At 40.3% G+C, this 72089-nt stretch overlaps 1 protein-coding gene across 1 annotated transcript; it reads right to left on the reverse strand.

Moving 5' to 3' along the window:
• Nucleotides 1-3628: 3628 nt before the first annotated feature.
• Nucleotides 3629-56798, reverse strand: PRLHR (prolactin releasing hormone receptor). The gene is given in 8 exon segments (XM_026108173.2): nucleotides 3629-4931; nucleotides 11486-12615; nucleotides 12618-12695; nucleotides 12848-12934; nucleotides 16582-16830; nucleotides 53244-53378; nucleotides 56188-56369; nucleotides 56668-56798. Coding segments are annotated over 2 exon segments (1164 nt in total). The 5' UTR covers nucleotides 12848-12934; nucleotides 16582-16830; nucleotides 53244-53378; nucleotides 56188-56369; nucleotides 56668-56798; the 3' UTR covers nucleotides 3629-4931; nucleotides 11486-11529.
• Between the last annotated feature and the right edge of the window lie 15291 nt (nucleotides 56799-72089).

The following is a 72089-nucleotide window of genomic DNA, read 5'->3' on the forward strand; positions in this document are numbered from 1 at the left end:
AACAGCTGAGGAGCTGAGAATGCTGCTCAGGTCAGGCCAATGGGCTTGAGTAGCTAGCAAAACAGGATACTTGATGTTTAACTGAGTCAGTTAGATGTGCAGTTCCCTGAATAATGGTGAGAATAGCTGAACAGGCAGGCACATATGCCAAAGCATCCTTAGTGTGGGTAGTGCATAGAAACCCTGCATGGATGATCTGCAAATGTTTCACAGTGTAGCAGAACATAGATTGTATATGAAAAGAGCCCAGTAGTCTCTGGCTCTTCACTGATGGCAGCCATGTCCTACTATTGCTCATCACCACTAGATCATCGTTCTGATACTGTACTAGATGAAAAGAAAGCACAAGGAATAATTATACCATTAAAATGAGCTCCTACTAATTGCAAGCAGAAACCCTAGAGCAAAAGCCAGTTTCAGGTAGGAATGAGTCTGGTTTTGTACTAATTGATCCTCCTCCCTTCCCCTAGCCAGCCACAAGACCAGCAGACACCTGGTAGATCAGTGATTAGTATCTCCTGTAAGAAGAGACAGCAATTCTAACTGGAAGATTAAGCTTCTAGAAAAAAATATAACAACTTAGAGACAGCATTCTGTTATTTCAGTAGAACTAGGAGATCTAAGATTAAGTGCAACATCAACTCCTTCATGCCCCCTACCTTTTCTTAAATAAATTTTCATTCATTATTCTGTTCAGTATTTTTAAAGAGATTAGGAAGGTTTTTTTTCTAGTTTAATAGCCTTTTCTATTAGTATCAGATCGCTGTTCTAATCACCCTCTTGTGCAGGTGGGTTCTATCTGACTTCATGTTACAGTATTTACAAATAATGCAATCATGTAAAACTTGTTATTTAGTAAACTACCTATAAGACAGCCCAAAGCAACCCAGCCTTTAGCAATACTGCTAGAATTTTACAGGGGTAGAGGCGAGGTAGGGTCTCTGTGCTCTGCTTAAGGCTCTGCTTACCAGGCTGGGGCAGATGCCTGAAGGCCATGTGATGGTGGGGTAGAAGGGCACCATGCTACACAAGAGTGCAAGTTCTCCCTGAAGAAAGAAGGTGTAAGATTTGCTGAGTGGGGAGAAACAGATCATGTTCCTCATTTAGAAAGAATTAGTGAAAGCAGTAGATTAGCTGGTTCCAGAGAAACAAAGAATGATTTACAAAGATACTTCAGTGAATAAAGATCTAGCTATTTTATTAAGTATAAAAATGCTGAATACTGACATATTAAAAAGAAGCTGATACTAGTTTCTTGCAAAGAGCTTGAATGGGATATACTGCCTACTTATGAATTTTTATGGATTCTTGCTCCATTCTTTATGGATTCCGGGTTAGGATGACACTTACATGTACTACTGTGCTGCTGTCATAGCTGTCAGGAGGAGATAAGGGTCTCAGATCTTGGCTTCTTCTATTTATCGGAACCTGAACAATGTGCATGCAGGGGAATCCTATGTTGCTGTATCCTGAGGGCTTCTGTAGAAGATCAGTTCTAGAACAGGAAACTAACAAACAGGGTAGAAGTTCAGTTGTTTTGTGCTGTATTTCCCTTCTACTAGCACAGAGCAGGAGAACTGAAAGGCAGGGACTGCTTGCAAAACTCCTGTTCTCTTGAATCTGGCATCAAGACTACTGCTGACAGCAGTAGGGATTAAGCTTTTCAGGCACCTCAGAGCAGCCCTAAATATGACTGCAGCTAGTGGTGCCCTGGGTAATCATTGAGATATAACTTGTATTTGTTCTTCTGCTCAGATGATTTGTCCAAATGTACTTCAGAAAAAAAAGGCTTTCAAAACCTGCCGTACCACAGTGCTTAAATGCTCTGAATTATAGAGTTACAGGTTCCTATTAGGCTTCTCTGTTTCCTATTAGGCTTCTCTGCTTTTCAAATACAATGATGATGAACTAAGTGAAACTGTTATTCTCTGGTGGATTCTCAAATGGCTAATTAGTACTTACTGGGAAGTATACATGTGGGGTTGAGAATCAGTGTATAATAGGTATCTGTTGAATTCTGCTCCATTAATCAAAGAAATTGGCATACTTTTGCATAGCCAGACTCTGACATACTTTGTCGCGAGTAATGTCTTCCTCGCTGTGTTTCTGCATGGCTGCTAGTCATGGTGATTAAAAGTGTCAGTACCTAGCTTGCAAGGATAGAATATTTCTAAAAGAGTTTTGCTCTCTCTGGAAACATTGGTGCTCCAGGATTGCACAGACCAAATGCAGAAGACAAAAATTCCAGGTCACAAGAGTTGTAGTTTCACAGGAAACACCTCCAGCTATGCAAAGATTAAGCAGAGTGCTTTAAGCTTGCAATAGTTCTCTGTCATATCAGTTGGTTTTAAAAATGTTTAGTCACTGTAAACGGCATTAGCAAGAGTTTCTACTTACATGACTTGCTGCTGTTTTCTATCTTCTGGTTATGTTGTGTATGTTAAATTAAAAATTTGTGGCTAGATGCCTCAGATCTCATTTTGGGACTACTATCTAAAGTAGAAAAGCATAGAGGCTCAGCTAAGTCTCTCAGCTCTATCTGAGAAGAAACAATACACACACTCATACACAGTAGGTGTATGCTCAAAAGTCCTTGTCTTGAAGAACTTAGGTTTTATGCAATAAAAGGTGAGATCAGGCTGCAGGTCCATGTTTCAAATACTTATAATTTGGGATAATCTGTGGGGCTTTATAGGTTTTTAAATAGGTAAATTACAAAGCTTAATGTAGCTCTAGGTCACTCTTAATCATCTCCATTCTCATTCTTTGGATGTGAATAGCTTCAGATCTGGAAAACTGTACTGCCACTCTCCAGTTAGTCTCTATTCTCTACTGCTATGAATTTTAACACTATTCTTGTCCCAGTTCAGCTTTCCCCTAATCCACCTTCCCTCTCTGTTTTCAAACACCTCAGGTTGGAACTGGAAGTAAAAGTGCTTGCTTAATCGTCTCTGTTTCCAGCATAGCTGGAACATGTCTCTGAATGACAATTAATAGCCTGAAATTCAGACACCTTACCTTAAAATATACAGGAGGAGAAGGCAAGTTGTCTTCTTGGTGAGCCACTGAAAGACAAATTTTCAATAAGCAGCTGCGTTCAATAGTTCAATGGCTTTAGGATATGGAGGGTCTTTCAATCCCCACTTGAGATTTGACCTCTGTCTTTCGTGTTCTTGCCTTATCTCTAATCACCATTGTTTAGAGGTGGTTAATGCCATTTTAAACTGTTTCTTTGGAAAGTGTGTTTCCTCATTCAGCAATAAAGGAACAACTTTATGAACTATGAAAATATGATAATGTTGTTAGACACTGCATACAACTTTTGTAGGTGAAAAGGGTTTAAAACAATGCTTTCTTTGGTGGACTCAAAAATAAAAAATTCCATCCTTTGCTAATGACAGCAAAACATTGGTCATCAGAAGCTTCCTTGTCCTTTTCTGGTGATGCAGCTAGAACTTAGTTTGACTGCTGATGGCTTGTGTTTCATCCATCCCAAATCTTTGGCAATTATTTCCAAGAGGGTGCATTATCAAAACCATCTAGAATTTGCTCACTGACAACTGTGAGATGGGCGGTACAAAAGCATTTACAAATAAACATTATTTCACAGAATAGACATGAATGCATGTTTCAATGGAAAAGTGATTCACAATGATAATTTTTTAATCTTAACAAAGTCAGTAATATTAAAAATAAATTTGAAACCGTCTGAAGCAGTAGACACAGCATATGGCAGATTCGTTTAAGTTATGCATGTTAACGGTAGGTGTTGAATTTAAAACATCCCATAATTAAGGGAAAAACATTCCAAAGCTGAATGCTGAAGGTTTTTCTTTGTGTTTTGAAATATTTCATACGTAGTGACACAAAAATTAATTTCTAATTGGTAATGTAGTTCATGAATAACTCTTGTACATGACATTTGGATTATTTTCATCTCAGTTCCTCCAGAGCAGCATGCACTTCCCACAGATGCCATTGCTGAGAGGGGGGTTTGCTGAACACTTGCCTCAGAACTTCAGCCCTGGGGTTCAACCCTGTGTTTTGGCTCCTACCTTTTTCAATGACTTTTATAAAAGACCCTGTCACAAGTGCATCCCCCACAGCTCATCTATCTCTGTACCATGTGCTAATGCTTGTGGTGTCACGTGCATGCTTGGTTTGCCCCTATTCAAGTTCACTGTATTGATGAGGGATGAGAGGAAAGGGATGAGGGGGTGAGTGGAGGGATGGAGAAGGCAATAAACACCCTAAATTGAACTGACACACTGCGAGTGAGGGACAACACTCACTCTATATGCAAGGTCAGTTTTATAATTACAGTGCATTGCCTCTCCTTCACAATTCCATACGTAATTGGTTACAGATGTGACTGATTATAACCTGTAGTTCTTCACTGCTACCATTTTGTTTCCCTGTCACATTTTCACTAGAGAGTTCACCTGTCTTGTGGGCATCAGGTGAGATGGGGTAACTGAACACTACTCCCTGTGACTGAGAAGCCTTAGACAGAGTGACAACATCTAAGCTGGCTGAGAACCTCTCATGCTGCTTTACACAAGCGTCCAGCCTCAGAAGACCACCAGCTTCCTCCAGTTGAGCTTGCTCAGCACCAGGGAATATAGGATCTGCGTAGCAATGGTCCTTTGCATGACGTGTGTCATCAGGCTGTCAAAGTCAACAGAGTTAAAATAGTTTACCCTTCTGCTGCTGTGAGCCATAGGCTGTGTTTATATCATGCTATCTGGAAGCCAAGGAACTGCACTCAGTAGGAAAAGGAAATGTCCTTGCTATTCTGGAAAGTATCAAGCTTCCTGAAATGCCTGTGTCTGTGTCTCCATGCTAGCTGCTGAAGGACTAATAGCAATGTCTCCAGTGCCTGACAGAGGTGTAGGAATTAAAATCATCTCGTCCTCACATTCATATGTTTCCTGCAGAGAAAAGGCAAGGAAATTATAACTTAATGGTGTTAAATAATATAAACAAGATGCAAAGAATGCAAAGCCCAATCAGCCACAGACAGGTAGCAGTGATGTCAGGTTGATTTCCAACTGGCTAGAGACACAAAGCAGGGAACTCCTGAGTGCATGTATTATTATTTCTATCAGTTACTAGCTTAATTAACTTAGTTTGATGAACCAGGCTGTAGAAAGGGGAAGTAAACAAAAACAGACAAGTCAAGCCTATCAGCTTTTTGGTGAAGAGATTAGGTTTTTAGATCCCAAAGAGGCATAACTCCCAATGAGATATTTTTGAGCTTCATGCCTTTAACCCTTGACTTTTTTGGATAGTTCAACAGTGCCTGTAAGGAGGCAGCCTGGTCATTTCACAACTAGTTCTAAGCAGCTTACACCATTCCCTGTGTAATCCTTGGGGGGATTACAATATACCTAAATAAGATATCACTTGGATGTCTTTCCTTCCCTGATGAACACCAAGAAGATGCTAGTATTCTTCCTAATTTCATACAACTTCTAGGATTTCAGCATCTTTTAGCCTGCTACCTCTACTGACTTTTTTTAAAATTGATCAATGGTTTCCAAAGACTGAGGGGGTTGGGAGAGCAGGCAGCAGAGAAACATATACAAAATATGATGGAAATACGCCTGGGAAAAGCCTCCCAACTGATTATATCAGTACATGGCAGTAATGTGCTCATTTGTAGCCTGCTCTTGAAACAGGAAATGTGATAATGGTTTTTGAAGAGAAGATGTCATTAAAGTGGTCAGGATACCTTTGATGTATCTGTGGCTGCTCCCTGAGACTTTCAGTAATGCAGAGGCCCAACTCTTGATTTAGAGGGAAATTAGGTTCAAGGGACAAAATTCATAGAAGGAGTTAGCAATGTTCTTGGTCCACAATGAGATTACTGAGTATGGAGAGGGATATTTGTTTGACACAACCACAAAAGCTAATGCTCCAAGTGGCAAACAGGCCAGTTTTGCTCCTACCAGCTGCAGATCAGTTTTGCAAAAAGTTTAATGGAGCAGGTACAAACCTTTGCAAAAGGTTTCATGGAGAAAACTTTGTATGTCAGGCCAACATAAAACTTGGTACTTTTGCTGGCAGAAAGAAGTTTAAGGGAGGAGAGACTGATCTCCACTCTGAAAAGGCTCACTAATTTCTCTGTTTTCTTCTGAGGTAGAAATGTCTGCTTTGACCCTTGAGCAATTTTTTCTCTGGGGGAAGAGGTGGGAATACAACTTTTTTTTTAATGAGAAAGAAAAAGATGGTGGGCAGTGGGAGAGCTGGAGGCAAAAATTCTAATTACATTTCTTTATGCAGAAGTGGCAGAGACAGCAATTTCCCAGGCTTCATTACCAGTGTGCTATTTCTTTCTCTGCACTCTTCTCATCTGGTGGGCAGATTGATGGATGCATTGTACAGTTCTGTCCAGTTTGGCATTTTTTTCAGCTGCAGATACAGAGTTTTCGGCTTATATCTGTACTCTGCTTAATCTTAGAGAGCTAATTATAACTTACTATTGCTACATCGAAGAGCAAGATTTGCTCAATGAAAACTGTACAGAGCATTTGTTGTTCAGCTGATATAAAAAAACCCCAGCTTTCCCCAGTTTATCAGCTGGAAAGCACTCACTATGTTCCTGTGAGTAATGGCCTTACACCAGGATTTGCCCTCACACATTCCAGATAATCTGCCATTCCTCAAATAGAATATCTTCATTTGATACAATTACAGCACTTACTTTTCCTCTTTGAAGTACAAGGAGTGAACTTATTTAAAGCAATGCATCACACAATGTTGTCTTTGGTGAATGTTGTGAGCTGTCATTTCCAAGGACCAGGAGAGACACTTGACCCTAACTGGGTTTAGATTAAATGCTGGGGGGTTTTTATTGCCTGATTTAAAGCTTAGCAGATTTTGTTCTGAAAACCTGTTTTTTCATTTCTGCTCAAATTCTGATTTACAGTTTCACATTGTTCGTAACTGCATTGCCTTTTAATATCATCCTACTTTTGTCCATAAGGAGTAGCTTCAATCTAATTAAGCATCTTTGCATCTATAAACTTTGTAAATACAGTGTATTTGCTAGATTGATGCCCTATGAATCCTTTGAACAGCTATGTGGAATAGCTTCATATAGTGAAGTTGTGATTCCTCCTAGCAAAATCTGTGTTCCAAAGACATCTCACCTTTTCCTGCCTCTCCCCATCACCTCCTTTCCTATCTCTGTTAATCTCCACTTTCAAGATATGCAAAACCTTCTGAGCAGTAGAGGCCTGGCCCCAGTGAAATCTCCCAGTTGCTTTTAATGCTAAGCATGGTCCCAAAAGGGCCCTCCATTTCCAAAGTCCAAGACTCACTATCCTCTGATAACTCACTTGCTGGCTAGCACATTTGATATCTACTTAAAACACATTTGATAGCTACTTAAAAGAAACGTCACAGAATAAGGACACAAACTCCACAGTGCATCTAGGAGTGCTTACAAGAGACTGGCATTTAGGAATAGTCTTAGGAGCCTTCATTACTGTTGTAAAATGCAGAACACCTGGGTCTTTCACCTACCTACTGAAAGTCTCTCTCAGTACTTGTGAATAACTGGAATGAAATCCTAGCAGACAAGGAAGATATAGCATTCTGCCATACCTCAGCTCAGACACAAACCCTGCTCCATCCCTGCAAAGCAGCTGCCTTGCAGTGCAAGAGTCCTTGGATTTGAATGTATACAAGAAACAACAACTAAAACATTTACAGGGAAAGTTAATAAGCTCACCAAGTTCAGAGCTGCGCCACTTTATAAAATCAAAGTATGTAATGATTTCTTAAATTGTAATTAAAAATTATACTACCAAAAAATACTATCCTGATGAGCCCTAGGCCCTCAGAGAACTACTGTTGTTCCCCAGAGAAAGGTGGAGACAGCAAACACATTTCACATGAAGGCTTTTAATATAATTATTTGCATAACTGGATTAAAGAAGTGCATCAACAGGCTTCTAAATATTATTATTGTTTATTATTCTGGATATCAGCAAAAATAGTAATTACATTTAACAGAGGTTCTTGGGGCTAGATTCCGGAGAACTGAGTGAATGCACCAGTGCCTCAGCCCTTGGCACCCTGTCACCCCGTGGGCCCACAGCCCTTGTGCTTGTGGCCATACCTCTTTTGTGCAGCACGCAGGGAAAGCCTGCAAAAAAGGGCATTGCAAGGCCCCACCACTGAGGCAGCAGTCGCTGAGGCTGGCCAATGGGACTGCTGAGGGAAAAGAGGGAGCTTCAAGACCTCATGGAGGTGGCGTACAGCCGTTTTCAGGGTGTATCTATGAAACTGAGACCCACAAGTGACTGAGAAGGCCCTGAGGCAAGGGGCAGGCTCTGAGCTTTCTAGTTCAAAATGCAAAGTTAACAGCAAGGCCCTGAGTGGAAGCTCAAGTCCTGACAGATTCGAGGCATGTGCATGTTTAACCAGCACTTATCTATGGGAACACCCATGGTGCCTGCAGCGTTGGACATTCCTGACTATCCCCTGTTGGTGATTACAGAGCTCAGCACTGCTGCAACTGCAGCTCTAGAGGCTGTCCATAACCAGATGTTCCTAGTGAGGTACTCCAGTACGCAGGGACAATATATGTGCTGATAAACAGTTCATTTCTATCATGAAAGAAAAGATAAATCTAAACTCATTTGCTTTATACAGCTCTTTGCAGCAGCCATCTGCAGTCACTAACAATCAAGAGAACATTAATAAACAAAACTGTAGTGCCTTGAAATGAGGGTACAAACATGATGTATAAGAAGGAAATGATCCAAGGCCTGCTGTGGTTAACAGTCTTTCTAGTTGCTCCACTGGGCCTTGGATCACTTTGTATTAAGGTGCTGTCTGTATTTAATGCTTGAGGTTGTAAACATTATCACGTCTCAGTGTCACCTCTGTGCTAATTAGCCTTTACAAACTGACAAATTAACAGCCTTGAAGTAACATGATTCCATAGAAGAAAAATCTTTAAAAAATCAGGATTTTGTTGTGTTATTTAAGGCTACTTTTTGCAGTATAGTTTCAGTGCTTTCTCTTGATGTTCTACTCTGCTCTGTTCAAAAAAGTCCTGAAACAGTAGTTGAAATATTTCTATAATTTGATTCATTTGTTTGGAGGGTTTTTTTGCCTTTCTGAAATCTCCAGTTATTCCTATAACTTACTATGTTGGGCTTGAAGGAAAAATAAATGTTAGATTTCCTAAAATTCAACAAAAGCAAAATATCTTTTAATAAGTCATTGAAATCTTTAAACCAAGATAAGCAAGGCAGCTGGGTACATTTAATTACAGTGGGAATGCAAGTAATGTCCACTTTAAAAGGACTTCCTTAATTCAGTGTCTCTATAATCAGCTTCTAATATTCAGTTCCTCATTACAAGCAACAGAAATTAGAGCTTGAAATTCTAAGCAAATTTGTGGAAAGGGATTTCAAATATTTTCACAATGATTTCCCCAGTGTGCGCGTATGTATATGTGTATTTTTTTAACCAGATCAGCTTACTGAATGTTGATGAGCAAAATAACATTCACAGTTCCACAGCAGGAGTAGATTTATAAGCTAGAGTAACTTCAGTCTCTTTCTTCCCTCCTTTCTTTCCCACTTTTCTGTTTGAATTGCCCAGAAGCACATACATTTCTGGCTTTTTATACTTACAGGAGGATAGCAGCCCTTGCAGATCAAGGCTGAAACTGCCCCTCGATTATGCTGCTTCTCTGGCTAATCTCAGTTTAATATCTAATGCTTCTTTGGGTCATTAAAGATTCTGAATGAGCAGGCTACAAGAAACCTCTTCAGAAAAAATGTCTGTTTTCAGAGCTTTTTCACTTACACTGGTCTATTACCTCAGATATTTTCAGCTCAGACAAAAGGGGGAAGAAACTACAAACCATTAGATTGATTATAACCTTTAACTCCCTCACTCTATTGAAAGGTGAATGTCCAAGGTAATTGTTTGTTCCCAAAAGACTCCTCCAAAAGAGAGCAGTTGCCACTCCCCTCTATTTGACAGGCCTTTCTTTTATTGATCTCGCAATGCTTGTACAGAGGTCAACGTCCACAGCCCCTTCCACCCGCTCTCTCTTAACAGACACATCCAGACATGCTCCAGGAGACTGAACAGTAACAAAGTTTCTGGGTGTTCTTGGAGATCAAACTGAGGGGAGCATTGCCACACATCAAAATCAATTCCTCCAGGAATGAGCAGAAAGTATCTTGACGCTGACAAGGCTAGGACAAACTCCACTCCACTGGCTGGGAACACAGCTGCCTTGCAGTAGAGTCAGCAAATTGGGTTTACACAAGACAGTGACAAGAACATGATTCAGTGTCAGTGTTAATGGCCATCTGTGAAACGGTGGTTTGTCTTGATGTTCTCCTCTTTGGATGAGTTTCCACAACACATTATTTCCTGTCTGTGCTTCCTTGCTGGCAGTATCAGCAAGTGCACCAGGTGAGTTTGTAAATACGCAATCAATCACTCTGCATCACAATTATACTTCACATGAATAACTTCACTCCAGCTTTATCTCCCCTCTCCCAAATTGCAGCTCATTTTGCTACATGCTGTGTTGCAGGGTTGTGGGACACAGCAGGTTTGGGATCACATGACAATTTTGGGCTCTGAAAGTACGAAGCAAATATTCCTGCCTAACACTGCTGGCCACAGAGGGCAAATGAGAGGCCCTGCTGCAAACGCTACTGTTCCAACTGCTCGGCCAACTGCAAGGAGAAAATGGTAGCGAGGAAGGAGACCATACAGTGTGTGCACAGCACCCCCCCACCACTGGCTTCAGAGCATTCGTCAGTTCGTGACCCCGTCAACTGCTCCAGGGAGGTGCTTGGGGAGGAGTGTGAGTGACCTGATGGCATCGCCCTGCATGACACTCACTCCATCAGGAATGGGGACCTCCGCACACTCTTGCTGCCAGCACAGTTCAGCTAGCAGGAGCAGGCTTGAAGCAGCTCCTGCCAGCCTTGCTTCCTGCCCACAGCTGGGACAACTCCTCCGGCACTGCATTTAAGAGAGCCTTAGGCTATTCTTACAGCATGGCCCTAACAGAAGAGGACCACAGGAACACTGTTAGTCCTCTACTCTGGATCTTGTGGTAAGGACTGGACTCTGGATAGATGCATAGATTTAATTTCTAACCAATCGAAAGTATTTCCTCGATGAGGCATCTAGGTGTTACAGTCATCCTTGCTCCTCCCTGTCCCCATGTCTATGCTGCCAGCAACATCCAAAACAGATGGGAAGGATCCCTGTAGTATATGTAAGGGGATCTGATTGTCCTAAGATCTCCTTAGAATCTAACTTTCTTCAAAGAGGCAAAGACATTTCTGGGACGTGACCTCTGCCACTCCTTCCCCAGCAGGGGTGGAGCTGCTGGAGAAGCTATGCATTGGACTCTGTTTGGTATGCCTGAGCCCTAAGGACAGATTTCTGGAAAAAGCCCTGATCATTATTAAAAGTGGAAATGACTTACAGTGTTACCACATGAAGGAAGTGCGCTCCCACCAGTTCTCATGTTCATAGCATTACACTGGCCATAATGCAGTTTGTAGCGGGTCCGATTTTCTTCTTTTTCCAGGCAAACATTTTCTTCAGCTCCCCCCTGAAGCTGTCATGGAGCCAGGCATACAAGAAGGCATTTGTACAAGCAGACATCATTGCAAACCAGTGACATAGCAGCTGGATAAAGTTGAAGTATTGCTTGTCAATCAGGCTGATATCTATGTCCTTTATCACATTGAAGATATGCAGAGGAAGCCAACAGACTCCAAAGGCTGCCACCACTAAGACTAGCAATCGAAAAGTCTTTCTCCTCCTTGCTCGGTCCCACTCAGCTTGGCCTTGGGTGACGTTGCCTGGGACCACTCGGTTTTTCAGCTTGACCGAGATTCTCAGGTAGGACAGAGAGATGACAGCCAAAGGCAGTACATAGGTGATAATGAGAGTGCTGTAGGCATAAGCTAAGCGATCTCGTTTCATGTGGAACCAAAACTCCTCGCAGATGGAGAAGTCCAGTTCTGGGAATTCTGCATGGTAAGTGTGGACCAAGGCTGGGGCAGCCAACGTACAACTCAGCAGCCAAATAGCAGCAAGGATATAAGCACAAATAGGGACTGTGAGCCTTCTTCGAAAAGGGTACACCATGGCATAATACCTATCCACAGCTATGACAGTCAAGGTAAAGACAGAGACAAACACAGTGACAGGTTGCATCAGGAAAACAAAGTAACACATGAAACGCCCATACACCCATCCTCTTGGCTCAAAGGCATATGCGAGGGTAAGGGGCACACAGGTTGCACACATGAGCATGTCTGAGAAAGCCAGATTGCCTACCAGAAAGTTGGTGACATTGTGCATTTTTTTTGTCTTGCAGATAACATAGATGAGCAGATAATTCCCAATGATGCCAATAAAAACCACTAGGGAGTAGCAGGGGATGATGAGTGGCTTGAAGGACTGAACAAACTGGAGCCCTGAGAATAAATTGCTGGCATTGCTATGAATAGCAGAGAAGAAGCTTTGGGCGGTTAAATTGTCAGAATTCATGATTTCCCTCCTTTTGTAGTCTGTTCTCAGCTGAGTGTAGTAGCTACCACTGCACTATTCTTGTACTCGATCAGTGTGGGTAATGAATGGATTACTGGATGTCCAGAGGTTACCACATGGATAAAAACAAGCATCTGTAAAAGAAAAAGGTGAAGTAATCCTCAAGAGGCAGCTTTCAGCAATTCCTAAGAAAAATCAAATACAACCAAGTCCTTTTGTATTTACTATTAAATCTAGGCTTTGACAGCATGCCATTTAATAAACATTTAATGCAGTGAGTACTTACTGCTCTGGTTTTTTAATCCCATATGATTTTTTCCTTTGGATGACAAGAAGTGCCCTGGATGTCTGTCTTCTGCAAATCCAGAAGCCTCTGTGTTTGGGGAGGAGAGAGAGAGAGAGAAGGAGAGAGAGGGAGAGAGAATATATGAGTGAGAAAGAGGCTGATGCGCATTTACAAGCTAAGTGGAGATCAGTGTTTTTAAACAGTCTTCTCTACTAGGTCATGACAGATTTGTGTATAAGCTTTTATCCCTATTGGTTGTCCTGGGTATTACGCTGCTCTTTGCGTGTTTCTTACTGAAAGCAATTAGTTCTCGAATATCCTTTCAAGAATTCCCTTCTCCTTGCAGTGCATCTGTAATTGCCCCACTCAGCTATAAATCAATTTATATTCATTAACGTGACCCTGCACTGTATATAATCCAATATTCACTTTGCCACAGTCCTTTTCAGTGTGTGAAAAGGCTACCTGTGAATTTGCTGTTATAATGTGACTGTAAAATGGAATTTTAATAAAATGCTGAAGCAAAATAAATGTTTATGCCACTAGAGGGACTCAGCTACTTACCCAGTGAATGAAGTTATGATTAGAAATGCACATTGAGCATGTAGCAAAAAGAAGCTTATTTTACTTAAATTTATTTTCTAATGGTAGTACAATATTTGCTCACCCACTTCCATTCTTTTCAGTGGGGTTTACATGCCTTTAACTGTAAAAACATATAATAATATAAGTAACAGAAAAGAAAAATGAGCATCCAAATAGCTTAGCTGTAAGAGTTCATGTGCAGTGAACTATGGCAAATTATTTCTAGTGCTACAGCTGTCCAAAAGTATTTGGGGTGTTTCTTCATTCCTACGGTAGGTTTGTAGTCAATAACATTTTCTATACTACATGACAAACACTATCCATTCTGTAAAGCAGTGTAAAGTGATTAGGATAGCTGCTTAGTGAGTACACATTAAAGCAAATTTCACCCTCTTGCTCTTAAGTATTACTCTTACTCTCCCTTAACTCTCCTCCATTTCAACCACTTCTGGGACCAGGACTTCTGCTACTGAAAAATCAGTCCAGTTCTCCTGCATCCATTAATACCAGCTAAGATGACTTTAAAAAAAAAATGAAACAAAATAAAACAACAACCACAGCCTAACAATTTATGAGTAATTCAGAGCAGAGAAGATTGCTCTTTTTTTCAAGACATACAGGGGATTTACACATTTCAATGGATAGTTAATGTCCTAATCTCCTAGACTACTCCAAAGAAATATTAACCCATTATTTTCTATGAGGCAGTGGACAGTACTACTCCAAAGAAATATTAACCCATTATTTTCTATGAGGCAGTGGACAGTACCACTTCCTTCTTTTGACTTGATGGGAAGAGTGACTGACACAAACCAAAGATTTAAGTATAATTCAGATGGTTCATAGTCCTTTCTCTAACCTGAAGCTAATCTGAAACAGAAGCTAATCTTGTGGAGCCTTTGTTCAGACCTGTGCCATTCTCCCACAGCTATACACAATGGATGGGCATTTGAAACCTAATCAGTGTTGACTCTGTGCCATGCGTTTATAGTTAAGATATGCTATAGATCGGAGTGTGGCTGTAGTTCCAACCTGAGGGAAGAGTGAGGATTTAGCTGCAATGCTCAGAGGTGCCATTCCTCAGTTCCTGGATGTAATAACCTACCCATATCCCATATGAAAAATAAGATCTTATATGCCACCTCAGTGTCCAGCCTCACGTATCTGAGCCAGATGGGGTGCAGGAGAGTACAGTACCTATTTATCTCTACATACCCAGATCTAGGATATTAGAGGGACCCAAGGGTGAAGGTTGCACAGAGATGATGAACAGGGCATTCCTACTCCTTTCACCTCCCAGTGTGCTCACACTCTTTGGTCACAAACAGTGGTCTGCAAAATTATTTTCTAACACTCATAAAACAATTGTTTCACCTAGTCTGGGAGAAAAGTAAGGTCTGGTCTAAATCCTACTGAAGGCAAAGTGAACCTCTCAACTGTTTTCAGTAGGATTTGGATTTGGAAGCTAACATGAGCCAAAAGGCTTAACAAAATGAGCTGAGAACATTTTTAAATGGCCTTCATACTGCCCACATCCTACTGGAATTTTATCACTTATTCTAAGAAAGAAGCCTCACAACAGTACCAGTGCACTCATAATAATTGAAAATCACATTTTTAACACGGTAATTTTTCTCTGTTTCTTTCCCAATAGCCGCAGAGTAAATCTCAGTGTAATTTTATGAGAAGAAGGTTTATACTTTGCTACCTGAGAATAAAAATCAAACAAAATATCATCTAAGTAGCCTTCAAGGTCACCTTAATGCTCAGGTCACAGAAACCTATCAGTAACCTTAGAGGTTCTTTCATTTCAAGCTGTACCAAGCAATTTTTTCTGCATTTTCTCTTATTTTTAAATGTGCTTTCTTCACCTCTGAAACCAATAACTGACACTCTTCTGTTTAAAGGCTCCCATCCTCTTTCTGTTAGTGGTGGTCTGTTTGTTTTGGCTTCAGGCAGAGAGCTTCTTCAGCTCAGCTGTATTCTAGAGCCAAGACCTGGAAAGGTAATATTTACGGGGGGATTGAATAGAAAAAGTATTTCAGCACTTTACCCCAAAGAAATCCTCTTTTCTCCTTTTAAGACTGTAAAATATTAGTCTTGCCTAGAATTTCCTAGATTAGATCACAAAGTCCTTTGGTGACTGAGTATAAGTCTATTTCACACACAGCATTTTCTCATTAAAAAAGAAAAGGTCACAAAAACTGCATTACTATCATAATAGAATTGTTTTGACATTCCAGGTATATAAGGGTGTCATGCATAAGAATGCTGATTGGTGGCTAATGTGAAACCTAGATCTTCCTTAAGTCAAAGGAAAATGTGCTATCTATACCTGGACCAGCACGTCACAGTAACATTTCACAGCTGAGCTTTCATGGTCACTTATGCTAACCTGTCCAGCTCTATACACTTGGAGTAGAAACATTCAATTAGCTGTTTTATGACTTTCAGAAAGTGGTAAATTTCTTAAAACACTAATGCTGTTTTTCACATGCATGTCTGATCATGCCTGTAGTTCTTAACTAAAACAGCATGCTCCATGAACCAGACTGGATCCTAGTGGCTACTCTTACAAAGTTCAACAGTACTTCTTAAGCTAGTGAACCTTCTCTTCTACAGCTTAGGCTTTACAGACTTCAAAATGTTTCTTCTCTCATTAAAGTTTTCAAAGTTTCAGGTGTTAGTTTTCTATGTTCTTATTCATTTGATGTGTATTTTTTCCTATAAAAGACAATGTATTTGCATCACAGAACTATTCTTAAAAGTTTTTTTTATTCAGCCAAAGAGCTCGACAACGTGAATGAAGAGCTTTGAATTCAAGTCAAAATTGAAGTGAAATGTGCCTGAAGTTGCATGTTATTTAGTGAACCATAAAATTTCTATGGCACCTTTTCTGGGTTGGGCTTGAAAGGCGGCCCATCCACCCAGGTCAAATTTAGTGGAGCATTTGGAGACTAGATGACATGTCCCAACATACAAAGCTCGACCACAAGGGAGCCAGGCAAGAGCAAAATTCAACGGTACAGAAGACTGAGCAAGCCCATGTCGTCTGTGTGAAGAATTTTACTGTTGCCTTCCAAGCAAGGACTTTGAGTTAACAAAGTCACTACAATGGTTATGCCAATTAAAAAATTAAACACACTTACCTTTACTGGTAAAGATGTGGAGAATATCCAAAGAGAATAGGAGAGCCCTCTGTGAGAAGCACCTCGCTATCCTTGTCTGGCGGCTGCTGGAGAGTCCAAGGTCATCGAGGAAGCCGTCATTCACCTTATACCACTTCCTGCGAGCGCCAACCGGGAAACCCAGGAACTCTACTTCTCCAGCTCTCGTCAGTTCTTTCACTTGCTCCATGAGATGTTGATATTTTCGGACTTTCTCCACCGCTGTGTCACCTAGAGATGACAACCCGCTTTCGTAGCAAACCGTGATGTCCACTACTTTCACCCAGAACTCTTTAACCACTACCAAATCTGGCTTAACGAGTTCATTGCTATCATCCCTGAGGTTGGGCTCTAAACAAACCTCCCACCCCAGTCTCTTAGCATCTTCAGCCAGCATGCCACATAAGATGTTATGCCTCTTGATCCGAGCTTCCTGGACTATAGGGCAGTATCCAATAATGTGTGAGCAAGTCTCCCATTCTGCAGGACAATGCCTGCACCCCTTCGGTGCCCCTTCTCCCAACCCGCGTGCCAAATACTCCCTAGTGGGACAGACATTGGCACTCAGCTGTATTGCTGTTAATAACTTCCTGTGAGGAATGCCCCAGTAATGTACAAGCCAATCTTTACTGATGTTACCATTTTCAAAGTTCTTAATACGACTTGTGCTTTTAGATTGGCCCAGCTCTCTAACTCTCTTTTTCTCCACTTGCTAGGAATAGGATAGATGACCCGGGGAGCTGGAATTTCCAATTTGGTTGCCGACTCATCCCCTTCCAGTACAATGGGAATTGTAATGGGGAGTTCCTCCCCTACGGATGGAATCTTATCTGCTCTACCTCCTGTGGCGATCCACACCCTCTCAAACTCCTTCTGGATCCCTTCTTTGAGAACAATAGCTCTCACAATGTTATCAGAGGACTGAGCAAAATGTGAAGTGAAATGTGCCTGAAGTTGCATGTTACATAAAGAAAAAGGGCTCTACTCTTCACTAGATGACTAAGAATTCTTAGTCTGCTGAGCCAAGTAAGCTGAGCAAAGCAAGCTTGTTCTTAGATAGCAAAAGTCTTGCGCTAAAATAAAGATGACTATGTAAAGACGGAGGAAGAAGCAAGGAGAAATGAAGGTATTGGATCACAATTACCACAGCAAGGTAAAAGCCAGGTGTAAAAGTGAATAAACTCAGATTGTCAGCAGCCAGTTAATCCCCATCACAAAGTTCTGAAAGAACTGGCAGATGAAACTGCTGGTTGAGAAGTAAAGGTTTCTCATATCTTTATGGCATGAAAATACAACCCCGTGACTGAAGAAAAGCAAATGGACCATCTGTCCTTAAGAATGAAGAGGAAGGAGAAAGGTGATGGGAAAAATGCAGGCACTGTAATCTGCAGTACTACAGAAGGTTTAAGACTGGATTTAAGGAAAAGGGAGGGGAGGAGAGAGACAGAGAGAGAGAGGGGAGAGAGACTACAGCACAACTTCACAAACAACACAAAAGAAACTTTTTTCAAACTAGCCTTCCACATTTTTGTGTTATTAAACTGATTTTCAAGACCTAGGAAATGTAGTAGCTCTGTCATTTTGGGCTTCGGTAACACATATGATGTAGCAGCATTTGAGAAACTGCTAGTTATACAGGAAGAAATTACAGCTATCCTAAGAACTGTAAGGCAGGCAAAGAAAGCAAGGGAACTGAGCCAGAAGGAAGTAGCCATTCATGCTCTTTAAAAATCTTGCTTGGGAATAACCAGCCTTGGTAGCTCTTTTCATTTTTATTATGTTAGCACAGAAAGCAGGACTAGGCCAACTGAGTTTGCTAGCACCACTGCATTTGGAAACAGAGACAATATGGAGGATGACTGCACTATTACACAGAAAAACTTGGATAACCTCAGAGAGTGGGGAAGAAGGGGAGAAGTTTGATAGCATTACAGAGTAAAGACTTGTCAAAAAATACAGAGCCAAGGTCAGCTGATAATAAGAATTTTCCCCATGGCTTAGGATGGAGTGAATTCTGTTGCATATCTGTACAACAGAACAGGCAGTGCATTTGAAAGTGCAAGGAAAAGAAAATATACAGTTTTGACTGTGACTGACAACTTTGGCTGTGATTGATCCAAGGCTGAATTTGCCATTAGTTTGTTACTGTTAGGACAAAGTTAAATCTCTGGAAAATTTTCCTGCTATGAGTGTCTATTTACCAGAGCAGAATTACACTGTAGGGGAGGACAGTAAACTCCAGGGTAGATAAAGAGGTATGTAAGCTAAGCGACAATACTAATGAAGGCACAAACTCACTATAGAAAAATTTAGGATGGAAAGTAGAACACTTCTAAGCAGGAGGGCAACAAATTGCGCCTCTGAATTGATGACTTTTGGAGCAATCAATGTAGTATGGGGGCCAAAACACCTTCTTTTGAGTGAAGGCTTGATCAATTTATCACATGCATGACATACAATTACTTGCATCAGGCCTGGACTTCAGGATGTACCTTTCCACCTTATACAAATACAGATTTAGACTTTGGACTGCATGCACTCCTACTTGAAAGTAACACCACTATCATTCTTTTCAACAGTATTCCCATTGACAATATTCAAAAGATATAATTAAAAATTTTACACATGCACACCCACACACACAAGGACCACTGAAAGGACTGTAAGTCCTAATAGGTTCCTAGTAGGTCCTTTGATGGGAAGATTTGCGATTAGTGCCTGTTCAGATCAAACAGAGCAGAGCCTGAATGTTTGCCAGATGACCTTTCACTGTTGCTGATCTTGGCACCTGCTCAGAGCAGCTGATTTACAAAGTGGAGAAAAAGGCAAGGTCATAAAAACACTCTTTAAAAACATTTCAGTCAAGACACTTGAATCAGTACAATCACTGATTCTTCTTCCTCTACTCCTACTTTCTACTGCAGATTGCTACACACAGATATGACACAAGCAGGTTTCATTCCCCTATCTACCTCACCATTAAGGTTTTCTTTGCCAGCCAAACCCACAGAGGAATTAATGATCAGGAAAGAAGATGACCTGATTTTTTTTCTTTTTCTTTTTTTCTTTTTTTCCTAAGCACAGGGGAAGTGGGTTAATGCTGTGATGATTTGAGAGGTATTCATGTTGAATTGGTTGATTGACTATTTTAAGGCAAAATTTTACTGAAAAATAAGGACTGGGTGAGCAAGCCTGACCACTTCCCAGTTGTCTGGACTGAGATCAATAGAATTTAAGATCTATATTACAGATGTTTCTGTAAAAACCCCACTGAAATAAAGCTTTATTCTGTTAGCATCCTTACTACAGTGAGAGACAGTTGCTGTTTTAAGAGTTCACATAGACAGCCCATGAAACATTAGAAAAGAAGCGAGGCAAAACTTTGAGACCTATCAGATCTAGACTATTTCTTTTCCCTCATTTATAACTATTATTTGAGGCAATAGTACTGACATGTTATGGCAAAGTGTGTTTATATTTTATTTATGACTAAGTAAGCACTGATCTGGGAAGAGGCACATGAACATCTTTGATCTAAAGGCTGCAAGGTCTCCCTTACAAGGAAGGATTACAGTGAAACCATATCGAGAAAAATCAGATCCACAAATTCCTACACCCCAGAAAAACTGGCAATTCTCTTCTGCTCATGAGCCCTGGAGGGATGTAGACTGCAATAACAATACATGCCCCAAGCTAGAACAGACCGTGGGAATTAGTTCCCAGAAACATCTGTAGACTGTAGATTCTCTCTGGAGAAACTCCGCATTAGAAATGTTCCCTGCAGATGTAAACAGCCAGGAGTCAGGATCACACATACCCCTAGGGGTGTGTATGCTGTTCAGCCCTGATAGAGAAAAGAGTTGCCCAGAAAAGCTGAGCTTTTGCAGCAACAGGGCAAAATGCTGCCTGGCGAGTAACACTTGACACTTCTTTTACAGCACCGTGGAGAAATAGTATTCCTCTGCCCTCCTCTGCTGCTGGTGTCTGAAAACCCTCCAGGATAGCATGCTCCATGTAGGCAGGCATCACCTGAGGGACTGAAAAGTATGTCTCCCTCCAGGCTCTCCCTACCTGCAGAGAGGTGGCCGGCTGGGCACCTTGCTCGGGACCTGGACACCCAGCCGGCCAGGGAAGCCCAGAGCTCAGGACCGCCGCGGAGCTGAGCGTGGCGCCTTCAGCACCACGGACAGTGCCAGCCCCCGCCCCGCACAGCACCGCACCCACCGTACAGCACCCCACTGCCCTGTATAGCCCTTCACCCCACCACATAACACCGCACTGTATAGCACCCCACCACCTCATATAGCATCTCACCGTATAGCTTCCCACCACCCCGTATAGCATTGTTCCACCTCATATAGCATCCCACTGCCTCACCCCAGACAGCACTGCCCTGTATAGCACCATACTGCCCCATCTCTCTATAGCACCCCACCATCCCTTATAGCACTGCACCACCCTGCCCTGGGACCCTGCACCACACCACATTGTATAGCACCACCCCAGATAGCACTGCACCACCCCAGGGCCCTGCACCACACAGCCCCATAGAGCACCACACCACACAACCCAGCGTCCTGCACTGCACAGCCCCATAGAGGCACCGTACTACTCTGGGGCCTTGCACTGCATGGCCCTTCACAGTATCGCCCTGTTCCACAAGCTGAAGGAGCCCAGAGCTCAGGGACCACCACAGAGCAGGCCCCCAGGCAACACCCACACCCCTTGCTGTCCCACCACAAGAAAAGCTTCCATCCCCCATGTGTGACAAGGCAGACCAGCCCAGAGTGTGGCTGAGAGGCAATGGAAGGACTCTCACAGCGCACCCCCCCCCCCCAATACACCTAGGAGTTCTCATGTCATGTGCAAAATTAATTTTGCCAACAAAAAATGCTTAGCATGCCATCCACAAAAATCAGGCAAACCAACATTTATACTGAACCCTATACCTAAAAAGGATTGCTTCCTAAGAGCAATAAAAAGGAAAAAAACATTTGATGCTTACTAGATGATCACAGGGTGTGCGGCTACCCTGATGATGGGCAAAGGGCAGAATCTGCAGAGAACAGTTGCTACCTGATGTTCTGTAGTGTCCATATTGCCATAAATAAACTTGCTGTTTTCACAGGGTAATGTGTTCAAATAATATTTGTCAAACAGAAAGAGAAAAACCCCAGAGCACCAACACCATTCCAGCTGTTCTTAGTTGTTTATATAAAGTAATAACAAATAGCTTCCACTTAATTAACTCCCCCACTAGCAACAGTCTGCCCTGGAGCTTTGAAAGCTGTTAATAATAAAGGTTTGTCTGGGAGACTGTCATCTAGTTTGATTATAGTTTGCATAATAACATTGTATAGAGATAAGAACATTATTTGGAAATGTACTGGTCTGCTCTGTTATGCAAACTCAGATCTGAAAAGAGGGAAAAGAAGGACTGGACTTTAATAACCCACATCATCAGGAGAAAAAAAACCTAACAAACTTCTAGTTAGAGCCTCTGAATGTTTTCAACATCAATCCCATTTGGAGTAAGGAAGCAATATTTAAAAAGAGTCGGGCTGGTTTATTTTCTCCTCCCCCATTCAAAGGTACAGATCTATGTTTGCTACCAGGACTATTCTTTCACTCTGTGCGCATGTGCATGGTACCCATTTTAGATATACTTCAAGATTTTTGATCTACTCTCCTTCTTCATCTCCATTTCTCTTCCACTGCAGAATTTGGCTTTTTTCCCCTGGTGCACAGTGTTACTGACCACAGCCATCCAAGGCATCCATAATTAGACGAGCAAAATATGAAGCAGAAAAAGGATTAATGTGGAGGAAATCAGAGGAGTGTAGAAGTGGAAAGTTCATCTCAGAATCACTGCAATTGCCATGACTCTCCCCCCCATACCTGCACTTCTACCAGTTATTTCTTCATGTTGTCGTGGAATATGTAGCACTTACAAATGGCAATACTCCTTGCTTGAGATTCTGTCCTCACTAAAGTCAATGTGAATTTTGCTGCAGATTTCAATTTTGCTCAGATTCACCCCTGCCCTTTTCTTTACCGTGTTTCCTTCAGGATACTTCTCCACAGTTCTGTTACCCTCATCTTTCTAATACAAGTCTGGACATCAGACTTCCTTTACTGTATCTTCTTCCAGCCCACCTCTTCCAGCCTTTTCTTTGAATACTCTTCCACTGTTTAATGAAGCTTACCAAGGAGAAATTAAGCTCCATCTGTAAAGTTCCTCAGCCTCTGCTAAGCCTACTATTGCATGTGGATACTATCAATTCCATTGGCTGATTGCCAATAGATTAACAGTTTAGTCTCCAAGTACCTTTTCTCTAATGTTCCACTGTAAGGAGTGTTTTGTTCATTTTCTATGGGCATTTTTGATTGGGCAATTGTTTTTATGGGCTTTTTCTAGTACATGAACAACAGCAAAAGTCACTGCTTAGATCTAATTTTATGAATGCTCTTGGTTTTACCTGAATCCAAATTGCCGTAGATTAGAAGATATGAACGTGCTATGTTTACAATAAATAATTAACTTAGAATTTGTCCCTTCTTCCACAGAAATTTTTCTTCTACAGACAAATCAGCTTTATTTTGCACCTATTTCTAAATATCTCTTGTCCATAGTCACTAGTTTCAGGTCTGGATGCAACTACCATCTGACGGTGAATGATAGCAAATGGGGTTTCCATGACTGCCGCTTTGTCGTGAGTGCTCTGCTCTAAGATATGCTACTTGAGGCAGAGAAATTGGCCAAACTTTTTTCTGTCAGAGCAGATCCTTCCTCCTTTCTAGGAGGAAAGTTCACTACCAGTCTAGGATGCCAACTCTACCACCAAGCCAGCCCCTACTGCTTCATTAAATGAGTGAACTCCACTAGTTTATGAGTATTGATTTCACATTCAACAACCAAAGCATGTGGGGGCCTTAATGTGAAATTTAATTTGTACTCTCTTTGGCAAAACCTTCTGGTAGATCACTGCAATTTCAGAACAACTGATAGCTCAAGTGCATTTCTTTCTGATATTATGTGTGAGTAGACCTTGGCTGAAATCTGTTAGGCCAGCTTGCCCCAGGTGTTTACATTTCTTACCTTGGTTTGTATATATTTTATTTCATTATTTCAATAAAACAATTCTCTCCTATCAAGAAAGAGAAATATTATATTTTCAAATTTTTCATTCCCAGTAGTATTGAATCATGACGGTCATATCCTCATTAGAGTAAAATGACAAAGCTCCATAAAAGTCAGCTGATACATGCTACGTTGGATTTGTGTATCATCTTATCCTATTACTCTAGGATTACTCTGGGTGTTCAGAGATACTTGCAATCAGCATTACTTCTTGAGCAGGTAAGATCTGCCCAAACCAAAGAGAGCTTCATGCCTGCAAACTAAATAAGCCAAGAATATCGCAGCATTTTGAACACAGTAATGAACATGCCTTTCTGACTCCAACTGACAATCAGTGTCATCTTATTAGAGAGAAGGAAGCCAAGGATAATTTTTACACTGGAGCAGTACAAGTATAATTTTTACACTGGAGCAGCACAGATACTGATGGTGGAATGGACAAGGGAATCTAGGTCTGCTGATACCCCCTCTATGCAAACCAGCTTTCCCTGTTACTATATGAGGTGTCATCATTTCAGAGGAAAAGAAGGTAAGGCAAGAATTCCTAATTAACCATTTTCCCCACCTTTCCCATTCCTTTTCCTCCATTGCAAAAGCCTAGTTTCAAGTAGACAAAAATCAAAATACACAGCCCTAGGCAACAACCCCTTCCAAAGCTTTTTATAAAGATGCCTACCCAACTGTATTTTCAAAAATCCAAGACTCTGTCCTATATCACTAAGGGTTCCTATTCATGGTTTTCATAGGCCAAAAAGCTTTTAAGCCTTGTGGCGGACAGATGAATGAATTTTTTGCCTTAAACATTTCTTGGTGCATGGGGTGCAGGCAGGCCACAACCCCGAACAAGCCATCTGTCCCTGGCGGAAACAGGACTGGGCTGCTGCAACCCCCAAAATGCTCTCTCTGCGACCACCCAGGACACACTGAGCCTGCACTGAACGAGACCACAATCGGGCAGAGACTTTGGGATCTGGACTGTAATTTATTGTCCGTTTTTAGCACAACTTCCATAAAATGTGCTTGGCATGAGTGGCTAAATTTGCTGAAGCCTTAGGCCGCACTCCCTAGTTCAGTGAGAAAGGGCCCCAGAGCTGGTGCAGGCGGGAATGATAAGAGAGTTACCAGCAATTTGCATTCCTGTGCACTGCTGAAACAGTGCTAATTGCTGGAGTTACCACCTCTTTGTCAGGACCTTGAGAGCTAATGGCTGGACCCAAGAATGGAGACATACCTGTCAGCAGAAACGGCAACAGTAAACGGCCTACCTAGGGACAGTGATGAGACGCAGTAAGGAGCAGGAGACCCCAGACCCAAATATTACTATTGGTCTGAACTACCACGTGAGGGGTGGGAAACTTAATTTGAAAAAGCTATAATTGCCAAGGGATTTCTTTGTTTGCTCTCTCTCTCTTGCCCCTCGCCCCTCGCCCCTTGCCCTCGCCCTCGTCTCTCTCTCTCTCTCTCTCTCTCTCTTTTCCTCTCCCTCCCTCTCCCTCTCTCCCTCTCTCTCTCTCTCTCTCTCTCTCTCCCTCGTTGGAGGCACCCAGCTTGAGCTGTGATTCGAATGGAGTCAGGGGAACATCATCGGCCTCGGAGTGGTGGTAGCTAGCTTCCTCTCTCCTTTTCCAACTTTATCTTTTCCCCTTACCCTTGTTCTGTTCCCCTCTTCCCTTCACCTCCCCTTCGCTGCTCCCCCACCTTTTCTCTCCACTTCGTGGAAAATAAAGTTAAAAGGTTGTACGATATTTGACCGGATTTAGCGTCTTAATCTCGTCCTTGGGATCGTAATGAAAGCCTCCCGATATTGGATTGGGACAAGCCTGGATATACTTTTACTTAGCAAAAAAACCCAAAAACCAAAACAAAACAAAAGAAACCACCGATATTCTGTTTAATAAAAACTGAAGAGGAAAAATGCACTGAATTCTGACCTCATAATTAGTCTCTGAGCACTGGAATAGTCTTTTCACAGTCACAAACCCAAACCCTCTTCTCTTCAATAGCTGGGAGAGAACTGGAGTGCCTTGTAAGTGGAACAGAAAACATTGTGGATTTGGAATGATTAAGATGTATACGCAGAAGTTCAGAGGAAATGGAATAGCTATATTTATTTAAGCTTTTTTTTTTTTAATGGAAGTTCCAGCTGAGTATTTTAATCAAAAAATACCTATGAGATCCTCCAGAATATTCAGGAAAATGCATTATTAAATGGTAATTTATCAAAATAGTATTAATGGTAGCAGCTTGATGCCATGTCGAATGAAGCAAAATACTTGAAAGAGTTCCTTTATGCTCCCCCAGTCTTGTTCTGGTTTATACCAACTAGCATTAGCCTGCAAGATGCAGGGCTCTGAAAGAAGGCAGCAGACATGAAACTGGACTGTGCTGACTAAAGGCAAGCAGAAGCTGTAAACAGTGTCCTCATGACTCCAGCCTCCCTTCCAGCCATTCCTATCTACTCAACAGTGCTCCCGAGCAGTATGGAGACCTTCTCTCTCCTCAGGCAGCGCTGTGTGAACACTGACAGCAGGAGGTTTGTCCATCATGTATTTGAACAGCTGGCATGAGCCCACCTGGCTGGAGACCATCCCTGTCAATGAAAACATATTTCTATGCAAGTGTATCATTGTGATCCAGAGACAGAGACAGGAAATGGGCCAACAGACCAGTGATTGGGCCACCTGTTTCTAAACTGCACAGATGTTATTTTTCAGGATAGACTTTGTAAAGTCTCAAACTTTGTTCTGATGTATAGTGAAAAAATAAAAGGTTTGAAACTATTCTCAGACCATTTTCCCTCTAATCCCTCTGAGTCATATGTTACCTCACAAGGTAGTAGTGAAGTCAACAGCTCCAGAAACGTTTCCTACTGAAGAGGAATAATCCCTCACAAACTATTCTCGTGTCATTCTGACTCAGTGATGGCCCTTAATCATTATCTGTGGGCCACAGTGAGAGCCAGTGGATTGACAGTGGGGTGTTCATTGCCCTGTACCCCAGCTTCACTGCCATGCACTGCTGTTGCCTCTGTCAGCACATTTCTTCCATCATAGGAGTAGCCCTGGTTTCCCTAAGGCTCTGCTAGCCATCTCCCATTAAAAAGAAGCTCACACCGAGTATTAAAGAGGAGTGATGTCTGGGTAAAGCAGTGGAACAATAGGTTATAAAACAATTAATCTCCCTGCATTTGTATACTTGGGAAAATGGTCACATTACTAACCACTGGAATATCCTTGCTCCATAAATGAAAACAGAACTTGGGGAATGCTTGTCCAAATGCCAGTGGTTCAAAATTTTAGAGCTGAAGAAAGACAAGGGAGGAAAAAAGCAATTTATTTTGCTTCATTAATTTTGCAGAAGACTGAAAAATGGTGTCATCTCAACACCAAGAGTTTTGTCCTTAATGTCTGCAGGGCAATGGATTTTATCAACATAATGTTAAAATAATGTGGCTGGTGTACTCTATTGATTAACTCAATTTAAATTAAATGACACCATGTGGCATAGTGATCTGATTGAATTTGAATACACACACTTTCAAGATCAAATGATAATCTGTAATGCTCTCTCAGCATCCATGTTTCATAAAGAGAGAATTTCCTGCTAAAATAGAGTCTCATTTAATATGGTACAACAGTCTGTGGCAGAGATGGGTATTCACAGAGACTAAATTTAGCCTACTGAAATTCATGTCCTTTGGTTTCCTGTGTGGTCGATGGAATGAGAGACTGAGAGAGGGTAATTAAAGCAGCCAAGTGTGTCTCCTGAATCACTGTCCATAGAAATCTCTGTTTTCTTCTCCCTGCCTCTTTCTCCTTCCCACTCCTACTCTTTGCTAATGAGCCAAGGGGTAATAGCCTTGTGGATATCTCCTGAGTCCCCATTCTTCTGGTTCAAACCGCAGTACCTTAAGAGCATCCTTCTCTACTACAAAAGATAAGGACACAGTTTTCAAAACTATGTCCACTCTGTGCCTACAGGCATTTCTGTTATCCAGTGGGTTAAAAAGTAATATTGAGAGGTTCCAAAGTTATTATTTCAGAGATCAGTTTTCCAAAGCGCTTGTCAAGACATCATTCTCCTGGACATCACTGTGAAATGTTATCCTTGGTATTTTTTAACATCGGGAAACACATTTAGTACCCAGATAAGTACTTCAGGGCCAAGATTTTCTAATGAGCAGTCAGTAATTTTGAAGTGTCTTAACCTAGCAATCCAAACTCTTCAAGTTGGCAGTGGTTAGATCTCAGCATTTTCTGAAAAAGCTCTTTAATTTGCCTCAGGGTTGGGTACCCAAATTTACCAGGCCCTTATAAAAATAACTGCCATGGAGTCTATCTTTTGTCTCACACTTTTGAAAGCCTTAATCCCCATTTATGAAAAGACGAGATTTTTCTGCTACTTCTGGTGCACCATAAATTTAAGAGTTGTTAACATGTAAATCAGGATTATATTCTATGATTAACACCTGTTACTCCTTGCCTTGATTACTCAGACACTGTTTAACTTACTTTTAGCTATATAATTTATAACTTCAACATCAAAGGGGCCTAGAAGGATGGATCTGAATGAGAAGAGTAAAATAATTTAGTATAGCTACAGTGCTTGCCTACACAAAATATCCCATTACCAAGGGAGCTGTTTCCCTTTTGTCCCATTTCTCTCTGAAGTTAATGCTGCTTGACTACAATGAATCACAGTAGATGGTGTTTCTCATTATCAGGGCAGCAAAAGTAGCCTACAATTCATAATGAAGCAAATTTTAAACCACTTGAAATTCTTATCGTACTTAGAGCTACTCTATTTTCTGTCATGTACAGCAGGAGTTGCCTACATCCAGTCTAGCTGATTGGTTGCTATACACAGACTTATTTCACATGAGTGAAATTAAACACTGCTTGAAGGCTACAAAATGCTGCAGAAGCAGTGAGGAAGGAGAAAGATAGCAAACATCACAGAGGTTGTGGCTGGGTGGAAAACATGCTTCGTGTTGATGGGGATTAGAGGAAATAATTACAAGCATGTGCTCATTTGTCGAAGGTGAATCCGAGTCAAAGCTCTGAGAGCATGAAGTTGCAAAGACTTGGGTATCTTCAGATCTTTATCACAGGAAAAGACACATTTAAGCTGTTGGAGCAATTTGTATGCATCAATTTATCCAGGATCAGACATCATGTTCATAAACTGATGAGGCAGATCTAGAAGGCTCAGCTAGAGGTGCACATCTGATGCAAAGGTGAGAGCAAAAGAAGCCACATAGATTCCCCTCCAGTTTACTGTACCAACCTGACAGTGCCTTCAAAGTCATGTAACATAGCCATAGTCTTGCTGTTATATTTTCACCTTCACCCTTGACAACATGGCTGAAAATGGCACAAGTTTGCTACCATAAATAAGTATAGCTCTGTAGCTCCCGGGGTTGAATGTGTATTAAGACACACGTGTTAGACTCTCCAATTGGAGAGCCTAAAGTTACTAAGCAGAAAGCATAGGATGTTAACTCCAGCAGGAGAAGGAAAAGGGATCAGTCTGAAGAGACACACAGAACAAGAAAGGAAGACACACTATCGGTGTAGATGATAAATTTAGTCTCATCCTTCTCTAAGCCTCATATGGAGATACTCAGACTACTTGTAGGATATTACTGAAACTGTGTGAGGAAAATGGTTTGTCTGCATAGTCCTCACACATGATGAGGCATTTGGAGGCCTCCTCTTAAGCAAACAGACATTTCGCCATGGACTGCCATGTAAACAGCATAGAGCCCTCACTATCCCAGAGATTTAACAAGGTGTTCCATGAAAAGCAGAACTACAAAAGCTTGGATTCATATAGCTATATACATTGCATTTCTTATATGACACATACATGACAAAAGAGCTGTCACACGCTCTTGTGTCATGTGTGACACCCACGATGATGTATTCACTGCAGTATTCTCAACTACTCATTATAGCCACCAATTGATGAGGACTGGCTGGCACCAGGAACAGTTCATAGTAAAGTTAATGTTAATGCTAAGGATAAAAAGAAGCGGAAGAACCAACTCTATCGCAGGACTCATTTTTTTAAGCAGATGCTTCTCAGGCTTTTTAATCCAAAACCAATGTAATCTTTCATGAACCCACTCCTACACACACTCACACACATATACGCATCACAGCCATTAAATTTTACAACTAAATAAAAGTTTGGTGTTGAAAGCTTGGTCTTTCTTCCTAACATTATAATGTCTAATTATTTTAATGAGAAGTTATATCCATATATTTAAAAAAAAAAAAAAAGATGAGTGTCTCAGGAAATAAGGTACAGGAATGATTTTGGGTGGCAACTAGGCACAGTGATGTGTGAAGAAAGGGTATTATAATGGTATTTCAGAAGAAACATGAAGAATCATGTAGCTAACAAAATATACGTTAATATACATGAATTATACGCATCTCCAGAAAGGTCCTTCCGAGATTGTGACCTCATGCCTGGCTAGGAATATGATCTAGGAGTATAGAGGAGACTTGAAAGGTCTAAATATGGAATGACAGGAGAAATAGTCCCTTAACAGGAGGTGAGCCCAGCAAATTATGACTACGATGTCTCTTGTGCTTATAGAATAACGTGAGAAAAAGTAATGACACAGCAACACTGGCCAAATCTTTCTGCTACCTGTCCTTGAACAAGGACATTTGTAATTTGTAACTTTTTGAGTCAAAATCTAAGTCCATGATTAAATAAATTTAAATTATGTAACAGGAGAATGGCAGCACTAGGTTGGCCAAAGATGTATCTAAGGCACCAGCCTACCTCTGATAGTGTCTCTTGCAAAAAGGAAAAGGGGAAGGGAAACAGAATACAGTGGCTCATTTCCTGTAATAGCCTTCCAGTAATTAAAATTTTAGGTTCTTTTAAGCCAGAAGTTAAATCCAGATAGCAATGTTCCATGGGCTTTTCTTACACAAACTTGTCTAATTGCTTTCTGACCTCCATTGGTCATATATCCAAAACGCCTTCTGCCAAAAAACTGCACATTTTAATTATTCAGTTCCGATTTTCAAGCCTATTGCCTGATGGGCTCCCTCTTGGTTTCTGCTTCCTCAAGCTTCACCACATAGTTTGTTTGCTATACTAAATACAGGGTAGTATGGTATCTGACTGCCTGACTTTATTTATCCTATAGAACAAGCAATATAAAAAAATGTCTTTAGTACTGCTGAAGACAGATTGAAAGGCAACACAGGAGACCATAGCTTACAGTATCTGGCACTTCACCATCTTTAGAAAAAATGCTGTTGAAATGTTGTCGCTAAAAGTGATCAACCTAGCAGAAATTATATGAAACAGAGAGATCTTATTGTTAAATTTTGACATTGTTTTTGTTCTCCATCCTCCCTCCAGCAATATTCTCCTGTCTTCATTCATTAATTAGCATTGCCTGGAGCAGTAAGCCTGTAACCCTGAAGAAACAACCAGAAAATCAGTAATTCAAGAGACCCTCAGAAGCTTTGATCATTCGTTCACTTGTTTTAACTTACAAATATTTCTATATTTTCCTTTGAAAACTCTTGCTGTAAATTGCCACTGGAGAGTCTCAGATGTTGTTGCTCAGGTCCTTTCAGGTAAACTTCTTGTAAACACTTTGAATCTCATGTTGCTTTACAGAGTTCTCCACAGGAGCTGTACATCATGGACTGAAAACATTAACCAGCTAGTCAGAGCTTCTCCAAATGATTAAGCATCATTATGAGATACTCAAGATGTGAATAAGCCCAGCAATTTTGGGTTCTAATTTCACTGCCTCAATAAAACCTAGCAGAAGATACCCATGAAACCATGATGACCTGGAAAAAGTTATTTGCCAATGCTAGCACTGCAATAGGTTACTACAAGCCTCATTCAAAATCAACAACAGTGTTTACTTCTTCGTACAATGATCACTTCTTGTTAGCTCTGCAGTAACTTAATTAATTCATAATTTGATAGTGAAGAATATCTTTCATCTCTTCCTCACCTTAACAAGATCAGCAGCTTAATCTCAGATGAAAAGAAACTGAATATTTTTGAAGACTCACTGTGCATTTCATCCGGAATCAATACTGAGCTGGTTTTTCATACTTAGTACTAATAGCTATAAATACTACGAGAAGGAAAAACAATACTATGTTTTAAAAAAAAAATTCCTTCTTGAAATAAAAATTCACATCATTGACCTTTCTGTTCAAGTGCTATCTACATAAGAGTCACACATTTCCCAGCAGGGTCATTTACTTCAAGTTAGGCAGTTTATTGGAATTTAAGCTCATTTGTTATTTAAAACTATCCATAACAGCTCTTGGATTGTCTTATTTACTGGATGACTGAAGAGTTAGTATTGCAGAAATGAATTTCCCAACTTAAGCTGTTTCCAAAAGAGTAATCACACTGTAAAAGCCTGATTATAATTGTTTAAATATACATGTTAGTAGTGAAATCCACATACCAAGGGGGTGGGGAGTAAATTTTCCCAAAATTTACATTTGGGAGATTTTGTTCGTGATAGTACTAAATCCTATTAAACCATCAAACTGAGGCCAAATAAAGATAGCAGCATTAGGAGTCAGGAATTTCTGAGTTCTTCTCCTAATTCTACCTTTGCTTCAGTCTCGAGAGTCTAAGTGGTATTTTAAACGTACAGAGTGCCATCCACTTACAAGCATTTACCCCAACAACCATTAATCACAGAATATTCTATTTTCAAGTATTACAAGGACAAGGATTTATTAGTATTTTATTCTGATGATATAAGGGAGTGTAGATTTTGTTTGTAAAGTTGGAATTACAGATCTTCAGCTAAACCCACCAAAATGCTAGGTGTCCTTTGAAAAACAAGCACCTTGACAGAGATGACAATTCCCCTTGTCCCAGACAAGGAATTAAACTGGTTAAGCTCTTCAGTTTTGGATCTTTTAAAAATCAATTCCTTCTCAGTTTCAGTCCCCTTGGCAGTTTACTGGAAGAACAGCCATGGAGCCCTAGTGACTGCATGGCAAGTATATGACTCCCTTCCTTCAACGTCTCCCGGTTCTAGACAGGTACTGATCTCTACAGATGCTGAAGAAGCTTTTCCTCTTTTGCCTTTATGAGCATGCCCAGGTCCAAATTTCCACATTCTCATGCATAACCAGCCAAGAAGTTGCAATGTCAAGGCTGCTACTAGAGTTCAAGGGGTTTTTTTTGCCTTGCTTTGAAATGCAGAACTCCTTTAAATAGCAGTGCCAGCTGATGCAGTTCCCACTTTCTCTTCCTGCCTCCTACTGCCAACTTGCTTCTGTCCCTCAGGTCTGCCACTGAAAGTGTTTGGGCAGCAGCCTTGTGAGCTGGATTGGGGAACTGAGCTGGCTTAAAAATAACACAGCAAAAAGCAAAGTGATTAACAATCAGAGATGGTTCACAGGCTGTTCCCAAAACACTGTATCTCTGACCCACTAGCTCTGATGTAGTCCCACAGGCTGTGTGTGAGCAGATCATAACCTTGACGTGGTGTTCTTTGTATATTTCTGAAAAAGGCATAAAACATGAGGACAAGGGGCATTTTACTGTGGTGCCCACAATACTGATAAAGATCCCTGCCAAACTCAAATCCAGAAGATTGCACTAACAGTTCACTGATTGCTGGGAAAAGCTTATTTGACCAGATCACTTGCCCCTGTGGCCCTCGAGTGTCCTCATGGGTGTTACTAAAGAGAGCCATTCACATATTTTTAACTTTTTCCCCTGTAGGTATTCTACTGCTACCCAGTAGATCAGGCTACATCAAGCTAATCTTGCTACATCCCACACATACACATATTTTCAACAAGTGGAAGCCAGATCTACGTGAATCATCTTCAGAAATTATCATTTCCTATAAAGCTCCAACTGATACAAAATGCCACACGAGTTACTTGCCATCTTGTAACAACTGATACCACTAACTGAATCCATCTTGTCAGTGGCATTGCTGGTTGCTTTAATCATACAAGTGGCAATTAGCAATGAGGAAAAAAGTGTCTTTTACGCACTGCTTCCATCTGTGAAGAGATTAGCATGGCAGACATGGACTGTGCCACGAAGTGAGTCTGTGGGCTGAGCTTACTGTCACACTGTTTACCACGCCACACAGTAAAGAGAGAGGAAGACGAGGTCTGTGTTAAAAATTAACAGCCTGGATGTGACCTCCAAATATGTCAGCAGAGATTCAATGGAGCCATGGCAACATTCAGTGCCTGGCTCCACTTGCCTCTTCACTAGCATAGGCAGACAAAAATAGACTTAAAAGTTTCCCAAAGAAAGCAGCCAGTGTAATACAGGCAATACAGCACTACCATGCCTACAAGTGAACGGAAAAGTTCTGCCTCTCTACTGGATAACTAAGAAAGAAAAAACAATTTCTTGTGTGACAGACAATAACTTTTAGTGCTCCTTTCTCCCCTTCTCTTCCAGCTCATATGTGCCTGAAAATAAGCATATCTTTTAGCAAGCTTTTTCAGACCCTTTTGTCAGACAACAAACCTTTCTGTTTCTTCCACTGATATCAAAAAATGTTTGGGAGGTATAAGCGAAACTAATGTTTAAGGATTTAAAGATCTAAAGATCTAAATATTTGCAGGGCAGCAAATACTATTTATACTTGCAATATGAGTAACTACCCATACAGAAATTATTTTCTCTCACTGGTATTGCGCTGTGCTCAAAACCAACAGGACTTTGCACCTGCCTCTATTCATGTGACAAATACCTCCACAAAGTTTGATGGGACAGGTCCACAGCTTGCAGAGACTCAGCATACAGTGGACATCAAGGGCCATGTAGCAGTATCCCATAGAAAAAGCATTATCTGGTAATTTAGGAATCAGATCGAATGAAATATTGCCCTGAACAATCAATAAGAATTCTTTGAAGGGTTAGAATATGAAGATTCAATGATTATACTGGAAGACTTTCTTTGATACTTTATGTATTAGCCTATTACCCCTTTTTCTTTTAAACCTTAGCTGTTCTCTGTAATGATTAGGTATAATGGGACCATACAATGTTCACTTTTTCGAAAAGATGACTAAGTATTTAAAGTGTTCTTGAGTAAAATTAGTATAAATAGATAAATAAATAAATAGAGAGAATTACAGTGAAAATCATTTGCATTTTTAAAAATATAATCCTATTGACTTCCATACAACTCAAGTCACATGGAGAACCTGGAAATGGAAATTACCCTTGCATCTACACAAATTATTGGAAAGTGGTTAGAAAGGGTGATTGTTATGCAAGTGTAGATAAAAATGCAATTGCAAGTTCTGGGAGTATTTTCTAAGAAAGCCTATTCATTCTGTTTCTGTCACATCATATCTGCCCCCTTCCAATGGCCTTTGAGTCAGCATTTTACAATATATTTGGAAATATTTGGAGTTATGAACATTCACACACAAGTTTTCATGAATTACAAACTTGGTGGATGAAGGAAACTACGCTAATGTATTTATGCCTTTGTAAAGTATTTAAAATAATACCACATGGCGTTTGGATAAAAAACAAATGATAAAAAATCAATTTATCAGAAGTAGGCAAGATCAAACCTAGATGACTGATATATCTGAGAAAATAAAAGGTTATCACACTACCTAAAGGGAGAGGTGTTGTTGTTTTGTTTTGTTTTTTTATAAAATTTGCAGATGACAAGGGATAGTCCAGCTTCAAAGGAGCAGCAGCAGAGAGGCAATCAGGGAATGAAATGACAGTCACATATCGGGGACAGGAAAACAGATATCCCAGGGCACATGCTGGACAGATTGTTACAGCCTTGGCTTAGGAGTGTAGGGACACAAACAGTCATAGATCCCAAATTACCACACGTCAAATGTGCAGATGTCTTGTACACCAGCTTTAACCTTGTGGCAAAAGTAGTGGTTGGAGGAAGCTGACCCTTCAGTGAAGAGACAGTCTTCTCATGTTCATCTTTAAGTAAGGCTGTATGCATGCACAGTTACTATGCAGCAGTTACACAAGCTATGAGCTGCTGGAGTGCACACATGACCCTTGGATATAAAAGCAGAGGAACAGCATCCAGAGGGAGAGAAATGTTTGATGGAAAATGATCCAGCCTCATTAGCAGGAGATCCCAAGCCCAGTTTAGGGTTAACTCTCATGGGTCTTGCTGATAGATCAGCTTCAATTCCTGACTGCAACATTTTTCCAGCTCTGTCATCTCCTTCTGCATGACCCCACAGCTCAGGCTCAAAATGTCCCATTTACTTAAGTGCATCATCAGCTCTGGTGGTAGCCTGTTCTAGGCAAGAAATAAGGCACAAAACATTAACCTATGTGAAGATATTTGGACATTGGAGCAATCTTCCGAGAAAATGGATTTTCTGTTACTTAAAACCTTTCTAAAGTTTTTAAGATTTAAGGATTGATTGTCTTTCTAAAAGATGTCTTTTCGCTCACATAGGTTTTACATGCTCGGTGAAATGATTGATGTTGCTTGTGCTGTACAGAATGTCCTATTAGACTGACAGAGTACTCCTCTCTTTCCTGAGGAGAATATATACTCCTCTATGAATCTGCATTTGTCTGCTATACACATCTTCTTCTTTCCCTGGGATTTGATTGTGGTTCTTTCTAAGGACTTCGATTTCTATTTAAAGCTATCAGCAGAGATACTCATGGAACACATGCTTCATTCCCAGGTCACAAGCACAATTCCAGATGGAACTTGGAATTTGGAACTTGGAAACTTTTCATAAAGTTAAGGTAAGGAAGGCTTTATAAAGTTAAGGTAAGGAAGGCTCAGGAGTGAAATTAAATTACAGGGGAAGCAGCTGAGCATTTTCTAAGCAATTCAAGAATATTTTATGTATCATAACTAACTGAAAGCATGCTTTACTCTTGACACACACGATTTTAATCAGGCAACAATGCATAGAATCAAGATACACTTCTCTCAACAGACTCAGTCTCTTCTCTGTGTACTTCTACCTCTTCTCCATCTCTGCCTCTTCTCCTCTTCCCTGTGTAAAGAGATATTATCATGCAGCAGAGGGACTATGTGCTTTCCCAGTGCTGGGCTCACATCATGAACCAAGGACCATAACTAAACAATCAGATTGCTTTGTTGATGATTTCTTTATTTTAATATGAGGAAAGGCAAGAATTCTTTATGAACTAAGCAAGGGGTCTGTTCTCACAGTCACACATAATAACTCAATGTTCCTACTGCCTACTGCAGATTGTGTATCTGGCTCTTATTTCTATACAATTCTTCTGCTATAGCATATAAAAATGCAGAATGCCCGAAACATAATTCTTTAAGTAAAAATACAAAATTTTTGCACGCTGGTTTTTGAGGTTTTGGGGGACCTTATTTTTGTTCGGGTTTTTTTGCAACAATATTTGAATGATCTCTGCATGTTTTGTCCTGTCCATTGGATTTACATATTGAGAGCCACCACAGAGGAGACTTGGAGCTGTACATAGTCCATAAATGAATCATAGTTAGTAAAAAGCTCTTTAAAAACACTACCTTGACTAAAATCTGTAATCTTTTTTTCATTAGTACAGAAGTGGGCTCTTTTAATATCAGTCTATCATATACCTATACAAATCCCAGCACTGGAATCTTTCCAAAGGAGGCCCATTGCATACAGGAATCAAAATCACTATGCTTTCCCTCAAAGTGGTCAGCTACCAACCTCCAGACTTTTCCAGTGCATTGCTCCAGTTTTGGCCCCACCTTAGTTTCTTGGGGCTCACTATGTTTTTTTCTTCATCTTAAATGGTTGGTACAAGAAAATGCTACAGTGCTTGGTCTGATATGCAGAATGCCATGAACTAGTTTGCAAATATATCAAACCACTGCAGATTTGCTTTATATGCTTCTCTTGGGATGAGTCTCTTACAATATGCTGTAGCAAATTCCCCTGTATGTTACCTTCATGTTATACACCAACAATCATGTATGTAAAGATGTAAATTTAGCAATCTACCACTTGCACAAGTCATGCTTTTGGGAGATTGACACAAAAATCTCATTACTAAGGTTTGCTAGGTGTGTAACTTTGGGCACCATCCTTCAAGCAGAAGAAACTGGGCATGATTCAGGCACCAGGAAACTTGTGCTTCAAATGGAACTAGCTTCTCACATAAGGGGATACTCCTGACATAATTTCAACCTAGTTTCAGTGCTTCCCTTTGGCAGGTGTAAGGAAAAGCTCCAAGGTACCAGAGCACTAAAATTCTTTGAGTCCATAAAGCTGGTTCTCTGAACCATCTATTCAAATCCATTGCCTCTTATCCTGCAGGCACAGCCCTTCACATTTTTGCTTTGCCAGTTAGCAGCTGCCTCTTTGCATTTCATATTAATGTAGTTGCAGCTTAATACACCACCAGGCAGCACAACTGTTTCTCCTCACTGGATGAATGATAGATTTTCTGGTTTGAGGAAAGAAATAAAACTTAATTCTAAAACCTTGGTTTAGGATAAGCATGAGAAAAAAGGAGCTTAACTAGAATAATAACAATAATAAAAACACATAATAAATTTCATTTTGGGTAATGTTTTGGCCATTTGGGGTTACTTCCCCTCTTACCCCATTACCAAATTATACCATGTCTATAAGAAAATTCAAAGTTTCTTTTTGGGAAAAAAACAACAACATGGAAATAAAATATTTGGGCAATTCTGGGGTGAAGCTTTTCTAATATGCTGAAGAGGGATGTTTTCAAAACTCCTTCTCCCTCCTTTTTTTCCCCACCAGCAGATTCTACTTCCAAAGTTCTGTTCAAATTCACAAATAATTTCTGCTCTTCCACCCTCTGAAGAAACCCTCTAATTTTGTGATGAGCTTCTTATTCAAAAAAATCACCCACCAAGCCAGTGCTAAAGGCACTCAAATATCCAGCAGCCCCTCTATCCCTCTCGGCCCAGGCCCATCCCAGCTGCAGGTAGTTCTGTTCCCTGGCACCCTGGAGGCAGTTCCCCAATACCTCTCCCAACCCCACTCCTCTCCCCCACACTCTCAGTCGACCCCAGAACTGTTAAACCTTTAAGAAGCTAAGGTACTAATGGCCCAAGATTTCCAGCTTTCCTGAGTTCCAGGCTGCTCTTCATGAAAACATTTTTTCTAATGCCCAGCCTGAACCTTCCAGGTGGCGATTTGTGGCTGTGATCACAGAGTTCAATCCACAGTGGATTTAACTATCTGAATCTCACCTAACTGAGGCTTTCAGTACTTCCTACTTGGAAGCATTTAAAATGCATAGGAGTTACTATTGTTCAAAGCTGAAATAGCATCAACATGAGGGACTGGAATCTCTTCACCACTGAGGTAGCCTAGCTTATAGCCTGGGTACTCTTTTGATGGTGTTTGAACTGCTCTCAGACAGGGGTTTCCAACAGTGCTTGGTTAGATGGTCTCAGGGAACAAGGGGTAAAGGTGGAGCACCCTTGTCTTTTCCTAATCTCTTCCTCTCTACAGTCTCTTCGTTGCTATGAAAGAAAGGACATCAGGAAAGGCTTCCTGGAGGTAAGTAACTGCTACAGCCCAGAATTTGGACATGTTTTTCTGGGTGTCCTTGCTTGCACCAGCTTTGAGGATAAAAAGCAATTTGCCCTCACAGCTACACCTGCCCAGCGTGTGCCTGGGAACCTCCGCTTTTAAACTGACAGCTCTCATTTGCAAGGCATACTCTATACCTATCCATATAGCTATAGATATGTAGATATGGACATATGGACCAAATCATACTTATATAGGAGTTAGGACACCGAGTTCAGTGCTTGGAGTTCATGTTCATCAATTAACTTTAAATTTTCCTGGTGGTGTCATGCATACAAAGCCAAAGCATCATTCCAAAAATGTCTCTGTTCCTCTAAGGAGCATTACCTCCAACACATTTATAACTAAACCTCTAGGCTAGTCACTGGGTAAAGCAACCCAACAAAGCTCCACTGACATCAGCAGAGCCCTGGTGATTTACCCAGTATAAGGAGCTCCTCTCCCAGTTCCAGATTCAATCTGTGCCTGCAATTTCTGCAGGCTGTGCCCTCAGACAGCTGCCACACGCCTTGCCAGGAAGCAGTTTCCTCCTGCTGCAAACTCTCAGTTCAAACAGGTCACTACAAGCCTTTGAAGGGAACAAGTAAATGACACGAGCGATGCCAGGAAAGAACAAGAAATGTATAGCAACATGCATAAACATTGGTCTTTTCATTCAACAAGCACAAAAAGCCCTGGAATTAAATTACACCTGCCAAGGCTGCTGCTATTCTCAGAAGCACAGTGACAGTACTGCCCAGACCTCTACCACACTGCACGACTACAACAGTTGCTAGGCTACCTGGGGACTTACTGTGTTCAAAGCAAAGTGGCACACTCAAGTAGCAAAGCACAGCTGTCCGCTAATCTTTGTCTGATAGATCTGTTTCATAAAAAAGAGACTAAATCAAACACACATCCAAGTCCACCTGAGTTTGACACAGCAAGTAATTGAGTGTTCTTTGACAAGGGCTTAGACTGCTAGATAAAAGAAAAGAACTGGACAAAACTTTTCATCGAAATAGTTTTAACAAAAATCTAAGTTTTCACCTAAACCATTATTATTATATATATTATCTGTAGTCCATGAAGGCTTCTGTTCTGACCAAAAGACGAAAGCCATTCAAATCTGAAATTTGATATGGGTATCTTGACACACTACTCCCTGGTAATTTAAATTTAGAAAGCTGGACTTGGAAAGGAGATATCCTAAGGCATTACCTCCAGCAGGCAGAGCCACTGTAGATTATATAATAAATATATATGAAAATATATATATATTATATATAATAATTATAAATTATATAATAATTATATAATAATAAACAGATTGAGCTAAGTAGTAAGAGCATCTAGGTCTTCTGTCCATGTACCGCCTCCTGAGGGCCTCATCCAAATCCAACTACTGCAACACAAGCCTTTTCAACTTGCAATTAAATCTGGCCCGGTGACAGTTTGATAATATAGTCCTGCCATCCAGCAGGCAGCGGCTAAGGCTCAGCAATGGAACTTGAAATAAAGGGCACACTTTACTGGTAGATTATGTGTATCCTGTCCTTACCTTAGTCAAACAAAGGGAAGTCAGTGGCATTACATAACCATCATGGTAGGCAAGAGTAGATTGGCTTACTCATCATGCTCCTGTTCCTCTTCCATTTCCCAAACTTGCTAATCTTCTGTTCTGACCACAGGGTTACACAAAAAAATCAACCAAAATCAAATCTATCTTGTGCTGAATACCATTCATAATGGCAAATAATCTATGATCTAGAGGATAAGCCTAATGATTTTAAAACAGGGTAGAGAAAGAATATATTGAATTTAGGAAGAGTGTTTTTTTTTAACATTTGGCTAGTATGCAGGTTTTCAAAGGAAAAGCACATGTCCTAGTCATGAGAAGTGAATAATCATTCATTGCTTCAATTACAGTTCAATTCCATAAACCATTTGCAAAGAAGCTCTTGGGTCCACCCCATCACCTGGATTTCTTGCATGACAGTTACAAAATATATCCCCAATGTAATTTAAAAGCTGTCTAGAATAGACTGGAGTTTTCCAAGATTATGACAAAAAGAAGTGTGATGAAAAAGCTGTTTATCAGAAAAATACTAACAGCTGAATCTATTTCACCTTTGAATGCATATCAACCTTATTGGCCTTTGCCAAATAGACCGGAAAGAAGAAGCTGAAGTACTTTTCAAATACATTTGTGTCCACTGGCAAACAGTGGAACAAGAGGAACAATTAGATTTAATCAACTGATTTTTGTGTGCCATTTTCAAATAGATTTCCTTTAAATGAATCAAGAGAAAAAAAGGGAGAGAAAAGTCAAGGAATAAAATACAATAATTCCCATAAATTGCTAGATATTGACTGTTTCATAGTTTAATTTTGGCAACATCTGTGAGCTTTTCACACTTTGATCAGATGAGGTCTTATTTTCAAGCAAAGCCACAAAATTTAAATCCAGACTCTAATCCTTTGTCTAGATGTTGACTTCAGATGTGATCCATTTTAACTTATTTTGCCCATTAATTACAAATAATCGAAATAACTTTTTCAGTCCAAAATTCATTTTTCTTTAATAAATCTTAGTACATGAATCATCTGTATTTTTATGCTATTGCCAAAAGGACACAAAAGCATTATGCCCAAATTGAAAATGCTGCGAAGCTAGATGACATTTGCAAAGAACGCCTTGTCAGAATAGTTTTCCACCTAACCTTTAATGAGTTTATTTTCTGTATATTTATTACTGTCAATGGAAGAACATTGTGTCCTGAAATAAAATATTTATGTACTTTCTGTGTCTTTCTTGCCTAGATCTCCCAGTTCAAAGAACCATTCAGAGGCTTTTAAAACATTCACCATATCATTCCTGTCAAGTGGTACTTTAGCTGGCCTCTATGTCCTTTTTCTGGAGTATCGATGTACAGGCAGGAAAGTTTTTCCTTGAAGCCTAAATAATTCTCTCAAATTCATTTAGTAAAGTATTTATCAACATGCATATTTGTAGTATTATTGCATATTGCTAATAATAGTGTGATTGCAAGCCACTTGAAGTAGCACCACAGGCCGTATCCAGCTCACAGACTTTAAGTTCCTCAGGCTTGATTTAATTTTGTAATAAATCTAAGTATTTGTGTACCCTGTACAGATCCTTAACATAAAAGTCAGCATGTGTGGGGCAGCTCCTCAATCATACAGCCAGTATATAAATAAGCCTTTTTTTCTCTCCTCCACATTTCTTTCCTCTTTATAATTCCCCATCCAGTATTAACCTTCATGTTCTTTGTGGATTTTGGCTATTTATTACCAAATAGTCACATGTGTATTGTCCATGCTTCTCTTTGTGATAGTTGTAATGTATTTTGACACCCTAACGTCACAATACAGCTTTGGCCAACCGGTCATGCTCTCTGTCTTTTTTGGCAGATTTTTTTTTTTTTTTTTTTTTTTTGTGTGTGGCTATTTTACCTCATTCCTAGTCATGTCCAGTAAGTGTTCCCTGGAACATAAGCAGAAAGTGAGATTCTTGTGCTTAACTCCTCCTTTTGTTTTACTTGCTTCCTTCTAATTTATCCTATTTTTTCCCATAGGTTTTGTTATTTCTGTTCCTTTCCATGGTTCCTTTTAAGCTGATTCATAGATGTGCATTTCATATATAGTCTTCAAGTATGTACTTTTATATCTCTCAAGGGAAAGAACAAAAAGCCACAAAAGCAGAAAACATCTCCTCTTTGACTAGGGAAAAGCTTGCATGATGTTTTCCAAGCCACCACCTTGTGATGAGATTTCACTGCCTGAGAATTTGACACAACAGCCTAAAGTGAGAATAGGATGTTCACTCACAACCCACACTAGTCTCAGAGCCTGTAAGCTGGTTCCAATTTCACTTTGAAGCAGATCTGTTGTTTCAAGCATATGTCAATATTCATAGCCTTTTCTCAGCAGCTGCAGAATTCTTCAAGTTTAATGAGGAGGCTGAAAAGTTGGTAAACAAGCTGAGGAAGGTAGAAGATAACACAGAAAAGGTCAGACAGAAAAAAGATTGCACTGCCTTAAGAACAAAAATAAAGGCATCCCTTGTGATGTATGCAGTACACAACGAGCCTCTCCAGATTCCTGAATTCTCAGCGCAGACAGTGATTCTCTGCTTGCCTGAAGGTGAGAGGTGATACTGGTACACAGGACAGTTCAATCAAAAAAACATTAATTGTGTTGCAAAGTACTGGTGAAAAACATCTTCTAAAAAAATTTGCTACTGGTAACAGAGAGAAAGCAGAAGATAAAAGTTCAAACAGGATTTTAATTAGATGCCTTATTTACACAGACACAGGCTAACAGGAAACTTTTTTCGTTGCACTAGAGAATGGCAGCTATGCTTGGGGACTTGAAAAGGAGCAAAAGAATTATACTCATCAGCATAACTTCAAACTATTTGTAAAGATCGAGTTAAACCTCTAGATAAGTAAAGCCAAAGGATTTACTAAGAATCAATCAGAGCTAACCAACTTAATGTCCTTGTCTGACTACATAATAAGCCTTAAAGAGGAGGAGCAATAAATATGACTCATGCTGATTTTCAGCAGGACTTTTGGATCTTATATGAGTAAACTAACAAACACGACCTCCCTACATAAAATTTTATGGGATGGGTGCAAAATCCCATTCAGGCACAACCAGCAGTGCACTCTCTCAGATACCCTTCCCCTATATAGTACAATTCGGAGGAGGAGGATCTTTTTTCCCATTCACTACTTTCAGCATGCACCTGCATGATGGACTAGAAAGGACGCCTATTCAAATGCATACAATAGCCAGCTGGAACTGGCTTCAGGCATGTTTGAGAGGAAGGTTAGTATACCAAAGGATCTTGTCAAACTAGAGAAATGGCCGGAGAAAAATAACATGTGATTCAAAAAGGACAAGTATGAAGCACTGTTTGTGCAGGAATAGTCAGCTGCAGGAACATGGAGCCTAGAACTGCAGAGATCATAGAGATAGTCCCCTTCAACAGCCAACCAGAGGAAAAACATCCAGAAAATAGGCAGCCTCCAGATAATTCGTTCCTTGCTTTATAAGGATCCCAGTGCCCACAGGAATGCTTCCTCTCTCAATATCAAGCCTCAGTATTTTGACTGAAAACATCCTTAGAAGAATTATGCAAAGGACACAGTGGTCCTTGCCACTACTATCCCATGCAGTGGAAAGCATGTGGAAATTCTTGTGAAACCAGGTAATCAGATAAAGGCTTCAAGACCTTTAAGTCACAGGATTTTGAATGTACACCGGTGAATGTTCTTATCCAGCTAGGAGAAGAATTAACTTCTGAAAGTTAAAACTTGTGGTGAATTATATCTAAACAGCTTCATGCCTTATCCTATATCTATTGCTCCCATCTATTTCTGGCATCAGTTTATTTCATTGTATTGTATTGGGTTTTTTTTCTATAGAAAATGAAATAGTATAAGATTTGATCACTCCTGCACGGTTACTTTAGGGGTTATAGTAGTTCCCCCAAGCAACTCAAGTTGAGGTCATGTAGCACTTAACCGCCTCTAGCATGTTAAGAAGCTGACCTGATGCAGAGAGAACACCAGAAATGCAGAAGTGTAACTTCTGTGGAGGAGTTCAGGATGCTGTCAGTGCCTTTCCCCATATTAGGCACAGCCAGTCTCTAATCCTTGGTAGAGGTCACCTTTTGTTTGGAGACAAATCACTTTTTTTATTTTGGGTAGTAGCTTACCCCAAAGCAGCTCTCCAGAGATCACCGCAGTTTGCCACAGAGCAAAGTAGCCCAAGGTTCAAATACAAGTGTTAAAGCTGGATCGCAAAAGACAGTACTGAGACATGCAAGTCCACAGAACTGGGATTACGCTGGCACAGCGGTATTGCTTCAGGCTATATCTTTTTTCCTTCTGTCATACTTATTAATATTTCACTCTGAGGAAGAAGGACTAATATCCATTTTACATGATTAAACAACTCATCAGTAAGGAGCAACTATAATTTGTGCAATACTTGACTACAGATTAGAAACAGAGCACTGTTCTCAATCTATTCTAAAGGATTAAATTAAAAGATAAAAGTAAATGTCTAGAGAGATATAAAATCATAGTATTTCTCCCAATTCTTCATCTTTTTCAGCCTCATTACAACATAAATTACAAATTTTTTATTATCCTGTCTTCAGCAGACAAGCATCATGACAGTGAATAGTAAAGTCAGTTTGCTATGGAACTCAGACAACTGTGAGAATATAAATATGTAATTATAAAAGGGGGGCACAGAAAACTTTTGGGAGAAGATTGACTGTTATATACTATATGAGCCTCAAAACACTGCTACCTGAGGCACTAAGACAAGATTTAACACATCAGAAGTCCAAATCCCCAAAGTATTTTATAAGTGTGTCTTTTGCAGCAATTACAAACCATAAACCAGATTTGTTGTTAGTCTCACATGTTGCCATTCAACCATTCCTATCACTGCATCCACTGGACAACAAGCCGTCAAGGATTTCAAGTTACTGTAGCTTTTGCAGGCTTATTAGACTGATTATCTAAGAGCAGAATTCCTGTCAATCTGCTGACTGCTTAAATTCTTATCGTAACAGTGAATAGGGGATTTTAATGGAAATTTTTATGACGTGATCATTCTAAGTACCCTACCAGATAGGGTGCACCTTACCCTGGTTTGGACATGAACTTAGCGACCTGAGGAGTTTAGGAATTTTCCATCTCAAACTTCAGGAGAATTGCTACACAACCGCTTTTGCTCTTCACAACACTGTATGACTCATTTCCACAAGACAGCAGTGTGCATACGGGGAGAGGAACATGTCAGTGAATGTCTTTGAGTTACAATTATTTAACTCCAGCTGTTTTCATTATCCTCTGAAAGGGATAAAAAACAAACACAGTCGATTTTGAACATAACAAAAAACACTCTTGTTCATGTCAGAGACATTAAAATTATGTCTAGCAATGGAGTGGAGAAATATATAAAATGTAAAGAGCCAAATAGTGGGCAATACAATATTGAATTTCAGTAATTAATTACATGTTGCTGAAGTTCAGCTGTATAACCTGTGGTTTTCCTAAAGTGCTAGCAGTAGTTTCAGCTGGTTTTTATGGCTCTGCTTCAAAGCACATTGAAATGCATCACAGTCTCTCCATTGACTTCAAGAGGCCTTAGGTCAGATCCAAAATACTGAATGCTGGGGACATTTCAGCAGAAAATTTAGGACCCAGACTCCAGTCTTATTTGCAGAAAAAAAGTAAAGCATGTGTTAAAATGTCAGTATCCAAACTCTGATCTGTGCTGCACATATTAAAAAAGTTAAGAACAGGAAAACCAGGTCCATTAGACTTTAGGATTTGATTAGTCAGTATTAGTAGGACAGGGGATAATTTTAGAATTGTTTAAATTACATAAAATATACATTTTTCATTAGGAAAGAAAGTTAGTTTTCTGCTAATAGGCCCAAGTAGCAAATAGTTCCAAAACCAGCTGAAAATCGTACAGATATAAAACTATGTTAGGCTACAGGAACAGAGAGACAGAGCTCCATATTCATACTCTCATGACTGTGTATCAGTGAATAGGCCATGCATAGAAGCATTTGATTAATCCCCAGATTAATCAATGGGGAATTTTCCCTACTGTAGGTAGTACCCACAGGATATCAACATCATCCATGGGTATCCAAATGATAATCATCCTTTCTCAGGGATGATTTCTTATTACAGCATATGTTTGCTACAGCTAGCCCTTCATGCATCTATAACCTTTACGAGACTAAAGTCCAATAAAAAATTAATTCCTCCAGATATATGTCTTGTGCAACATAATGAATATTTTACAAACTTTCTAACCAAAATTTACATAACATATAACAACTGTATTTCTTCTATAGAAACTTCTGTATGCAGATAATCCTCACCTTGATTCAACAGAACTTTCTGTAAAGCTGTATTAATTTGGGGGATAACAAAGACAAGCCAGACATGAACTGTTATATGAACTCTTAATAAATACCTTCTTTAAACAGGAAATGCTAAAAGCTGTGATGAGGCCAAGACCTAAAGGCAGCAGAGGTAATTCAGGATTTTCATTAGTTTCACTTGACATGATCCTAGATTTAGGTATAAATGATTAGTCAGTCTTACTTATATAGTCCCTCCTCCCCACCCTCTCTCTCTCTCTCTCTCTTTTTTCTTTTTTCTTTTTTTTTTTTTTTTTTTTTTTTTTGATATGGTGACTGAAGGGAATTATTACTGTATAAATCCTTTTTGGGCTACAATGGGTTGTACATTTGGATTTGGTTTACTATGTATTTACAATGGTAAAACTAGGATTTCTTCTCTGGCACTTTCTTTACTTCTCTGGCACTTTCTTTACTTTATGCTCATGATAAACTGTAGGCCTAAAAGGAATACTAAAAAAAAAAATCTCTTTCTATGATCATTAGAATTCATTCCTGGAATATCAGCGTGGCACTGAAAATTATTTCAGCTGAATATTCCCACTTCCGCTTCAGGTGCTCTGCATACTCGCACTTACTCCCAGGAAATGTCAACCCACACCAATTAAATTTTCTGCTATCTTCAGTGGCTAGAAGCATCAAACCAGTCAGAGTAAAAGAAATAAAAATCCTCTTGATCGATATTTAGCTTCATGTTGTAAAATGCAAAACAGTCAGCACATTATGTATTAAACATATAAATGTCAGTAAAGATAAACACACCTTTTCCAAGCCACATAAAGCCATAGCTAAAACAATAAATGTGCTTTGCAACTCCCCTGAAAGGAAAAGTTTTTTAAAAAAATCTATTAAGATCATAATCATGGCTTGGTCTGCATGAACATGTTATGGCGTATGTCAGGCAGAGACACCGAACCTTCTTGTTTCGGTAGACACCGTGTGTTTGAGGATGTTGTAAGAAAGTGATGCACATTGGCTTTCCTCCTCTGAAGAGATGAGCCCCAAATGGATGAGATATGGCTTCTTTTCTTGCCTCTTCTCCTAAATTCTGACTAAACCAGTGTGGGGATGCAGTGGTGATGGCAATAGCCAGCTATTGGGAAGGACAGTTGAAGCACAGCACACATCTCCTAAAGGTGGTTAGCAGCCTGCTGTATCTGTGGCCAAAAGTCCTTCCTTCCCACACCTTCCTTATTTTTTTTCTTTTACGGGGCCATGGGAGAGAGTGAAAGAAAAGGAGAGCCAGGACAGCCCTGGTGGGTGCTATTACTGCCCGTTGAATTAAACTGGAGAATAAGAAGTACTATTCCTTTAGCATGCTTCCCTAATATGTGCAAAGTGAAATTGCCTGTCTGGTAACAGAAAACTTCCTTGTTTTACGTCAGAGATCTTGGGCACTAAAAAAAAATCATTTGTTTCTAAAGACTACAGGTAACTTCCTAACAGAAGGTCAGCATGAGGTGGTTTAAGCTCATCTCTACCCCTCTGTAGCCAAGCTAGTGGCATGCATGTAATCATTTCGTGCATCACAGGCTGACAGATGGTTGCATCTCAAAACTGGCTAATGTAGTCACTGTGATCACATGATCATACCTACATGTTGTATTATATAAGGATTTAAAAGTAATTGCTATATGATAGCAAGGGATCAATTCAGCTGTCTAAACATAGGCACCTAACTGCATTTGAGACACCCGAGAGTATTTAAGACATCTACATGGGGCTGGCAGATAGGACACAGAACCAAGGAAAGACCAGTGTCCTCTTGGAGCCTCAGCTAGATGCCAAGAAAGGTATACAAAAGGGTAATAGATGCTCATATTTAGGCAACTGAATCAAGATCTAATTGATATAACAAGTAGAAGAACCTGCCATATGAGAGATCTAAAAAAATCTCAGTTATCTACAGGAAAATCATTTAGAGTCAGTGCTTTTATGAGTAACCTGGAAGCATAAAATAACACAAAGGAGTATTCGCCACTGATTGGGTAAGTCCAGTCACACAAAGCAACCAGAATGACTTGGCAAACACAGCTAACTCAAACTTAGAAAAAGCCCAACAAATTATTTCATGGATATGAAATAAATGCTGAAAGTTCTTTTTCTCAAACAGTGAAGGGACCTATGGTTAGAAACTGATGCCAGGAAGAAACAAAAACAAAAAGAACTCATTCATGCAAAATGTTCAAGACAGTGTCCATTCCTTCCAAAATGCTGGAGAGTTTCTGCTCCTGCCCATCATATTACCGAGCCTTAATGTGCCTTTCTGAAACATACATTTTAGCCAAAAACACAAACTGTACTTTACTTGAGCCCAAGCTATCAGGTCCAGCATAGCAATTGCTCCAGATATTTAATGGCCCATGGCATGTGGGAAGATCAAATGGTCTCATGGTTTTAAAGACTATATCTTTGGACACCATAGGGGAGCAGTATATTACTACCTTTCTTCAATAGGGTTTCACAGAAATTCTAAGATGGCTGAATCAAATATGTCTTAACAGCCAGAGAATGAGATTCATCCTCTTTAACTCCAGCTAGGTATTCTTAGTAAGTTATCAAGGTTTCCTATAATCTATGGTAGAAAGCTGGTGGTCCAACCCTGGCTATTTTAAGTGTAGACACCCTTTACAAGGGTGTTTTCTCTCTTCGTCTCACTGTCCATGCTGGGCCACTAGCTGAGATTCAGCATATGCATGTTATTTACTTTCTTGTCATTCTGATAACTGTTCACTTGCTAGAAATGTGTTGTCCAGAGTGTCAGCACTTGTCAGGTTTACCCAACAAAACTTATATCTTCACAGAAGGAAAGGTACATTTTCATATCACTGGTTTGAGAGGAACAGGAAAACTAACCTTTTCAGTTAAGAAAAAAAAATATAAGAGGAATCATAAATGCAACTCCCATTAAACAACTGACAGATTAAATAGGAAATACACATGACTGAACTTGAGAAGTCCAAAATACATTACAAAAAATAAGTATCATCTTCTTCTAACAAAATTTAGCACTGAAAATAAAGTAACTCCTGCAAATTTCTATCATTCTGCATAGTACTGATTTACCTCATAACCCACATTTCTTAAATCTGCAGCTACCATGGCTCAGTTTTGTAACATTTAATAACCATGTAAGAAATGAACGATGATCTGGCATGAATGACAGATGGGAAACTGCAAGTCTTAAAAGATGTAGTGTCAAATATATAACAAATTCTGAAGTCTACACATAAGATTCAATTCCTGTGTACTACAAAATTCCCAACATCAGTCAAAGCCTTTCATTTCCCTTGCCTTCATCCATTCGTGAGATATTTCTGCCAGCAGCCACTCATCAAGTATCTAGACACCTAGAAGATAAGGAAAGTGATTGTACGGGAAAATGCGGAAGGATGTCGAGGAGATAGGCGATGGAAGCTAGCCAGACCCTTCCGTGGGAAAAGGAGCATCAACAGGGCATGTTGACCCATAGTCACGTGGTTGAGCCTGTGCCAGGGTGGCGCTGCACCTGGGCTTTGAATCGAGATCAGCGATGAGCTCAATGTGCTTTACTGCACATGTGCGTAGTACATAAAAACTCATATAGTGCTCCGCCACGTTCCTCACCATGGACCAACGCTCAGCAGTGCCACGGACTCTCCTGCTTCATTATTGCCTCGATGGGGACATTGCTGGTGAATCCCCGCTGAGACACAGAGGTAATAACGGTCCATATCGACCACAGTGTGCCTTGTGTTTGTGTATCTGTTCCTGCTGGGAGTCCAGGTGATGCCCCCACCTTACCCTTACAGTGATTACTACAAAGAGAGGAAGCCAGGCAAAAATGACCTCTGGAACATGACCTCAAACAGCCAGAGGATTTTCTGTTATCTTGCCTCTCCTCAGACATATTTCAAAGCTAACTGGAACCATACAGCCGGAAAATGCCTTCTCTTCTCTTTTCTCTGAGAATTGAAACACTCATCAAGATGTTCTTCTGGCAGCAGGCTTATTTTGAACAACTATTTAAAGAGAGAACTGAAACAGTTTAATTCAGAAATGTTGCTTTCTTGCTATATGGCAGTTGGAGCTTGGCTGCCTCATGGTTTCAGTCTCCCATCAGAAAAGGCAGCAGCTAGATCTGGAACAACCCATAATTAAAGGAAGATGGTCCCCATGCTGTAACCAAACATGGAAAACCAGGAAAACTTATGACAATAATGGAAGCCCAGCAAAATTAACTTGCCTATATTGTCACTAATCATTTAAAAAACTAAAGTTAAAAAGCACCAAAGAAATTACTTTTGAGCAGAAGCAATCCAAAAAAACAGTCCTAATAACTGAATTGTGTCACTAGAGATTACCCGGCTGAGAATTACAGCTGAACACACGTCTGGAGCTGCCTCTTCTGCTATATTTCCCTGCCACAAGTTATTTGTCATACAAGTGAGGCAACAGCCTTGGGGTTTTCTCTCTTGTTTCACTTCAGAGATAATGAAAGGTATCCTGATTTGCAAAGGAACTGCTGTCTCCTTAAAATAAAGGCCAAATCCAGATATTTGAATAAGCAACCTTGTGTGAAACACATGCTAATTCACTTCTAATTGAAGTATTCACTTTAAATATGGAAGATGGATTAAATATACAGATATCTAGTTATCTGAGCAATCTAGTCCAACCTCAGGATTCCCATATTATAGTTAGCGTGTGCTGTCATGTGACTCAGGAACCTACACACAACTCATGAATTTCTCTATCCATGTCTAGATCTAGCATCAAGGAATGCCAGTAGCTAAATGAATCCTTCCAGGGAGAACAACCACTGCCACTTAGGAGGGACTCCCAGAGAAAAACAGGAATTTGGAGAAGGAAGAATTATTTCTGCTATAGGACCAGCTGAAGAAAGAAGAAGCTGACCGTAGAAGGAAGAGGACTCCTGGAGTCTGAGCAGATGTCATGTAAAAGATGGATGATCTTTGACTTCTTGGAAGACTGTGATTTGTGGCCAAAAAAGAACAATGAGAAAACTTGAGCAAGAAAAAGAACCCTGAATTTTAATGTTTTGCCTAGACAGGAACAGCTGAATTGGGAACACTTCACAAAAAGCTCTGCTGCTTCTTCTGTCACAGATCCATTATGAACACACAGTGAGCGTCTGAGTGCTTAGGATACAAGGGTGTCTGCATGGAGAGACCTTGTTTGGAAGGTGAAAGATAGCTGGGCCAGAAGATCCTAGCCCCTTGAAGAGGTGAGAGAAGCTACACCTGTGAGGAGTTTGGGATGCCAAAGAGGTAGTGATGAAATTGTGAAGACCTCAAAACTATAACAGACTGGCCACTGTCAAGCAGGGAGAATTCCACAGTTAAACAGGATATTGAACAGAAGTTCGATGAGAACTTTTCTCACTACTAGTTTTACTTCTGCGTGTATCACAAATACACAAAAGCCTAAGTATAGCTGAGCTGTACATGACCACAACCATGACTTTGAGAGCAGGCAGGACACTTTGCTTCCTGGATTAATTAATCGCCAAGGCACCTCAGCAAGCAATGCACCAAAAAGGTAAAAAAAATCTCATGTTACATACAAGAAATACCTGTTTCTTTGAGTTCTCTCACCAGCACACCTTGAAACAGACACAATGCACTGAGGCTGCTAACTTCTATGTCTGTTGCCAGAGATGTTAAAACTATGTTTGTGGATCAGGCAGCTCAGTCAATCTGAACAGTCAAGACTGCCAAAGGAATACCATAAATCTGTAAAATAATCCTCCTCGAGGTTGAAAAATAATCCTCATTGAGGTTAGAGTTTATCAACTTCTGGTTTGCCTGAACTAAGCCTAGCTTCTCGCATCATCTGACAGCTCATTACAGACGCTGTAGCCTCAGAACACCAAGACCATAAATAATTCTTTCCAAAATCAACTGTAATCTACATATTTGAGAAAATCATGTACTCCCCCATTTAGGAAGGGAAAGAATTAGCCTTTGCTTACACCAGGAGTTTGCCATGCATTGAGGAAGATGGCACAAAACCATTAAATGATGTGTCTGGTTCAGTGCCTGCCATGTTCGGTGTCAACTCTATTGATATTCCCTCAAGGGAGTAGCTCATGTCGAAGCCCAGCAACCTGCAATGCAGATAGAACAAGAAAGAAAGTTTGCCCTCCAGTTTATGTACACATTCATACCTCATGCAGTCAGACAGCTCCTCCTATGCGTTGGGAATATGTTTCAAAGTTGACATCTGTAGCAGTTTCAACTTACCATGATATTTTATAGCTAGTTTATTATAGTTGTTGGAATGGGAATATGAATGAGTCATTAATAAAAACAGCGCAAGCATAACTGTTATAAAGTGTTAGAAACCATCCAGAGTTAGAGAAGTTCCTTTATATAGAAAGCAACTCCTTCCAATATATCAGTCTAAATTTGGGGGGTAGGGGGAAAGAAGTGGAACTTGTACAACGTATAACTTTTCTAATATCAGCTTCAAGATTTTGGATTTACTGTGCTTGTCCAATGGATTCCCAAATTCTTTACTTAACATGCTTTGATGGCAAGTGCATCATATTGCATTTTCCATGCTTAGGGATTCCATGTTGAGTCAAAAACTTATGTATACATCTAGCTCCCTCATCCAAACTTGAGATACAGAAAGTCATATCCCTGCTGACACCAGCTTTTAGCATTTTTTGTTTTGTAATTAATTGCTCTATTCACAGAGTATAGCTGGTAGAATTACAATTTGTTTGATGCAGGGGTAGAGTCATTTCAAATATCAGCCATATTCAGTAATACTCTATATTTTCACTTGAAGCAGAAGGATATTTTACCTATTTCCATTTTTATATCACACCAGTCTTTGCCTGTCTTATGTATAGTTTTAAGCTTGTTTGTTGTTCATGTAAAACTTAGCAAGTCAGTTAATCTACCCCCCAAAGCACTGAATATACTTCAGGATCACTGCTTTACACACATGATTTATGGGTATCATGCTGATCTATTATATAAAACAATTTGGCAGGAGTTCAAAAATTAAATCAAGAAGAGAAATCACTAAGGCTTAAGTAGATTCTTAAAGTTAAGCCAGTACATAAAGGATATCCTAGTCATGAACTTTTATACATAATTTTAATTTTTTACATTGCAAAAGCATTAAAAATCACTTAAACATATATATCTTTAGTGGGTTTATATACTGTAATAATCACACATAAACAGGTGCAATGACTTAACTGTTCTATAACAAGAATGTCCCAACTACATGGGTCTACTTAGAACAGAATACTATAACCAGATTATTTAATTAATATCTGCATTGCCATTTCTGAAGTTTAGACACCCCTTGGAACACAAACTTTAGGTGTTACATGTTTTGGACACTCCAGGGCATGACATGCAATATGCTGAACATCCATGTGCTTCGCTACAGTCCATAGAAGCATAGAATTTCTGGCAGGATTTACTCTTTAGTCTGTTAGCATTTCTCCACTCAGTTTCCATTTGGTAATGGAGACATCACCATATTAGAAGGGCAGGTCATGAAAAAGAGTAAGAAGCTGAAAAAGCAAAGTCTCTGCCATCTTCTATGCCCCCTTTTACCAGTCTGTTCCTTCTCTGTCTTCCTAAGAGCACTGCCCAAAGGAAATGGATTACACATGCAAATTACCATATCTCCATATAACTTTTTACTCCAAATAGCAAAAAAGAGACTGTGGTCAGTAGGGTATGCATCTCACTAGGTACAAACTATTGTTTTCCAATGATTTTATGGCCAGAGAGTACCAGTGCTTCTGATGACGATGCCCCTTAGCTAAGAGATGGAGCACTGGCTCCTTGCCCTCGTTTAGCTGTGCTTTGCAACTTGCTAACTACACTTCGCTTGCTGTTTTAGCTGAACCTTTTTTTGTCCTCAGATTCCCTCCTACTATTGAATTTGCCAGCCTTCCCTCCCTGGGAATATCCCTGCCCCAAAGATATTATCCCTTGGGAATAATATGCCTGTATCCCAGCTTTCCATTTCTAAATAAGTAACTCCAGCATGCATATTAGGAGGAAAGCCTTTGAACGGGGTCTCTTGCAGAACTTGTTGCTGATAAGCTTTGCAATAAATGTTCATGTCAGTCTGGAATAAACTCAGAATCCTCTGAACACTACAACAGACAGATGACCAAATGAAATGTTTTGATTTCTACTTGATTTGTAATACATTATCTTGACAGAACTAGTTAATACCTCAAGTCACTTGCTACACCTCTTTAAGTGCTGTAGGTCCCAATTGTCCCTTAGCTAATGTCATAAGCATATGTTTCCTACCAACAGGTTTTAATACAGTGGTGTGAATACATCAACAAATGCAAATATGAGGGTAATGCAAAATAAATCAGAAGAAAGACAGCTATCACAGATACAGTACTGTATCCGTATCTGTATCACAGATACTGATCACATTTTCAGACTAAATTAGTAAAGGCTTCATTTAACATCTTCGGGAAACTACCAAAGAGGCTCATAGAAACTGTAGGGTCTAGTGATTCAGGGCACTGGAAAAATGTCTGGAGTGTTCAATGTTTGTGCAGCAATCAACCAGGAAAACCACTGATGTGCTACTTGTCTGGAGGCTGAGTTACATCATTACAGGCAAAGCAATTGCTAGAGAGAAGAAACAAAACTCAAAAGATAAAATAGCCTACATAAGAAGGAAACATGTACATCTAGGAAGAGAATCCCAATCCAATCTTGGGTGGCAGGGCTGTATTAACAAGGCTTACTTTAAAGAGATCAAAGGACCTTGATCTGTCAGAGAGATCAGTCCTACAGAGAGGAGGAGGATTTTCATAAGTTAGGTAAGTAATAGACAAGAGAAAGCAATAGAAGTCATTTCTATTCATTTCTCTGCCTAAAATCCTCATTGCTTTCAAAAATTTTGAGACTTACATTGCGGTCCAAGGTCTCCTAGTCTCCCTGTGGCTTTTCTCCAGGCCATTCTTCTGCAGCCAGTTTCTCTTATTCTTAGCTGAAACTAAAAAAGATCCTTTTGCTATAAAAGCATGTTTCTCTGAGGATCTTTCTTGTTCAAGTATTTTTGTCTCCAAGGCTGTCATTTGTAATCATTCAACCTGTGAACACACAAATTACAAATTACAATCATGTAAACTACATATATGTACACTCTCCAAAACACAGACTGTGTGCTAATAATGGTGCAGGTCAGAAATGCACTAAAATTCTTAATAAAATAATGAAAGAGAATTTTGCTCAGATGATATTTATGTATTATTTGTAGTTTATACCTTTATCCTTCATATTCTGTATTTTTGGATTTGTTAAGAAATAGTGCTCTGTTCTGAGAAGTATCATTTTTGAGTCATTTCAATCAACTGTCAGAACAGTAACACACTTGGAACACAGACATACCTGGAGCCCCTGAAGTAGTCATGACAAAAGAGGTTATTGTGGGTCCTTCATATTTTTAAAATGAAGACAAATGGTGGACCCATTTGCCTAGGTGCATCTTCTAGGATGGAACTCCAAGTTCTCCAATATCTGCAGGGATAAGATTCGAGATGAATTCAGATGGGACAGCAATGTAGCTAATCTAGCAACCATAACAACCACGTTGCTCACTGCAGGAATCCAAAACGTGTCTTGCTGTTCTTTCTCCGTAAAGGTGCTTCAACACCAGTAAAATGGAAACATTAAAATTAAACTTATCCCAAAACTTTGCTACAAGTGAAGTTAAAGTATGTTAGTGACTTCATTATACCCTCCTTGATTACCTGTATGAGCAAGGTTGTCAAAGGAGAATTAAAATAGGTCTCTCTAAATGGACATTAGTGTCTGTTTATACAGATTATATTGGTCACAATCTAGTTCAAAACCATGTTAGCAATTATATAAGCACACTATATTTGAAAGTTCAGCTGAAAACTGTTCTTCAGTGAGCCTCACAATGAAAAAAATTATTAGGACCCCAACATGTTAAAACAGTAATTTAGCTCTTCTGCAGCAATTTTCATTACCTCCTCTAGACTAATTGGTGCTGAAGTCAACTCCCAAGTAGATCTCTAGCTTTTTAGGTTAATTGTACCTCCCATGTAATAAATGTGAACGTATTCTGCTTTTAGTTATACTACAAACTAAAAGAGTCACTTTGGACTTATAAAAAGATTATAGATTTATATAAACAGAAGCAAGGAATATTCCAATATCCAATTTCAAGGACTGTCTTTTATGCAAGTTTTATACCTTTTATTCTAGGTATGTCTTTTAGAGTTCACTTGAAGACATCGGAACAAAGGGACAAGAAGGCTTACTAATGGATCGGTGCTGCGCAAGTCAAGTCCCCAAACAATTGCAACTCCCAAGTGACAAGCCCAAGGCCAGCTCTGCTCCTGGTTCTATGGAAGATTTGTATTCAGTCAGAGACTGCAGCCAGATTGTGCCTTACTGAAACCTTGCTGTCTCAAAGATATAACAAAGCAAGCTGTTAGACACAGAGCATCTTCTCTTTCATCTCTGAAACTCATTTACTCTATTGCCAACCCAGATCCAGTTCAAGTCCTAGGCCTCGTATCAGCCCCCTTTCTGCAGAGCTTTCTCCTGCATCCATGTTCCTCTTGGCAGGTGGCAGTCTTGCCTTTGGATTAAGGAGCACATAATAAGAACGTTAAGGCCTAGGATTGACTTGGGAAATAAATTTGTTTCCTGCATAGCAGCATCAATCACCCTCTATGCTTAGCAGTGTGATTCAAACTGTACTCACCCACCCCAAAGAGCTCTGGGTGAGTTGCGGTTAGAGAATCCCCCCATTTACCACCTTCCCTGCTGGCAGCCACTGGGGACCCTGCAGTTTTTGTCCTGGTGGGAATGCCCTGCCAGGGGACTCTCTCCACTCTGGGATTCATTTTCCTTTTTGACCCAATCAGGGTGTGCTGATGCTTGAGAAGCACTGAAGAGGCTAACTCCTCAGGTATTTAATTACTAACTCACCTCATCCTGCTGGTCCTCCTCTCACTATAAAGATTAAATCCACAAATTTGCTTTCCTGCAGTTTTCCTTAATCAGTAGGAATGCAAACATACTTATTGATAATTGATCTCTTCTTACCCTTTCCCTTCTGCAGACTTCCATATCGTCCTGGCCCTGTCTCTCTGTAACACTGAAAACTATACATAATCTTTATGAGGATACTAGCCAGCTAAAATGTTTTTTCAGTAGGGAAATACCTTTCGGCATTTATCTTTGTTACCTCCCTTCATAACATAGAAAACCACTGTGACTCATTCCAGTCATGAAAACAGCAGCTTACTAATGAAAAATTAAAAGCATTGTACTTGCATCTGCAATTTTGGCCAAGATTAAATCATAATGTATGCCAAAAGCACACTGTCAATGGCAGAAGCCTTTTCCTGATGTAGGAAGCTCATGATTTTTAAGAAAAGTGGTAAAAAGCAATGGCATCTACACTAACAATTGTTTCAGTGTCAATGTTTGGTAATTTTAGCTCATTTCTCTCACTTCAGTTGTACCTCATCCTTTTAGTGACATCATTCACAGAATTTCCAGAAATTGTCCCATTCAGGGTAAATATACTTGGTGACTGTTCCCTTCTACTAGGACAAAGGCTAGATTTATCAGTGGATATTTTTACAGAAGGAATTCTTGCAATACCATTGATAGATTCTCCGACCTTTTTCTGTAGCAGAGATAAAAGCTAGACTCTCTCTATCAAGCAAAACACAGCAGAACTAAAGAACAAACTGAATTTCAGGCATCAGTCCTGGTGCATTTGGTGGATTCTGAAGTGACTGTAAGACCTCTGGTAAGAGGGTGATGCCAGCAATGCTGGAGTGATTTTTACCCAAGCCAGGTCTCACTACCCAATCCTGCCCAGAGAAGGACTCCCAATAGTCCTTCAGATCCCCATCAGAGTGGTTCCACAAAGGCAGTCCAGAAACACATAAGGTGACTGAGGGCTGGCACAGGAGCAAACATCTCTAGAGCCCTCTGCTTTCTCCTGCAGTTATTGAATCAGGCAGACACTCTGCTGAAGGAATGAGAGGTTTGAAGGCAAATTTTCATAGTATCTTGTAGAACAAGATTAAAGAGGATCTTGCCACCTTCACAGCTCTCCACAAGAAACAGCTGTCTTCTCCTCTCCTCTGCTCACCTAAACGACCACCACTTCCCTCTCAGCAAAAGCAGCAGCCAGATCAAAGCCCCTGGGGCAGCCGGAAAGTGAGAGGGGGCTAAGCAGAGCCTCCTCCAGCTCCAGGGTCCAGGCTGTTCCTGCCGAAAAACCTGCTGATGCTTCTGCCGCTCCTGGTCAAAGGTTCCTTCCTGAGGAATATTTGTCCCCTTCTCCACCCCAGCACCCCCCAGCAATCTCTTAGCAGCAAGGATGGGATGCTCAGGTTGTAGATATTTGTGGGACCATCACTTGCGTTAGCCTGCTCTGCCTGTCTGGGAGGACGACTGCCAATCTGCCTGTTCCTATCTGTTGCTTTGTAGTGTGAACAGGACCTAGTACACAGATAAGGATTCCCAAAAGAATTTCAGTGATTATGTAAAAAGGTCCATGGACAGGATGAACACTTTAAAAATCTTCTAATAAGATATCACTGATTCATTGAATTGCCTCTGTTGAGAGTCTGTATTCTGACTATGTTTCAAGGTGAGGAGGGTAAGGGAGGCTGGAATTAAAAAAGGATAACAAACAACTAATTATTTCAAAAGCATCAAAATTGATTTTCATATACTCAGGATATAAAGGGCTATACAAATGGCAGAACAAAGCACATCCTTTGGTTCAGCAGTAAACGCGATGTGCTAGAGTTATTGGCCATTAAATACTCTTAAAAACCCATTGAAACACCTAGAGGAACCATTTAGTAACTTAGGTACTTTATATTAAATCACATCAGTAATACAAAACCTATCATGTTTAAAGCTCTCACAAGTACTCCTTGTCGCAGATGAGTGATGCACTTCACTCGTAAGAGAGAAGCAGCAATATGCTTATTGATACAAGGCAGTGGTTTAACAAAGTTCAATGGTAAATAAGACAGTGGTTTAACAAGACTCAATGGCAAGGTACACTTGGTTATTTACTGCATGGAGGACAGGGTCAGATGAAAGCATCAAAGAGACCCTCCCATTGATTCACAAGGTTCAGAAAAGACCCCCTTGCTTTCCAGACTCCTTCTCAGAGGAGTCTGAGTGCGGCTGGATCCAATCTTAGTCCCAGACTTGGTCAACGATTTATGTCTAAGGGATTACGTGCACAATCAATCTGAAATGCAACTTAGAAAAGTTTGCAAAGTTTCAGCATGCTATTAGTCACTCGCTGAGGATCTGTCGCTGGTAAGGGATTTCTCAGCCTTGAGGAACAAACCTTGAGAGGCATCCCTACTCAGGGAGAGATCCTGGCATGCAGCTCGCTGCCGTGCAGAAGAGCTCAACGGGCTCTGGGCTGTCCCCCATTTATGGGGTAAGATGATTGACTCATATCTGCATACCAGCCAAATTTTGGTTGGCACATGCTCAGTTAGCCCTTGACTATTTTGCTGTTATCTGTCTCCCCAGAGTCCAGTTTAAGCTAGGTGCAGCTATCACGACCAGACTCATCCATCACGACCAACACTGGTGGTTATCGCTTGAGCAGGTTACAGACGAAAGGTCAGGCTGGGGTGGGGGGAGCACATCATCAGACTCCTTAAATATGATAACAGAAATCTGCCTAGCCTAACACTTTCATTTCAGTTGAGAGCTCTATTCTTTCTGAGAGGATGAAGTCAAAGAAAACACAGTAGGAACCTCACTCAATTCTCATGAAAAATATGAATGCTTTCCTCAGTAAAATGGTAAGCCTGTTGCATAGCTAAAAGATTGTTCTTGCATATGTTCCATGTGCAAAGATCCAGAGCTTGTCTTCAGAAACAGAATTTTCTTACAGACTCAATTTGCTAACAGCCAATGTTCAGAGAACATTCTTTTTTCTGAAACATTTTCATACAGAATTTTCCAAGAATCTTTTCAGCATCAAAAAATAACTGAACCTTCCAATTACATCAAAATGTTTCCAGTATGTGAAATTTGTTTTCAGAATTTAACTCTGCTGAAAACTGTCACATTTTATTCAATTTGTGAGTTGTCCACTAAATAGAAAATCCAGTTTCCAGCAACTTCTACTTAGCAACCATGCTGTGAAGAGTATAATGGTTTGAGTCCACACTCGAACAGCTTTCCTGACCAAGGCAATAGGTCCAAATCTGTAGATCACCAGGTGCAATAAATCACAACAGCTACTACACAAATTTTTGCTATCTGGATCACAGCCTTCTACAACATACTTCACTGTTTGTAAGGCCCGGAGTATTCTCAAATCATTCACAAAATCCAGTTTGCACCTATTTAAAAAAAAGCCATCCTGACACACATACCAGGGAAAGGACCATAAACCTCATCAGCTGTTAAATACATCATCTTCCCAAAAGACTGGTAACAGCTTGCATTGCCATTTTTGCCCCTCAAAGTGCTAAGATATTAATGTGAATAAATATTAAATAGCCAACTTAGTACACTAATCACTCACTGGTTCTGAGTAGCAATTCTTGGCTTTTTTGGTGTACACAAAGAGGCTTGGAGTCTTTTCAGAATGCCTTTTTATCAAACTGAATATTTTTCTTCTGGGTGTTCATGCATACCTAGCAGGTTGTAGGCATAACACACTTCCATTTCCGTGCCCCAGCAGGCAAGAGCACTCCTGAGGGAAGTAATCAACACTCAGAGAACATCTCAGAAGGTAACAGCAGAGATCAACAATTATTGCTAAGAATAATAGTTTTGCAACAAACTTCTCTAACTGCAGACAATGAAGGACAACAACTACCCCAACATATCTTTGTTACTTTGAAAATAAACACATGCACACTGATATAGTAGCTGAGACCAGCTCCTTCACAAAACCTTGCAGAGGGGAAGCAAAGAGGAAACTCAGTTCTAATCTGTACAGCAAAGCTGTTCATTACTGTTTAAAAATAAAGTCTGAGCTGAGGGGTAAGGAGCAATGGCATAACCTAACAGTTCAGTGGTGTCACTGCCCCATTTTCTGCAGTTCTGTCCCCAGCCAGCTCATTGAATTTGGGACCAGCTGAGCCACAACATGCTGTTCACCCTCTTCTAGCTCCAGCCCTCAGCTGTTGTTTCTGCCCTGTCAGGTATGCTCTTGAGCTGATCATACAAACACTCCCTAGGCCACTAATGAGCTGGGAGAGCTTACCCAGCTCAGGTGGCCTTCCCTTAAAAGCTTGTTTGACTGATGCAGCAGTGCAACGCTAGCAGATGTGATGGGGTGGTTGCACCGGTGGAACTGTGTGCCAAGCAGCTGAGGACACTAATGTCTTCAGCTGGCACAGCTGCATCCAGAGGACACTGTGGGTAAGCGCAGCCCTCACTCCTCTCAGGCCATATCCTAGCAGATCTTTTTTTATGCAAACACGTGTCCTGCTACCATCGCCAGACTTCAGTGAAATTTCCTGATTTCTCGGGGTCCCCACATGTAAATCAGGTTGAAGAACTCAAGATGGGGGAAAAAATGGGGAAAAATTTGAAGACCTGGGGTTCTTTTTCAATGACTTTATAAGAGAAATTCACTGCTTAGTTTCTGACACAAGTGAAGGAACAGTAATTTCACCACTCTCATTGCACTCGAGCATCTAGGAGGAATCTTGTAACACCGCAATAGTTCAAAAATATGCCAAAGAATGTCTTTTGCTTATCAGCATGAAGTTCCTACGGAGTACATGTAGGTGAGAGCATATTATATGAAAACACACCGACTATTTTGAGAACAAATAGATCTAATGGAGGCACTTATTTTCTCTACATAGGGCAGTAAAACATTTGTCTATTTGCATTATTTTGTTATGGTCATTTTGTACATAAACAACATCTATAATTTGACTAATTTTTTGTGATATACCCAATGGGAGTCATTGTATTATGTTGCATTACTGTGATTTTCCTCACAGAAATGAATCATAGCTTTTTACAGCCAACAGGATAGGGTTTTGCCTAGTAACACATAGTAACCACTATGTTCTGAATGGTAGAGAGCAAAGAGATGGCTACAAAAGTATGTGGCTATTTACATACATACGATGTTTTACATTTTCCAAGGGCACTATCACATACACAATACTCACAAAACACATTTCAAGCCATGTGATATTGATCTCGTTTCTAGTTTGCTTTCCTCAAGTTTGGTAAAAACCCACTAAAATCTCCAACCCCTTTAAGTGAGGCTGAAATTAAGTCAAATGAATGATATAATGGTTGTCATTTTGAAACACTCATTTTTAAAATCACTCTACAAACAACTCAAGTTTATAAGTAGGAGGGAAAAACAAGCAAAACAGAGATTTTTCTTGTTTTGTGAAATCTCCAGAGTCCTCAAGAAGTTTGTACAAAATAAGTTCACCAAATTTGTCAAAGCCAAATCTGAATGATACAGAAATGCAGACATACATCATTAAATAGCAGATAGTGCCACCTAGAGCCAAGGCAATAGGCATTTCATGAAGACTTCAGACTGTCTAACAGAACACATAGCATTCATGTATCAATATTTAAGGATCTTCATACATGTGAAACAGTCTGATTAGGTGTTCTTCCAGTTCTACACACACTGAACCCTGTTTCTTCAGGTTACTTGCAGGCCATGGCAAACAGGACCCCAATAACTGTGAGTCTGCTCTGCAAGCATCCGTTGTAGCACAGCCAAGGGGTCTGCGCTGCTGGCTGATGCCATGGCAGAGCCGCAGCAGAGCAGGTAAGGGTGCTTTCGGTCTGCAGCCTGCCAGAGGAAGGCAGCTCAAAGAACCAGTCATGTGCCTTACGGCTTTCAAGTGGTGGCATTTCTCTTGCTGGCCCCAGGGCCCAGGGGACAAGCTTTGGGCTAACTAAATCTCTCTGCGGCAACACAATCGGATCCAGTTCATTCTCACCCCAGCACCTCTCAAACCCAGTCAAGGCACAGATCAGGGATGTAAGCTGAGGCTACCCAGTATTTGCATATGAGCTTGACTTCTCTGGAAAATACCAGCCTCACTGTACACAAAAGGGAAAGGGACACGGCCTTTTGAAAGATGGTACATAGCTTTCTGCATCAGCTGAATTTTTACTGATTCATGTTGAAGAATTGCTGCATGTTCCCCATTTAGATCAGGCTCAGCAGGCACAGTATGGTAAGAGAGACAGAATAGAAGAACAGGCAGGTTTAGCCCTGATTCAAATTGCCTTGCCAAGGCAGAAGAGTTAAAAGGGAACACAAATACTCCATATTACTCCAGCACTGTAAGTACAAAACCATCTTTCTTTAGAGACCGCAGCCTGTGACATCTGCTGTCTAGATGCAGATTTGCATTTTTCTTTCCTAGTGCAAGCTATAGAAAAATACATCAGCATCATTCCCTTTCCTGTGAGCTCTTGCACACACTAACCCTTCATAAACATTCATGCTCTTTATTAATTCATTTCCTTTGCTGTTATTTATTAAAACTGTCCTATTCCTATGCTAATTTCAGACATTACGCTAAAGCAAATCCCTTCCCACAACTTCCTTAGCTTCCTTGGTCCATGGTAAAACTGTTCAATAAAATATTTAAGGCAGAAATAATGCATATTAATAATGGAAAATTAATTAAGATAGCATCAATAACCATATACCACTATGCACGCATAGTAATAAATGAGTTTCACATAGAGTCGGGGATTTCTGAAGACTGCCACCCGTAGGCATGCAACTCTCCTGTGTGCCTTTGATTAACTTCCCTAAAGGCTTTAAAGTGGGTAGATCAGTTTCTCAATCACATGCTCTTTAGTAAACATGCATTTTTTAAACAGAAATTAAGCCTAAATGAAAAGCAAACCTAAGCATGCTTATAACACAAATTAAAAGAACATTTTTGTTTCAACCACATCCACCACTCTATCACTAATCAGAAATGCAAAGCTACCTTCCTTCATCGAGCAAGTTACAAGGGGTGACTGCCAGAGGGCTTGATGACACAATCATGAGGATGCACGATGCATTCATGAGCATGCATCAATCCTAGGGTCCAAGAGCCGATAAAGCAAGTATCAAAGTCTTGTTCATAGTTAAAGAGCATACATGGAGAAGATATTGCTAGAATGATGCATTTCATTCTCTGCATTTTTGTTTTACTGGAACCTTTAAGGAAGAGTATGATAAGACCCATAAAACTATGCTGGATCTTGCAAGAAATGTATTCACCTTCAGCCCCTTGAATAACTGTTCTTTGTCTATTCACAGAAGACAGCACAGGAAGTAGAAGTGCATTTTGCTTTCCAGCATATCAATGTTTCTTGGTCCGGTAGTTATGGGGACACACAGGAATGGAGTCAGTGACAGCAAACACTGTGCAAGAGAATATCCTCTTTTTATCTTCATTCCATTAAGACCTAAGGAATTTTTGTGGAAGGAGGGAGTAGAAATCCTTGGAGAAACCCGAGACTAGCTTTTGGGCTCGGGAAGTCCAGGCTTGGAGAAGTAACTAGGAAAGGTTCCAGCAGGACTTACATTAAACCTGTGTGTTCAGAGTTGTTCTGCTGATAGGAATGGGCTATTGGAGCCATCAGTCTGCAGTAGAAAGTCTTTCCTTTTATGCCCTGTTGGTACAGACAGTACCCACTGGCAGAGTAATAAAACAGACAGCCAGGAAAAGCAATAACTAAGAATTTCCGTGTGCAATAGAATATCTACTGAAGCTTGAAACTGGTAGAGGATTTAATCACTAGAGCCCCAAGAGAGCACTGAATTATGAACTTCTGTTTTCATGAGTCCAGTTAATCAAAATTAAGCTTACATAACTTGGAAATTGCTCTATGATAAACAGATCAGGATTTATTATGTTATCTACTTTACAGCCATATATAAAAGCCAAACAGAGAGATAAAGGTCAATAAAGAAGGAAGCACTGCCCTGCCCTCTACCAGGACACATCAACCAGTAGAGCTGAGCACATAGGAGAGTAGTCAGTTCCCAGAATAGGCCAGTATGAAGTTACTTTCCTCCTGCAGCAAAGGGGGGGAAACAGAGAGCAAGTTGAGACTTAGCTGCAAGTTCAAATATCACTCTGTTGTAGGGCTAGCATTGCATTATGTTTCCTTTTAAAAATAAAGCTCAAGCCTAGCTTCTCAGAAAGTATTCCGCTGAATCAATGCACTGCTCAAAACTTATGTGGGATTTTCCACTGGTGGCCTTTGGCCTGCTTCAGCCTCCTTGTCATCATCTTCCCCTCCTGGATTATGCTTCCCCTTGGTGTCTACACAAACCAAGTCAATAGGCTCACTGGATTAGGAAGCACAGACTGCTGCGTGTTTGGGTTTTTAACAAATGCTTTCATCATTATGGTCCCTCCAACACTTATTCCATCTCCATCATCTTCTTACAGAATTTGCTAAATCACTAATAGACAAAAAAAACATTAGGTCCAGGCTTAGAGCTGCACACTTCTATTTCTCTCATTAGTCAGTACTTTCTATAATTAGGCTTTCCTCACATTTCAGTATATGTAATGATAATCTAGCAGGGGTTGTGAAAGTAGTTATGAATAGCATAGGCCTTCAACCAGCCACACATCATAAGAGCCAAATGTTGATCATATCCATTATACAGAAAGGCCTCCTCTAACAGTTATTATGAAGCACAGCAACAGAAAATCTGAATACATAGCCCTGTCAAAAACTTATTTTGTGCATAGCAAAGCAGGTACCCACACATGAAACTCTGCATCACAGAGCACTGTTCTTTCCAGCCATTCTTTCATTTTTCTGCAATTAGTTTGCAATGCTATGGTAAAGGGCAGGAAAGAGTGTTTTAGTGTATACTTGGAATACATAATGGATTAGGGCTAGATCTTGTAACCCATACTCCTGTTAATCGAAGAATCTACCCTTAGATATTTCAGCTGAAGACAATAAAGGCTACCCATTCAAGCCCAACACAAATAAGAGCTGAACTGAACATTGCTGGGAGATTTCATATTTTCAGACTCTATTACAGAGTTAAAATATTAAAAGCAGCAACTTAATGGACCCTTCTGAAATTATGGGTGGACATTTAAATAATCCCAACAAGTCTGCCAAGAAATGAGCATGTCACGGGTAGCACTCCACTGCCTTTTTTCCCTTCATTTCAAATAAAGCTGAAGGTTCATTTAATTATCTAAGTGAATAACTTAATGATAAATTCCATTCCATCTCTGACAGATGAGTAATTCAGGAGAATTTTAACAGGGAATAATAAAACAGACTTTTTAAAAATTCACTTTGATTCAATCTCATCTTTAATTAAGTTCTGGAAAGTTTCAAGTCATAAAGGTCATTGAAAGATGTTGGCAAATTCATCAATTAGCATTAAAGTCTAAAAAACATATAGATCCAATTTTAATGCATGCAATAAGGTAACCTTAGACAAAACTACATGTCATTACCAAAACAACACTATATACTAGTCTGAAATGTAAAAGTTACCTAAGGTTAGCTCTAAAATAGACACTTGTTTTTTTAATTGCACTTCTGATAAATTTGCTTTAGCCAAGAGTAAAATAACGTTGTTTTCCAAATAATGACTAAAACTAGATAAATAATGGGGTTTTTCCCAGGTTTTGAGATGAACAAAAAGTTTGTTTCCAAATAAATCAAACTAGAGGCTTTCCTTTCAGGTTTTCACTGAGACAAGCAGGCAAGAACATTCTGCTTGGGGTCAGACTACAAAATTGTTTGTCTCAAAAGGTCATTTAAATCCTGTTATTAACATTTGTTATTCAAATGGATCAAATGGATCAAAATTGGTAAATTTTAAATAAGGAAAACTGTTTGAACTGTTTGAAAAAAACTCAAGCTTTCTAATAAAAAAAAAAACAAAAAAACCCAGTGCTTCCAAATAAGAAATTGATGATTTTTTTTCCCTTAACTGAAACAATTCACTAAACTTTCTCTAAATTCACAGCTCACATGCATTTTTTGGATCGATTAAATCCTTTGAAAACCCTTCAACCAGATCTAGTTAAAACCACTTCAAAGAGTTTCCTACACCAGTTAGCAAAAGGCATTGCTTGAATATCATCCATACTGAATGGAATAGATGACTATGGCTATAGACATCTACCAAAACGCAACACCTGCTCCTCTTTCAATAGCGTTATCACAGGTTAGGTTGAACATCACCTGGGACTTTCCTTGCAGCTGAGGTGAGGGCACTGAAGGAAGCCGAAAGAGACAAGTGCCCCAGGGCTCTACCCCCAGCTCTGCCACAATCTGTCCTCCTGAACAGAAAGGCTTTTCTCTACTCCTGCTCTTTGTAGCCAAAAGAAGTCAGTGGAATCTTCTATAGCCATTAATCAGGCTATAAAGGCATTAAACTGCTTACTGCCCTGTAGGGTTGCTACAGAGATAGTCCAGCAGTGGTACACTGTTGTCTGTCAATACTTTATGTAACAACAAGTGCACATAAAAATAAATGAATGCAATTAGAATGATTTTTGAAAAACATATGGGAAATACACACTGCACTGCTTTCATGGAATAGGACTGTACTTTACAAATTCTCAGCCCAAATGGATTAGCACTGAAATTTATTACCTTTTTAGTCCAGAATGCAGAGAGGCAGAGCTGAGGCCTCTTGGGGAAATGAACTTGTCCTCCCCAACCACCTCCTCAGCCAAGAATAAGACAAAATGCAAGTCTCAAACTAAATGCAGCTGTACAACAAGCTAAGGACTAGTTTGTGCCTCACTTCAGGCCTGACGACCAGAAATGCCTTCTGTTCCCCTGTGAAGCGAGATTCCAGCAGCTAGACAAGCCCTGGCTGGTTTCCTGCTGTTGTGAAAATTGATTCTACACTCCCATGCCTGGCGAAAATGTATTTTGTCCTTGCAACAATCCAAAGTCAGCAAAGGCCATTTACAAATAGTGAGGACTTAATATAAATATTAAAGCAAAGCCTGCACTGAGTTTGCTTTGGTTTGGGGTTTGGAGATTTTCAGCTTGTTTCATGAGGTAAGAGTCCTTATAAATCCAGTTCAGACAAGATCCCTAGTCATCAGTGCCATCCAAAAGCCACATAGAATTAGAAACAAAACAATATCTGGAAAGCTATGCTATTCATCAGCATTCTCCACCAACATTTAGATGCCTGGCTATTTCCAGATCACAAGCCTTATCTACCTCCCAAACAAAAGCTAGTCACAGCCAGAATAGAAAAAGTGTGGGCCATTTATCATCCCCAGGTTATTCACCTGGCTTCCTCCTTTGAAGAAAGGAAAGCTGAAGCTGCCTAATGCTAAAGTGAATACTGTGTGTGGAAGATTTACTCTGTGCGCCAAGGAGCTGTTGTTACCACAAAGGTGTTTTTCTTTCTGATTCCGCAAGGATAAGCTCACAGGCACAAGTGAATGGCATAACAGGCTCCCTCTTCTATGGTTCATCCCCTTTTAGGAAACTGTAACTTCAGGCATCAGCAAGAGCCAGACTGAGTTTGCCTCTGTACTCACTGCCAAGAGGAAAAGGCCTTACACTCTTCCCTGCAAAAGCCAACTGAAAGATGGGGAACAAAAATACAAATTAAACAAAAAAAAAGTGGCCTGATGGTTTCAGCCAAACAGGGCAATGTAATGCCATGCTGCCACTTCTGCAAGTCAAGGAGAGGAGGAGGTTTCTGTTTCAAACAGGTAGAAAGACACAAGAGGAAGAGGCAGCAGAACATTGTTCCTTCAGCTACAGGCAAGAGGAGGAGCTCACTCCAAGCTGTTGGCTCATTTCTCCTGCAGAAGGAGAGGATGCCCATGGTGCCTGGTTCCTTCGCTCACACTGATTGAGAGGGATTGTGCAAGAGCCCCTGTAGGCATGAGGAGGGCTGTTCACCTCCACCCAATCACCCATCCACATCACAGGGCCCCCAAGGGGGAACTATTCCCCCTTGAGCTCTCCACAGCTCAGTGCCACCATCAGATGCTCCCAACACGGGCACTGGCACAACATCCACAAATGAGCACTGTCCTGGGGCAGTGTCAGATTGTCCACCTACACATTATAAGGAAAACCTTGGTAACCATTTATGTACAGTTGCACATCTCATTTGCACAGACTTATCATGGCTGTGGGACCAAATGATATTTGCAAACAAATACCAGATATTTGCAGACAAAATCTCTCAGTTTGCATATGTGAGCAAGACGAGCACAGTATAGACAAGCAGTTGGACTGCATTCAGCAGCCTCACTCCGTGTGGCCACTGAGCAAGATTCTTTCCAGTTACCCCCATGGACACATTTCAGGTGACTGAAGGGGTACACCGGGTCAGATGTTGGTTTTTCACCTCAGTGTGCATTTTACAGAAAACACAGAAAGAATGAGAGACTAAAACAAGACACAGAACAAAAGAATAAACCTGCACAATTTTCTCTCCTTGTGGGATTTATGGAAATACCAGGTTTGTCTTGCTACTCTCCCCAAAACTTAGACACTGAAAAATTTCTTACTGCCAAAGGCTTTGGCTTGTTTAGTTGTTTGTTTTAAAATAAGGCTAGTTTTTTCAATGCTTACATATCCAGGTATACATTTGTGTAAGGTGTTTAACTTTTAAGCAAGATGTTCTCTCAGACCTTGTGAACTCGGCCAATCGTTTCAGAATCGGGGAACAGCTCAGTATCTAATGTCCCCCCTATTCGAAAATGTATCCTCTCACACGTGAAGAGCAGCAGTGCCACTACTTAGATTTGATACCTGAGGGTACCTCTACTTTCTCTTGGCATGCCTTGTCAGGCATGTACAGAAATACCTGATATTGATATTAGGCTGCTCTTTGATTTCTGAAGTATGACATTCATTTGGCTCAAACTGATGTTTCCATCTTGAGGACAACAGAGCAGGTTATCTTCTAAAATACAGGACGCAAGCTCATGAAAAGTTTGCACCTTTGCTTTGTGCTTGGTTGCCTCTCTAAGCTTGGTGACAGTTCACCTTGTGTGTGCTCTTTGCAGTTACTCAAGAGTTCACTGGAATGGTCTGGGCACTCTGCCAGACTTAGGTGATAGGAAGGAGAGAAACTGGCAGATGCAGAGTCATTGCCCATCTGTTTTCCCCTTGTAGTTTATACTAGATACCTTAGAGGAAAACACAATGCAAACTGCTCTTAAACTTGATGCTTTTCCTTCCTCCCCTCTCCCATAGTCCACCATTTCCTCTTTTGTCACCTTGAGATCCCTCCATTGAGGGATCACTTTTAAAACTAGGAGAATAAATCCTCTCTTCCCAAGCAGAGCCAAGGTGTTACAGACTCACTACTACCACCCACATCACTTGTTGAAGGTGTTGCATCTGCACGTGCCCTCACTCTGACTTCTGCCATAATCCCCACCTGCCCAGCACCAACCAGAGCAGGCAATCGCACCGTCATTTCTGTATCCAGCGAGGTGGGTAGTAACCCTGTTTCTGTTCCAACTCAGAAAAGCTGTGCAGAGTTTAACAGTGCAGAGGACTTTCTATTTAAAGAAGGGAGATCAGATATTATAATTGGTCTCCAAGTCCTAGAATAAAAGGATTCTGCCTGTTTCCTGGAGAGACTCTTCTGAGCAGGAGATAGATTCTTGCCCAGGTCTCCCCATCTACCCTAGCTGTCCCAGCACAAAGACTTCTACATCAGGTCCTGTGCCCCATCACAGAGGCATGCTCTAATTGACTTCATTCCTTAAGCTATTTATTTCAGAGTCAATTGTACCAGAACTAGACTTCATCAGTATTGCTGTCCTGGT

This window comes from Dromaius novaehollandiae, chromosome 6 (genome assembly GCF_036370855.1).
Source record: "Dromaius novaehollandiae isolate bDroNov1 chromosome 6, bDroNov1.hap1, whole genome shotgun sequence".
Classification (NCBI taxonomy): Eukaryota; Metazoa; Chordata; class Aves; order Casuariiformes; family Dromaiidae; genus Dromaius; species Dromaius novaehollandiae.